Source organism: Bufo gargarizans, chromosome 7 (genome assembly GCF_014858855.1).
Source record: "Bufo gargarizans isolate SCDJY-AF-19 chromosome 7, ASM1485885v1, whole genome shotgun sequence".
NCBI lineage: Eukaryota > Metazoa > Chordata > Amphibia > Anura > Bufonidae > Bufo > Bufo gargarizans.
Genome location: NC_058086.1, coordinates 2325344 through 2397432, shown reverse-complemented (window position 1 = coordinate 2397432; position 72089 = coordinate 2325344). Strand labels below are relative to the sequence as shown.

General features: G+C 47.9%; 1 protein-coding gene across 1 annotated transcript in view; it reads right to left on the bottom strand.

The window, feature by feature from the left end:
• SNU13 (small nuclear ribonucleoprotein 13) overlaps nucleotides 1-1436 on the bottom strand; it is a 2717-nt gene extending 1281 nt beyond the window's left edge. Inside the window, exons 1-2 of the mRNA XM_044301338.1 lie at nucleotides 1276-1436; nucleotides 1006-1126 (exon numbers count right to left, since the gene is read on the bottom strand). Coding sequence (XP_044157273.1) covers nucleotides 1006-1126; nucleotides 1276-1278 — 124 coding nt within the window. The 5' untranslated portion in view covers nucleotides 1279-1436. The remainder of the gene's footprint in view (nucleotides 1-1005; nucleotides 1127-1275) is intronic.
• Between the last annotated feature and the right edge of the window lie 70653 nt (nucleotides 1437-72089).

Sequence of the window (72089 nt, the reverse complement as noted above, 5' to 3'; positions counted from 1 at the left end):
CTGCGTTTTAAGTGCAGCAAAAACTGCATGTTTTTTTTTTACTGTACTCAAAATGCAGAACCACTGCAATCTGTAGGAGTACCCTAAGGGCTCACGCACACAGCTGTTGGCTGTTCTGGCGATCCGCAAAACAAGAAAACTGCCCGTGTGCATTCCATATTTTGCGGAATGGAACAGCTGGCCCCTAATAGAATAGTCCTGTCCTTGCTCATAATGTGAACAATAATAGGACATGCTCTTTTTGCAGAACGGTGTTGCAGACATATAGAAATGGAAGGCACACAGACATTTCCTTTTTTGTGACCCCAATTAAGTAAATGGCTCCACATTGAGGTTATTTTTGCCAAAACGCAGTCGGCAGTGAAGGTTCACTTAAAACTAACTATGATGTTTAAAATCTGCCATTTCACCCAACTTGTGATTCAGGACCAGGTCAGTAACAGTATTTAAAGGGGTATTCCCATCTCGGACATCCTAGCCATATGCCACCACTGGGACCCACACCTATACTTAGAATGGAGCCCCCACCGCACATGCAGTTACCCTCCATTTATTCCTATGGAAGTGCCAACAATAACCAAGCACTAGTTCAGCTATTTCCATCAGCCCCACAGAAGTGAATGTAGTGGTGGCTTTGCTTGTGTGGTTCACTTCCCATTCATTTCAATGGGACCGACAAAAATAGAGCATGCCACTGTAATTTTCAGTGCTCCCATAGAATGAATGTGGGCAGCCACAGTACACCCTCCAGGACTTTGCAGGCTCCACTCCAAGCATAGGTCCTGGACCGCACCAGACATTGGGGGCATACCCCTCTGTTCAGGGCTCATACACCATTAGGCTCTGTGCACAGTCTTATTACTCCATGCCAAACCCAGACACATCGCAAGTTTAGCACTGGACCCATCCATAGCAGAAAGGATCCTGCAGATGTCGCTGGTCGGGACAGTGTCAGCACGATACCTGTGGCCCCTGGGCCGGCTCTGTACATTAGGAGCCCCATACCTTCATTTGCCCCTTTGCGGAGCTGCTTGTAATTGGAGGCCTGCTGCACCAGGTCCAGGATCGTTCTGGTCAGCTGGGCATCAGCCAGCGGGTAGGCCTTGGGATTCACCTCGGACTCGGTCTACAATGACATACATAAGAACAGGGTTAGGGCACAGTAGACAGCCACGAGGCAGGGTACAGCGGGGCCGCGAGCTGCACATCACACGTGCCCGGCACCGGCTGGCACAACGCCGCTCTCACCCCCAGGCCGGCGGGCACGTCTCTTACCATGGTTCGTCTCAGCTACGGTCTCTCCTGGTCCCCTCGGCCCGGAAGCTTCACGGAGGAACACTAAGAACGGAGGGAAAGCAATGCGCTGGCAACGTGCGTCTGAATTCCGAACAACCAGAGCGGAAAGGGCGGAGCTTCCTGCAATACCGCACACGTGGTCTCCCTGGTCAAATCCTCTCCCGTCTTCTTGAGGGGCGTGGTTTCATTGGGGGCAGTCGTACATTTGGATCCAGCCTGAAAATGGCGTCGCCTCCCCTCTTGACAACACATGTGGTTACCTGTCCTGCTACAGCGCCCTCTGATGGAGGTTTAGGGGGCTGCAGACGGAGGGAGTTGGAACAAGCGTCACTTGGTTACATGGCTAGCTTTACCGCCTGATTTCTGCGGGTGTGACCAGACACGTGCGGAGAGAAGAAATACCGCAATGTAATAACGTGGATAGATTTGTATGAAGAAACGACATGCAATTAGACACTTGCTAAACACTTTAAAAGTCATTTGTATCTGACACTTGTATGACCGAAAATCAGGAGAGTGCACAGCCAGGAAATAATTCCACTTTAAAAGGGTTTTCTAAGATTTTTAAACTGATGACCTATCCTCAGGCTAGGCCCCACCGATCAGCTGTTTGAGAAGGCATCGGCCATCCCGCAGCCTTTTCCATGTACATTGTATAGCGGCCGTGCTTACAATCACAGCTCATTCACTACAATGGGGCTGAGCTGCTCCTGGGCCATGTGACCGATACGTGTCGTCACTGGTCTAGGAAAAGCTGAGAAGGCTGTGGTGCTACTGCAAGCTGATCAGTAGGGTTCCCAAGTGTCGGACCCCACCGATCAGATACTGCTGACTTATCCTGGGCACACGTCATCAGTATTAAAGGGGTTTTACCATCACATACAATGGGGGCATATCGCCAGGTAAGCTGCACAAAGGCAACGGTGCTCACACAGTTGATCCGTGGGGGTTCTGGGTGTCGGGCCTCCACTGATCAGATATTGATGACCTATCCAGAGGATTTTAACCTCTTAAGGACATAGGGCGTACCTGTACACCCTGATGTCCGAGTCCTTAAGGGCGGTGATCGTAACATAGTGCCTGCTGAAATCAGTTATTTTATTTTTTTCTGTTAGGGTAGTGAACGTGAACCCCGGTCCCCCCCCACACACACACACACTAAATAAAGTTTTACACACACACACTCCCCTATGGCCCGCCAGACGTTCTTGGCCGAGGAGGCATACGCCATGCTTCCCTCTGACTCCGAGAGCCCTAGTGAGGACGAGGATGACCCCACTTTCCTCTTGTCATACGCGTCCTCCTCATGATCTAGTGATGATGATGAGCCCCCAAGGCGGTGGAGACATCGCCAGGGGAGCAAGGGGACCATCATGCCAGGGACCCTGTGGCCCACACTAGTATGAGCCGCCCTGGGGCTCGTACTAGTTATCCGGCCCACCAGATAAGTCCACCTGAGCCCCCTACCGGTGAACTTGTCTGGTGTACCCCAGAGGATTTTAAGCCTGTGATTCCTGACTTTGTTGGCCAACCAGGAATCCAGATTCCCACAGTGGGCTTCACTTTGTGAATCTGATGGTGGAGCAAACAAACTTGTTCACCCAACAGTTCATTGCTCAACACCTGGGCTGCTTTTTGACTAGGTCCGGTGGCTGGACTCCGGTCAGTGCTTTTGAGATGAGGACGTTTTGGGGCATCGTGCTGCACATGGGCCTAGTCAAAAAACCCAGTGTCAGGAAGTACTGGAGTGGGGATGTCCTCTACCAGACCCCACTCTACTGTATGGCAATGACACGTTCCCATTTTGAGGCCATTCGGAAATGCCTGCATTATGCAGATGTTATGCTCCCCCGAGGTGATCCTGCCTATGACCGCCTGTACAAAATCAGGCCGGTCATCGATCATTTCAGAGACAAATTTTTGGAGGCCTATGTACCTGGAAGGGAGGTCGCTGTTGATGAGTCTCTCATAGATTTCAAGGGGAGACTAATTTTCCGCCAGGATGTTCCCTCTAAGCGGGCGAGGTATGGCGTGAAGCTGTACAAACTTTGTGAGAGGACCTCAGGGTTCACATACAAGTTTTGTGTGTACGAGGGGCGAGATTCCCGTATTGAACCCCCAGAATGTCCCCCCACTCTGGGTGTTAGCGGGAAACTTGTGTGGGACCTTATGCACCCACTGCTAGATAAGGGTTACCATCTATACGTGGATAACTTTTATACTAGTATCCCCTTGTTCCAGTCCCTCGCCGCCAGATCCACGTCCGCTTGTGGGACCGCGTGGAAAAATCTACGCGGCCTCCCCCCTCCCGCCCCCTCCAAGTACCTATCCCTAGGGGTGAGACCTGTGCCCTTACCAGTGGAAACCTGTTGCTGGTCAGATATAAGGACAAGAGGGATGTCCTTGTACTGTCCACAATTCACGGTAACTGCATCACCCCTGTCCCTTTGCAAAATACCACGGCAACGGTCCTCAAGCCCGATTGTATCGTGGACTACATTCGGTATATGGGAGGAGTTGATCTCTCTGATCAAGTCCTCAAGTCATATAACGCCATGTGCAAAACCCGGGCATGCTACAAAAAAGTTGCGGTCTACTTAGTATAGGTTGCCTTCTACAACTCTTTTGTGCTGTCCCGGAGCGCAGGCAACACAGGGACATTCCTCCAGTTCTATGAGGCAGTCATCAAGCCCCTGATCTTTTCTGACCAGGAAAGAGCAGGCCGGAGTACCTAGGGAACTGGAGGCGCCCGGATCGTCCCTGGCCAACACTTTTCAGGTGTGGTCCCCCATACTGGAAAGAAGGGACAGGATAACAAAATAATAGCAAAGACAGGTGCACTCTGCGGTCTTACTAAACCCTCAAACTGATTTTAAAATTGAGAGATTAGCCAACATGTCCTACGGTGTAGGACATGTCTGAGCCTGAGCACCGCGCCAAGGTTTCTCAAGTAGCTCGGGACCTAACACTCACCTACCTGTGCCATGTGGGCAATACCAGGAGTCAGTGGGCAAATTACAGGAGCATGAGGCTGACTCACAAACAACTCACCAGTTACCTTCAGCATGTAACCATGCTAGCAACGGGAGGAGGGTGGAGTCTGCGAGTCCCACTCAAGACTGGCTGATATGGCCCAGGCCTCACAGGTGTACCTAAATGTAGCCTGTAGATGGAAAGCAGGCACATTTAAATTGGAGTTTATACACCTCCAGGCATCTCTATATATACAAACTGAAAAGAATGGATGGTATTAACCGCCTCCGGACCGCCTAACACAGGATTGCGGGCCGGAAGCGGTCGATTCATTCCTCCTGGACGCATCCATGCGTCATCTCGCGAAACGCAAGATGACACGCATAGCCGGGCCATTACGGGCCAGCAAAAGTCGCAGCAGAAGTTTGTCACCAGCCTTCTATCCAATGATCATCGCTGGCAGGCTGGTGATTTTCAAAAAAAACGAATCACAAGCCTCTTAACACATTATATTTATAAATATAATGTGTTAAATGGCTTCTGTGCTTCTCTGCTGGTCCTTTTCGTCGGTTGGTCCCAGCAGAGGAGCACAGATCACTGTAAGTGCACAAATACCACACACTTAGCCCCAGATCACCCCCATCACCCCAATTAACCCCTTGATCACCCCTGTCAATCACTAGTGAAAGGGGAAAAAGTGATCAGTGTATTGACAGTTTCACCAGTATTAACGGTTAGGTTTTAGGTTAGTTTAGGCCCCTTTGTTAGGTAATTAGCGTCGGTTAGCGCCCAGCCCACTGCACCGCAGTCACTGATTCGCTGATTAGCGTATCGCTAATCAGCATTGGTACTTTTATAGTATCTGTAAGTGATCAGAACTGATCACAATCAGATCTATAAGGTCCCTTTCACACGAGCAAGTTTTCCGCGCGGGTGCAATGCGTGACGTGAATGCATAGCACCCGCACTGAATCCTGACCCATTCATTTCAATGGGTCTGTGTACATGAGCGTTGTTTTTCACGCATCAGTTCTGCGTTGCGTGAAAATCTCAGCATGTTCTATATTATGCGTTTTTCACGCAGCCCTGGCCCCATAGAATTGAATGGGGCTGCGTGAAAAATGCATTGCATCCGCAAGCAAGTGCGGGTGCGATGCATTTTTTTACTGATGGTTGCTTGTAAACATTCAGTTTTTTATCACGCGCATGAAAAACGCATCAAAACGCATTGCACCCGCGCGGAAAAAATTGAACAACTAAACGCAATCGCAGACAAAACTGACTGAACTTGCTTGCAAAATAGTGCGAGTTTCACTGAATCCGCAACGCCCGTGTGAAACCAGCCTAATAGTATTAGTGTCACCTTATCTCACCCTCCACCTTATCTCACCCTCCACCCAAAACGCAGTGTTTGCATGATCAGGCCTGATCGGTCGCCCACACGTGCGTTCACCCACCCCGCTGCAGTGACAAAAAAAATAATAATTTTTTTTCTCACTGCACAATTACTTTACAAGCGCTGCGGCGATAAAAAAAGAAATCAGTTTTGATATTTTTTATCAATCGCAGCGGCTTCCGGTACTTCGCTAGCCTCCCATTGGTAAGACAGGCTTGCTTTTTTTCTTGGATAGTCTCAGGGAATACCCCCTAAATTTAGTTGACCAAATGGCAAGTAAGGGGTATTCTTCTGAAGAGGCCTACAGGCTTCTGACCCAGTCGGATGAGGAATGGGAACCCTCATCTGACGAATACAGCGGGTCAGAATACGAACCTGTAGAAAGCAGTGGCAGTCTGACCCAAAGTTCGGACAATGAGGGTGAGGTCCCTGATACCACCAGGCGTACCTGGTCCCGTGTTGCTAAACCACAGGTTGCGCAGGATCCGCTTCAAGGGCAGCAGAGTGGGGCTGGCGCTGTCGGATTACGTGGTGAGGCATACACCAGCAGCGCAGCCCATCCTGGACCTAGTACCAGCACTGCCGTAGAACATGGTGAAGTGGCGAGCACCAGAAGGGCAGTTGAAGCTGGTATGGTGGCACGTGCAGTAGTTCCCCCATTGCAGCCACCGCACAGACAGGCCCATAGAGCCCCTAGAGTCCCTGAGGTGCTGGCAAACCCTGATTGGCAGCCCCCAACTTCAGCCGCACCAGTAGTTCCCCCTTTCACCGCCCAGTCTGGAGTTCGGGTTGAGACAGCTCAGATCGGATCGGCACTGTTTTTTTTTTTAGCTGTTCTTGACTGCGGAGCTCTTGGACTTAGTCGTGGCAGAAACAAATCGGTATGCCACTCAATTTATAGCCGTCAACCTGGGAAGCTTTTATGCCTAGTCTTTCCGGTGGAAACCCGTCCAAGTTTCCGAATTTAAAACTTTTCTGGGCCTTCTCCTCAACATGGGTGTCACGGCTGTAAGTGAGCAACAAGAGCCTACACAGTGAAAAGCAACTGACCGGACCCAAACTAGGGAGGATAAAGGGTGACCCCTGTCAGACCCTAAAAGCTCTCCCAAAGCTGCTAAGCCTATGCGAACACCCCAATGTTGGATGATCGCATATCCTCGTACCTCGACTATATAACACCTGAACACCCTACAATAGTGAGGGGACACAACCACCGGCTCCCTACACTAGACACAGAGGGAGTCAGGGTCACCTGGGATCCAGCAAACAGAATGAATGTACACTTAACTGAAGGAGCTGCAGCTGCAGTGAAAACAGATCCAAAGTCAGCAGACAATATCCGAAGTACTTGCTTCAGCAGAACACAGATCCAGTGAAAAGATATCACACAGGTGAAGATACTCAAGTGAGAGATACAGCTCAAATGAAAAGTATAATCTACACCTCTACAAAGGAGGAGGGGTGATTTAAAGGCAACGAAATCAAACACAGGAGGGACAGCTGGGAGGAAGGAAACCGAAAGTAAAGACCTCATCACAGGGGCAGAGAAACAGGGCAGAGGGAACTCCTCCAAGCTCTAGTAGTGACATCATCACAGGGGTGGAGAAACAGAGCTTTGAGAACGTCTCAAAGCTCTGGTAGTGACAGTACCCCCCCCCCCCCCCCCTCTACTGGTGGACTCCGGACACCCAGGACCCACCTTCTCAGGATGAGCCCTATGAAATGCCCTGATGAGGCGAGTGGCTTTAATGTCCGACACCGGAACCCACATCCTCTCCTCAGGACCATAACCCTTCCAATGAACGAGGTACTGAAGAGAACCGCGGACAATGCGAGAGTCCACAATTCTGGAAACCTCAAACTCCAGATTGCCATCAACCAAAATCGGAGGAGGAGGCAAAGAGGAGGGCACCATGGGCTGGACATATGGTTTTAAAAGAGCCCTGTGAAATACATTATGTATCTTCCAAACCCGTGGAAGATCAAGACGGAAGGCAACAGGATTGACAACTGACAAGATTTTATAAGGCCCAATAAACTTGGGACCCAATTTCCAGGAGGGAACCTGCAGTTTAATATTTCTTGTAGACAACCACACCAGATCACCAACATTCAGGTCCGGACCAGGCATACGTCTCTTATCAGCCACACGCTTATATTTCTCACTCATCTTTCTAAGATTACTCTGAATCTTTTGCCAAATGGTAGACAAAGAAGAGGAAAATCTCTCCTCCTCAGGCAAACCAGAGGGAGTCCCTCCCGAGAATGTCCCAAACTGCGGATGGAACCCATATGCACCAAAGAATGATGACTTATCAGAAGATTCCTGACGACGGTTGTTCAGAGCAAACTCAGCAAGAGGGAGAAATGAACAACCATCTTTCTGGTTCTCTGCCACAAAACAGCGCAAATATGTCTCCAGATTCTGGTTGACGCGTTCAGTCTGACCATTCGACTGCGGGTGAAAAGCAGAAGAGAAGGACAGCCGAACCCCCAGGCGAGAACATAAAGCCTTCCAGAATCTGGACACAAACTGCGTGCCTCTATCGGAAACAATATCCGAGGGAATGCCATGCAATTTAACAATATGGTCGACAAAAGCTTGCGCCAACGTTTTAGCACTGGGTAAACCAGGGAAGGGTACGAAATGAGCCATCTTGCTAAAACGGTACACCAGGATCACCGACTTCAATGAGGAACGAGGAAGATCCGTGATAAAGTCCATGGAGAGGTGTGTCCAAGGACGGGAAGGTATGGGTAACGGGAGAATGGGACCTGAAGGCCGTGAACGAGGGACCTTAGCGCGAGCGCACGTCTCACAAGCAACCACAAAACCCTCCACCGACTTACAAAGAGACGGCCACCAAAATCTCTGAGCAATGAGATCTACCGTGGCTCTACTCCCGGGGTGACCAGCAAGAACAGTATCATGATGCTCCTTGAAGAGTTTGTGACGTAACTCAGGAGGCACAAAAAACTTCCCAGGAGGACAACAGGCAGGTACCTCAGTCTGGGCAGCCTGGACCTCGGCCTCCAAATCAGAATACAGAGCAGAAACAACCACCCCCTCCGCCAAAATGGGACCCGGGTCCTCGGAGTTTCCTCCTCCCGGAAAACAGCGAGAGAGAGCATCAGCCTTCATATTTTTGATCCCAGGGCGGAATGTAACGACAAAATTGAATCTGGAGAAGAACAGAGACCTGTCTCGGATTCATACGCCTGGCCGACTCCAAGTACGCCAGATTCTTATGGTCGGTAAAAACGGTGATAGGGTGCCTGGCCCCCTCCAACCAATGGCGCCATTCCTCGAAAACCAACTTGATGGCCAACAACTCCCTATCTCCCACATCATAGTTTCTCTCTGCCGGGGAGAGTTTTTTAGAGAAAAAGGCACAGGGTCGCCACTTGGCAGGAGAAGGGCCCTGGGACAAAACCGCACCCACACCCACCTCGGAAGCATCCACCTCAACAATAAAACGTAAGGAAACATCGGGATGCACCAAGACGGGAGCAGACGCAAAACTCTCTTTAATCTTAGAAAAAGCTGCAAGCGCCTCCTCCGACCAAGAGGAAAAATCCGCCCCCTTTTTTGTCATGTCAGTGAGGGGTTTGACAACAGAGGAATAATTTAAAATTAACTTTCTGTAATAGTTCGCAAAACCCAGAAAGCGCATCAATGCCTTCTGATTCTCAGGAAGCTCCCACTCCAGCACAGCACGGACCTTCTCCGGATCCATGCGAAAACCAGAAGCAGAGAGGAGAAAACCCAGAAATTGAATCTCCGATACCATAAAAACACATTTCTCCAGCTTGGCGTACAATTTATTCTCTCGCAGAATCCGCAGAACCTGAAAAAGATGATCCTGATGGGTCTGAACATCAGGGGAAAAAATCAAAATATCATCAAGATACACCAATACAAATTTCCCCATTAAATGGTAGAAAATACTGTTAACAAAATGCCGAAAGACGGCCGGAGCATTCATCAGGCCAAAAGGCATAACGAGATTCTCAAAATGCCCGTTAGGGGTATTAAAGGCCGTTTTCCATTCATCCCCCTCTCTGACCCTGACCAGTTTAAAGCGCGCCTCTCAAATCCAATTTGGAAAAAACCTTGGCCCCAACAATTTGGTTGAAGAGGTCCGGGATCAGAGGAAGGGGATAGGGATCGCGAATCGTCTCAGAGAGCCATCTTTCTTTTTAACAAAAAAAAAAAACTGCGGCAACAGGTGATTTTGAGGGACGAATATGCCCCTTATCGAGACTCTCAGAGATATAAGTTCGCATTGCGATTCTTTCTGGTTGTGGAAGGTTGTAGAGGGGTGCTTTTGGCAGCTTGGCACCGGGAATGAGGTTAATGGGACAGTCAAACTCCCGGTGAGGAGGTAGCTCCTGAACACCGCTCTCGGAAAACACGTCCGAGAAATCAGAGAGAAATGATGGCACCGTTTTAGTAGACACCTCTGCAAAAATCGCTGTGAGACAATTCTCTCTACAAAACTCACTCCACTCATTTATTTGCCTTCCTTGCCAATCAATAGTGGGCTTATGTCTAGTGAGCCAGGGTAACCCCAAAACTAGAGGAGAAGGCAATCCGTTAAGGACAAAACAAGATATATCCTCCACATGAGTGTCACCTACCGCTAACCGGATATTGTGAACAATGCCCTTCAGGGATCTCTGAGAGTGGAGCAGAGTCAATAGCAAAAACAGGTATATCCTTTTCTAATGTGCAAACCTGAAAACCATGCATGGCTACAAATTGAGTATCAATAAGATTGACGGCCGCTCCACTATCGACAAAAATTTCACAAGAAATGACTTTGCTCCCTAGCGCTACCCTGGCAGAAAGGAGAAAACAGGAACTGCAGTTTAGAGGAAAAGCATCAATTCCTACATCAACTTTGCCCAAAGTAGCAGATGAAGCAGAGTTACATGATTTATCGTTTGAGGTTTTTCTCTTATTATAACTCTTAGTACAGTTCAAGAATTTCCTAGACGGACAAACATTTGCCAAAGGACCTATGCCCCCACAACAAAAACACAGCATTCTCTGAGGACTAAATCCTCTTTTATCAGGGGCAAGTCGACCTAGCTGCATGGGCTCCTCCACAGAGGGAACCGAGAGAGGATGAGGCCCCTGCACACTGAATGAGTCCGCACCACTGCCCCTAGACTGAAAATGACTGGACAGAGAGGTCTCGTTTCTTTCTCTTAGACGCCTGTCAAGGCGTACCGCCAATGACATGGCAGACTCTAAGGAGGTTGGTCTCTCATGGAAAGCAAACGCATCTTTCAATCTCTCTGAGAGACCATGAGAGAACTGACTCCGGAGTGCAGCATCATTCCAACCTGAATCAGATGCCCATCTCCGAAATTCAGAACAATAAAGCTCCGCAGACAGTTTGTTCTGGCATAAAAAACGTAAGTTAGATTCGGCCAGAGCAACACGATCCGGGTCATCATATATCTGCCCCAGGGCCACAAAAAATCTTTCCACGGATCGAAGGGAGGGATCCCCCGATGGCAACGAAAAAGCCCAAGTCTGAGCATTACCCCTGAGCAGGGAGATGACAATCCTCACCCTCTGTTCCTCATTACCAGAGGAATGGGGACACATGCAAAAATGGAGTTTGCATGCCTCTCTGAAACGAACAAAATTCTCACTGCCCCCGGAGAACATTTCCGGAAGTGAGACCTTTGGCTCGCAACAGACTCCATGGGCCGGAGCAGAGCCCAATGCTTGAAGCTGAGTCATAGATTGACAGAGATCCGCTACCTCCAAAGAAAGACCCTGCATGCAGTCAACCAGGTCAGAAAGCGGATCCATGTCAAAAAAGGACGGTTTGGCGGATTATAATGTCACGGCTGTAAGTGAGCAACAAGAGCCTACACAGTGAAAAGCAACTGACCGGACCAAACTAGGGAGGATAAAGGGTGACCCCTGTCAGACCCTAAAAGCTCTCCCTAAGCTGCTATGCACATGTCCAGATCCATATGGTGGATCGAGACATGCCCGCGTACCTCAGGCTGATGACCACTGAAACCCCTACAATAGTGGAAGGGGCACAGCCACCGGTGCCCTGCTCAGTATATGGACGGAACCCGGGTCGCCTCGGATCCAGTCAGCAAAGAAACAGAAACACACAATGTCTGAACACTTATCTGAATGAGCTGCGGCTGCAGTGAAAACAGATCCAAAGTCAGCAGACAATATCCGAAGTACTTGCTTCAGCAGAACACAGATCCAGTGAAAAGATATCGCACAGGTGAAGATACTCAAGCGAGAGATACAGCTCAAATTAAAAGTATAATCCGCACCTCTACAAAGGAGGAGGGGTGATTTAAAGGCAGCAAAATCAAACACAGGAGAGACAGCTGGGAGGAAGGAAACCGAAAGTAAAGACCTCATCACAGAGGCGGAGAAACAGGGCAGAGGGAACTCCTCCAAGCTCTAGTAGTGACATCATCACAGGGGTGGAGAAACAGAGCTTTGAGAACGTCTCAAAGCTCTGGTAGTGACATCAGCCCATGCAAAGATCTCTATGATAGATAATTGCATGCCCTCGTGCCTCGACTGTATGACACCTGAACACCCTATAATAGTGAGGGGACACGACCACCGGCTCCCTACACTTAATACAGAGGGAGTCAGGGTCACCTAGGATCAAGGCAACAGGAAAACACAAATAAATGAACAGACTTATCTGTAGAAGCATCAGTTGCAGCATGAGCACAATGCAGGAAGTTGTATAAACTGCAAGGTGAGGCAGTATGGGGAGGAGATATATAGGGAGGCAATCACTTCTAATAGATGACAGCTGGGAGAGGGAGGAGAGATGTCAAAATGAAAGCAAAACAAAAGAAGATCATACAGGAGGTACTGAAGAACGTCTATCAGAACTTCTGAAAGATCTGGTGGTGACAGTGGGGTACAGAGACTAGCCTAGTATCCGCATGGAAATCATGTAGGTGGAAAAAGGTCGATGTACGAACTTTGGGCAGGTGTCACGACCGCTATCCCAACAGCAGTCGTGTCGCACCAGACGAAGGGGAAGGGGGACCCTTATCTACGGATGGGAAATAGAACGGTCACCCCTGACTAACCCTAAGCTGGCACCTGTCTGCCCTGATACCCTAGACGGGGTGTGAACCCGTGCGGCAAGCAGGATGCCTAAACCCTCAGTCACCCTAACAAGACTAGACTGGGGAAAGGCAGATGGGAGCACTAGTCACCATCACTCACGTCTAGGAGAACAACAGGGGAAGACAGCAACAAACAAACAATCAAACATAGATAGACTTATCCAGTCACGAGCAGAGAAGGTGATCCCAATAACGACAGTCCACACCAGACGAGAGCTCCACAGCAATACCATCAAACGATCTCCTTCAAAGGTCAGAATAGCACTGGAAATTGTCATGGAACCATGAACCAGACGTACAACAAGAGATAAGTGGAAATAAGAAGGCTTTATTGAAAATCAAGCTGTCAGGCAAAAGTCCAAACGGATGGCTAAACCGAAGCAGGGTCTTGCGAAGCCAGAGGTCAGGAACCAGAAGGGTAGTCAGACGAAGCCTGGATCAGGAACCAGCAGGGTAGTCAGACGAAGCCAGGATCAGGAACCAGAAGCAGCAGCAGTCTTAGAAGCATGTGAACACAGGAGGACCAAGCAAGGAACTGAAGCCACAGACCTCCTATATATATGAGCTAGGCATCCAGCTCCTCCCAGTGGGAAGGAGAAGCCGCAGGGTGGGAGGCTGCAAGAAACCCAGAAACCAAGATGGCCGCCAGCACATGTCAAACGAAGGAGAACAGCAAGAAGGTAAGACCATGACAGTACCTCCCCCTCAAGGGCCCCTCCTCCGCGGAGTAAAGAACGGTTTCTGAGGGAAGCGTGCGTGGAAGGCTCGGAGCAAGGCAGGAGCATGGACATCTGCGGAGGGAACCCAGGAACGCTCCTCTGGACCATAACCACGCCAATGGACCAAAAACTGCACCCGACCGCGGACCAGGCGTGAGTCCAGGATATTGCTCACCTCATACTCCTCACGATTGCCCACTTGGACCGGACGAGGCCGAGGAACCGAGGAAGTGAAACGATTACACACCAGTGGCTTCAACAGGGAGACATGAAACACCCTTGGAGATCCGCATGCCAGGAGGAAGCGCAAGGGCATAGGCTACCGGGTTTACCCTGCGAAGCACTCGGAAGGGACCAACAAAGCGAGGCGCCAGCTTGGGAGTGGGCACTCGAAGGTTGAGGTTGCGGGTGGACAACCATACGCGGTCTCCGACCTGGTAGGAAGGAGCGGGCGCTCGTCTGCGATCAGCCTGGAGTCTCTGGCGCCGCGCAGAGACCTCAAGGGACCTCTGGATCTGTACCCAAGAAGCACGTAGGACGGAAAGGTGATCCTCCACAGCCGGAATATCCTGGGGAGAGAATACCTCCGGTAACACGGCAGGTTGGAACCCATAATTGGCCATGAAGGGAGACGTCCCAGAGGAAGAGTTCACCGCCGTGTTCCTGGCAAACTCAGCCCAAGGCAGGAGGTCAACCCAATTGTCTTGGTGATCGGAGACATAGCAACAAAGGAATTGCTCCAAGGCCTGATTGGATCGTTCTGCGGCCCCATTGGACTGAGGATGGTAGGCCGAGGAGAAAGAGAGATGAATCCCCAACTGGGAGCAAAAGGCGCGCCAGAACCTGGACACAAACTGACTCCCCCGATCCGACACAATCTCCTTGGGCAAACCGTGCAACCGGAAGACCTCCCTGGCAAAAATCGTGGCCAACTCTTGTGCAGAGGGTAACTTCTTGAGAGGAACACAGTGGCACATTTTGGAAAACCGATCCACAATCATGAGAATGACCATATGGCCTCGGGATGCAGGGAGGTCCACAATGAAATCCATCCCCAGGTGTGACCATGGACTCTCCCCGGTGGCTATGGGTTGCAAAAGGCCCAACGGAAGGTGCCGAGGGGACTTACTCTGGGCACAAACGGAGCATGCCGCTACATATGCGGCGATGTCGGAACGTAGAGAAGGCCACCAGAACAGACGTGAAACAGCCCAGGACAGCTGATTCTTTCCAGGATGCCCCGCGGCCTTGGAGTTATGGTAGGTTCGCAACAACCGAGTGCGCAACTCCTCAGGCACAAAACATCTGCCGTTGGGTCTCCCAGAGGGAGCACCAGATTGAGCCGCCAAAATCTGCTCACCCAGGGGAGAGGTCAGGCTGGTGCGAATGGCGGCCAGAATCTGATTCGGAGGTATGACCGAAGTCGGAATCGACTCCTCCCCGGACAGCTCGGAGTACTGCCGTGATAAGGCATCCGCTCTGATGTTCTTTGAACCGGGTAGGTAGGAGACCACGTAATTAAAACGTGACAAGAACAGAGCCCATCTGGCCTGACGTGGTGTCAATCTCTTGGCCTCAGAGAGGTAGGTCAGATTCTTGTGGTCCGTCAGTATGAGAACCGGAACCACCGAGCCCTCGAGCAAGTGCCTCCATTCTTTAAGGGCCTGCACGATGGCCAATAACTCCCTGTCACCAATCTGATAGTTGCACTCCGCGGAAGACAGTTTCCGGGAGTAAAACCCACAAGGAAGCAGAGGACCCTCTGGTGTTCTACGCTGAGACAGAAGGGCGCCTACTCCCGTCTCAGACGCGTCCACCTCGAGGACAAAAGGCAACCCAGGGTTGGGATGCGACAGAATCGGAGCCGACACAAAGGCGGACTTTAGAGCCTCAAAAGCTCGGATGGCCTCGAGCGGCCAGACCTGGGGATTACTGCCCTTCCTGGTCAGATCCGTGAGAGGCTTGGCTAGCATGGAAAAGTCCCTGATGAACTTCCGATAATAATTGGCGAAGCCCAAAAAGCGCTGCAGGGCACGAAGACCACTGGGCTGGGGCCACTGTAAGACAGCCGAAACCTTCTCAGGATCCATGGAGAACCCCTCAGCGGAAATGATGTAACCTAAGAAGGTTACCTGGGATCGGTGAAATTCGCATTTCTCAAGCTTACCGAACAGCTTGTTCTCTCGTAACCGTTGCAACACTCGTCTGACATCCAGAATGTGGGCCTCCATGGATTCAGAATATACCAAGATGTCATCCAAATAGACCACCACACACTGCTGCAACAGGTCACGGAAAACATCGTTGATGAATTCCTGGAATACTGCGGGCGCATTGCACAACCCAAAGGGCATAACCAAAGGGCATAACCAAGGATTCATAATGACCGGTCCTGGTGTTAAACGCGGTCTTCCACTCATCGCCCGCCTTGATCCTTACCAGGTTATATGCCGCCCTCAGGTCGAGTTTGGTAAAGACCGTGGCCCCTTTGAAGGGGAAGGGGGGCAGAACCGGTCATACCCCGAAACACCGCAGGCGCAGCAACAGGTGTCGGGGTAGACTCTGGCGCAACAACCGGAGCGGCAGTAGGAGCGGGCCCAGGAGCGACAACCGACCCATCGGCAACGGAAGCTAAATGAGCCGTGCGTTCAAGCAGGGTTTGCAACGCCACAGCGAACTGACCCAACAGGTGATCCTGCTGATCAAGTCTGGCAACCAGCGTAGGTAGCGAGGATGGCCCTGTACCGTCAGAATTCATGGCTTGGTCCTAATGTCATGGAACCATGAACCAGACGTACAACAAGAGATAAGTGGAAATAAGAAGGCTTTATTGAAAATCAAGCTGTCAGGCAAAAGTCCAAACGGATGGCTAAACCGAAGCAGGGTCTTGCGAAGCCAGAGGTCAGGAACCAGAAGGGTAGTCAGACGAAGCCTGGATCAGGAACCAGCAGGGTAGTCAGACGAAGCCAGGATCAGGAACCAGAAGCAGCAGCAGTCTTAGAAGCATGTGAACACAGGAGGACCAAGCAAGGAACTGAAGCCACAGACCTCCTATATATATGAGCTAGGCATCCAGCTCCTCCCAGTGGGAAGGAAAAGCCGCAGGGTGGGAGGCTACAAGAAACCCAGAAACCAAGATGGCCGCCAGCACATGTCAAACGAAGGAGAACAGCAAGAAGGTAAGACCATGACAGAAATAAGGAGTATATCTGGCAATGACTGCAAGTGAAACTGAAACTAATATAGTAGCTGGGAGTGGCAGACAGGACTCACCTGAGAAGGATGCCTACAAACTCCCAGTCAGGACAAAAAGGTTCACAAGGCAAAACCCTGATGACATACCCTGAACCACAGAGCAAACTCACAAGCTATCGCGAGTAGCAAGTCGCTGCGACCTTCTCCTCCCAGACCTGTCTGGATCAGTCACAGTCGTGACAGCAGGATTAATACATCATCCCAGACTAAGGAACCATCCCCCGCCTGAATGTCTTCTAAGGTGAGAGTTGACAATAGGGGCCAAACTCCAGAAGGCTGTGTAATCCGAGGATGTATGTGTAGTTGTAGTAAGTCCAGGGGCAGGTTCTGGGATGGGAATTAAATAGTGCGATTATCATATAAATCGGTCCAAACCGCTAGTGCTCCTTTCAAAAGTGCGGGGTACGTTTTATCTCTTCTAAAGGGTCTGATCCCCCAAAGAATGGATTTATCAGAGGTGGTTAGCAGCGCGATTTTTCCATTTCCGTGCAGAGACTCACAGAGTTAGGAGACTAACTAGCTGTATGGCTTTAATCTCTGAATCTCTTCTCTCTAGTCAGAGTAGCATAGGCTATTCTTGGGGATTTGCCGCCCCAGGGAAAGAAGGATAACGCCCTATGAGTCTCTGTGAAAAAGGAATTTGGTTACCAAATCGGGAGGACCTGGAGAAGATAAAGGTAGTTTAGGCACAATATACATCTTAAGAAAGTTTTTTCCTCCTATCCAGGAGATAAAGGTAGGTTTCACGGACTTAAGATGGGATCGTATTGATTGTAGAAGAGGGGTATAATTAAGGGAGAAGAGGTCAGTCAGGTTGGCTGAGATGTGAATCCCCAAAAACTGTATACTTTTGGAGGCCCATGGAAAGGGGGTGGTCCGTTTGAGTGAGTTAGGTATGCAGTAGATGCGGAGCCCATAAAACTTCTTTAACCGCTTGACACTCTATGATGTCATAAAACTTAAGGGGGAAGTATGGAGCAGGCTCATGTGCCTGTATAATACAGCTGACACTCCCCGCCAGTGACTGGAAATGGGCATGACTCCAGTTCTGGCCACTTGACTCCTCTAATGCTGCTGTCAGTAGCAACCATGGCATCTGTGGGGTTAGAGAAAATGGCCTTTTCTTTTTTTTGGTCATATAAGGTGGCAAAATATTTTTTTTATTTTTTTTTTCGAATACAAGCTATGGTCAATTAAATGGTGCTATTAAGAAATACAACTTGTCCCACAACAAATAAGCCCTTATATGTCAGCAGAAACATGCAAAAGGTTATGGCTCTTGGAATGTGGGAAGGAAAAAAGAAAAATGCAAAAATGAAAATTGTCCCAGTCCTTAAGGGGTTAACAGCCCTGAAAGCCATTGACATGAGGGATTGATGAGTATGAAGCCTTATCATCTAAACTAGTCAGAATTTTATCTAAGAACCTGTGTGTTATTTTGTATATAAAATGGCAATGCCTCCACAAATGTTCATAGAATGCACATGGTCAAACTGTTAATTATTTACAGACACAATAGGCCTACCTTTTAAAGAGAGTTCCCCTTATGCATTTTGTCGACATAGTAATATATGGCTTAGGCTTCTTTCACACGAGTGTTTTTTGCGGATCCGTCATGGGTCTGCAAAAACGCTACCGTTATAATAATACAACTGCATGCATTTGTCATAAATGGATCCGGTTGTATTATGTCTTATATAGCCAGGACGAATCCGTCATGAACACCATTGAAAGTCAATAGAAGAAGGATCCGTTTTCTGTTGTGTCAGAGAAAACTGATCCATCCTCATTGACTTACATTCTGTGTCAGGACGGATCCGTCTTGCTCCGCACCACATCGCGGACAGAAAAACGCTGCTTGCCACATTATTCTGTCTGCGATGTTCCTTTTCGTTCAGTTTTGTCCCCATTGACAATGAATGGGGACAAAACGGAAGCGTTTTCATCTGCTATTGAGATCCTATGACAGATCTCAATAGCGGAATTGAAAACGCTAGTGTGAAAGTAGCCTAAGAGTCAGGGCTCATGGGCCCTGGTGCAAGAATTCAGCTTGGGCCCCCCTTCCCTCAGTGCTTTGTGGCCATGGGCAGGAAAACACATAGCCTTTGTGCTGCCTAAGGCAAAAATTGAAAAAGCCCCCCCCCCCGGCCATATTCTTGACCTCACACCTTCTGCCCCCCCCCCCCCCGTCATATTCTTGACGTCACACCTTGCACGGCATCGGAACCTGCCTTCTACGGGTGCCCGGGAGATCCAGCCTCAGGGTGGGTCTCCTAGGCAACCTGTTAGTGTACTGCACACTGTAGTACAAGAACAGGCAATGCATTACAACACAGATGTATTGTAATGCATTGCAGAGGGGATCAAACCCCCAAAAGTGAATGTCATAAGTAAAGAAAAAAAAGTACAAAAAAGTGTTTTTAATAAAATGAATAAAGTTTTTAAGTAAAAAAAAGAAAAAAAAACACCCCTTTCCACTTATTTTATAATAAAAAATGGAAAAAAGGTATCGCCTCGTCCGTAATGACCGGCTTTATAAATATATTACATGATCCACCCTGTCCGATAAACACCATAAAAAATATATAAAAAACAGTGTAAAAAAAAGCAATTTTTCTCACCTGTCCCACAAAATGGTATCAATAAAACCGTCACCTCATCCTGAAAAAAATGAGCCCCTAAATAAGAAAATCGCCCCCAAAAATAAATATATAGCTCTCAGAATATGTAGACACTAAAACATCATTTTTTTTGTTTCAAAACTGCAATTATTGTGCTAAAGGGAAATACATAAAAAAATAAATATACATATTAGGTATCGGCACGTCCGTAACAACCAGCTCCATAAAAATATCACATGAGCTAACCCCTCAGTTGAACACCGTAAAAAAAAATGCAAAGAAAAAGCCATTTCGTCACCTTACATCGCAAAAATGCAACAGCAAGGGATCAAAAAGGCATATGCCCCCCAAAATAGTACCAATCAAATCGTCACGTCATCCCGCAAAAACCTATACCCTACCTAAGACAATCAGTCAAAAAATAAAAAAGCTATGGCTCTCAGACTATGGAGACACTAAAACATCATTTTTTTTGTTTCAAAAATGCTATTATTGTGTAAAACTTAAATAAATAAGAAAAAGTATACATATTAGGTATTACCTAAAAAAATGTCACATGACCTAACCCCTCAGGTGAACACTAAAAATAAATAAAAACTGCGCCAAAACAACCAATTTTTTGGTCACCTTGCCCCATAAAGTGTAATAATGAATGATCAAAAAATCATATTTACCCAAAAATAGTACCAATAAAAACATCAACTCTTTCTACAAATAACGAGCCCCTGCACAAGAAGATCGGCAGAAAAATACTTTAAAAATTGCACGTTCAGAAAATGGAGATACAAAAACATAATTTTTCAAAAATGCTTTACTATGTAAAGTTGAAATAAACAAACATAAAAAGTAGACATATGTGATATCATTGTGTCCGTAACAACCTGCTCTATAAAAAATAGCGCATGATCTAACCTGTCAGATGAATGTTGTTAAAAAAAACAGTGCCAAAACATCTATTTTTTGGTTACCTTGCCTCCCAGAAAATGTAATATAGAGAAATTAAAAATTATATGTACCCCAAAATAGTACCAATTAAATTGGCACCTTATCCTGTAGTTTCAAAAATGTGGTCACTTTTTTGAGTTTCTACTGTAAGGGTGCATCAGGGGGGCTTCAAATAGGATATGGCAGAAATCAGTTCAGCTAAATCTGCCTTCCAAAAACCATATGGCGTTCCTTTCCTTCTGCGCCCTGCCGTGTGGCCATAGAGCAGTTTACGACCACATGTGGTGTGTTTATTTAAACCGCAGAATCAGGGTAATAAATATTGCATTTTGTTTGGCTGTTAATCCTTGGTTTGCTACTGGAAAAAATGGATTAAAATGTAAAATCTGCCCAAAAAGTGAAATTCTGAAATTTCATCTCCATTTTCCATTAATTCTTGTGGAACACCTAAAGGGTTAACAAAGTTTGTAAAAGAAGTTTTGAATACCTTGAGGGGTGTAGTTTCTAAAATGGGGTCATTTTTTGGTGGTTTCTATTATGTAAGCCCCACAAAGTGACTTCAGACCTGAACTGGTCCTTAAAAAGTCGGTTTTGGAAATTTTCTGAAAAATTTCAAGATTTGCTTCTAAACTTTTAAGCCTTCTAACGTCCCCAAAAAATAAAATGTAATTTTCAAAATGATCCAAACATGAAGTAGACATATGGGGAATGTAAAGTAATAACTATTATATGCGGTTTCAATATCTATTATAAAAGTAGAGAAGTAGAAATTATAAAATTTGGGAATTTTTCAACATTTTTGGTAGAATTGGGATTTTTTTCACAAATAAAGGAAAATATATTGAGTCATTTTTATGACTATCACGAAGTACAATGTGTCACGAGAAAACAATCTCAGAATGGCTTGGATAAGTAAAAGTGTTACAAAGCTATTACCACATAAAGTGACATATCAGATTTGCAAAAAATGGCCTGGGCAGAAGAGCAAAAACTGGCCCAGGGTAGAAGGGGTTAAAGATATACTTGGAAAACATTACATACAGAGCTACAGAACATACAGGGTAATACAGTGCCACATATGTACCTTTTACATCCAGTGACTTCTCTTCTCTGATGTAGATATTCTCTTTCCTCTCCTTCTCCTGTCAGACCAGACCACCAAGGTGACTTCTTTCAGCTGCGCCTCGTCTCTGCAGAGTTTAACAAACAGACATCTTACTTTCTTACTTTTCCATCCTCCTCCTCCTCACCTTCTCAACACCCCATCCTGCTACCCCCAATACTGTGCCTACTGTGCTCCCCAATACTTTCCTGCAGAAACAGTTTAAAATATTGGTACCACACAGTACAAAAACACCCCTTTATATTGTGTACTAGTACAAAAAAATCCCCCTTTCTTTCAGATCAGACCCCCATATAAAACCCTAAATGAGATCTCCCCATCTCAGACCAAACCCCCTTTAGACCTCTATGTCAGACTCCATGTAAGTCCCCAGTTTTAGACCTCAGATCAGACCCCCATTAGACCTCCATGTAAGACCCTGACCCAATATCAGACCTCAGATAAGACCCCCATTAGACCTCCAGACCCCCATATAAGACCCCCATTAGACCTCCAGGCCCCCATTAGACCTCCATACCACCATATCAGACCTCCAGACCCACCATATCAGACCTCTAGACCTCCAGACCCCCTATATCTGACCACCATTAGACCTCCAGACCCTCATTCAGACCCCATTAGACCTCTATACCCCCAATCAGACTCCCATTAGACCTCCAGACCCCCAGTCAGACCTCTCCAGACCCCCCAGTCAGACCTCTCCAGACCCCCCAGTCATACATCTAGACCCCTCTGTCAGACCTCCAGACTCCCCAGTCAGACCTCCAGAACCCGCAGTCAGACCTCCAGACCGCCCCATTAGACCACTTCAGACCCCGAGTCATACCTCCAGACCACCAGTCAGAACTCTAGACACCCCTGTCAGACCTCCAGAACCCCCCATTAGACCACTTCAGACCCCCAATCAGACCTCCAGACCCCCCATAGACCACTTCAGACCCCCATTAGACCTCTCCAGACCCTCCATTAGACCTCCATATCAGACCTCAGGTCAGACTGTAAAATAATAAAGTAACTTACCTCTCCTGCCGCCACTCTCCTTGTCCTGGCTGTCTTCTCTTGTAAGGGTCTGTGCTGCAGTCGCCTGACCTCCTGCAGCGTCAGGTCAGAGTGCGCTCTGTACATCCTAACGCTGCAGGTAGCCAGGACACAGCAGTGCGGGCCCTGAGAAGAGCTGCACAGCGCTTCTCTCCCCCACCTCCTGCAAACTAGTGAGCGCTTCCATTATGGAAGCGCTCGCTAGTATTCCCTTTATAAGATGCACTGTATCTTATAAAGGGAAAAGTACAGTACCACTGGCAATGGGGGCCCTCTAGGCCCCCCTGGCTTAGGGGCTTGGTTGCAACAGCGACCTCTATAGTTACGCCAGTGGCTAGCTCAGTTGAATGTAATGATGCCTTTCACTTAGTGATTTTCTGTACTGTAAAAAAGTAGTTAATTCATAGGCAAATGAACAGTTACATGCATTAAGCTACTTTGTGCATCCTTGCTTCTCCAGTCTCCCCTACCAGCCCTTCCCTCCTCTTCTTCATTGACTGGACCAGGTGAGATGATTACACAGAAACCTAGCCTTGTCAATCAAGAAGGAAGGGTTGGCAGAGGAAGAAGGAGGAGCAAGGGTGCACATGAAGAAACTACAGCACTTTCTTGCCACATGACTGAGGAGAAGAACGGCGGATGTGGATCCACTGTATCACTTGGACAGATTTGGCTTAGGGCTAGTCCTAAGTGTATTGTCTAACTGGACCCTCTAGTCTTCACCCTTTAATCCCTATACAGGAATATGGATTCTGTTTCAGGGGAACCACCAGATAGTTTTCAGTAGTCTCTCTCCAAGTGAATGCTGACCCGTGTGGTTCAAATAACACCATTGCAGAGCACCAAAGGATCAGGCGAAAAAACAAAGTTAGGGACAGGCTCAGGTCAGGGCAAGCAGAGTACATGCAATCCAAAGTCAGTCTGAGGGTCAGAGCAGGCAGCTCAGGGTCAGTACAGAGATTAGACAGAGGTAAGGCAGCGAAGGGTCTGATTCTGGAAACAGTCACAAGTTGGTACATGGGCAGACTAACATAGAAAGAGCACATCTTTACAGTACACTAACAAATCCTCTGAAGAAGGTGCCTTAAGTACCCTAAGGTAGTCAGTCATTTGCTGAGTAAGGTTAAGATGTGCATGGTTAAGATGTGCAAGGTTAAGAACTGGAAGTAGTGCATGCATGCTCTATGGGCAGTTAGAGGCATTTCCAGCAAGAAGCAAGCTGCAGCCTGCACAGAAGAAACAGCAGAGCTAGAAGAGGGAGGCTGGTGAGTCCTCGCTGCCAGAACCCAAGAGCAGGTGAGCAGAGTGATGGCCTAACCTGCTTGGGAGAGCTGAGAGGTGGCAAGTATGATCCACCACCATAACAATAAATTAGTAAAATTAGTGCTTAATTAGTGCTTAATGCTCTAATTTGTCACACTGGCTCCTCTGCCTGCCCATACAAATCTTGGCGTCTATCTGGGAAATGGCAGGCTTCTCATTTTAGAAAGTCGGTCTGCTGGCTTTCTTGTATGAAACTACTTAGTTCCACTGACCTTTACCCTTTAGGCCCCTGGAGAGCAGCACAGTTGTCCTATTTCTTGTCTACCCTCTCTTTAAAGTAGGATTGTAACTAGGAATGGTTGGGCCCCAAAGCAAACATTTAAATGGGCCCCCCGCCATTGGGCATGACTATTAGACCAAAGAGCAAAAGGGTAACAATGTTTTGAACTTTTAATTTTCAGGCTCCATATCTTACCATCCACTACAGCTTTGAACCTGAGGCTACCATCATTTTATAGACAAGCATCTTGGCTATCTCATACATAAATTGGACTTGCAACTGTTTAGCATATGATTAATTATGCAGATTCTTGTCATGTAACTGCATTGTTACTGTTTTGCTCCTGGTAGTGGAACAATCTTTTTCTTCTTGTATATTACAAATTACAACCTGTTTTCACATTGTCTAAGAGCTCAGTGTGTTATATGGTTGATTCCCAAGCGAAAGGTCACTGGATTGAATCCAGCATCAGCCATGGAGAAGATTTCCCAAGAAAAGAGAAACAGCATCATCCAGCTTATCGATAGCGGTATCTTGGCCAATAAAATGACCAAACTGCATCATGTGAGTGCCATAACAGTTGGAAGAATGAGAAATGAAGTCCGTCCATCCATTGCAAAGCCAAGAGATGGACGTCCAGGCAAAATATTGAAGTCAACAAGTCAGCTCATCACAAGGTCTATCAGTTCTGGCACACGCAGTGGAGGTAGCTCGTATGCTTCGTAATAGTGAGATAACAGACGTCCATACAAGCACCGTGTGATGCGCAGTATACAAGTCTGGAATGGTGGCCCGAAAAAAAAAAACCCTGAAGAAGCCTCGACTTCAATATCATCATTAGAAGAGTTGACTTGAGCTTTCAAATAAGTATGAACAGTGGACAGTAGAAGATTGGAGACAGGTGATTTGCAGCGATGAGACGAAAGTCAATAGTACAGTGTTCATTTTAGGACATGGTCAGATATCATAGTCAAGTATCAAAATAATGCCAATGTGACTCTGACACCTGAGTTTGACTTATGCTCTTCATATGTCAGGGTCAAAGTTAGAATGAGTTATAGATATAGTATGTATTTGTATGCTAAATCACACAACCAAAGTACGTCTATTGCTCAGCTTATAGCTCTGTGCTTAAAATGCTGTACGCTAACACATTACAGTGTTATATTAGTGCATAGCTGATAGCTCAGTGGTAAAGCAATTGCCACATAACCAGTGTTTCTGTGTTCAAAACCCCTTTAAAGGGATTCTGTCATGACATTTTAGGCCTATAACCTAAACAGCCGCCTTCCCACTAGAAATCGCCACCCTCCCTGTCTATAGTGCCGCCTTCCTCACCTCAGCCCCGCCTCCGTAATCGTCCGGTCCCTCAGGTTATGCCTAGTGCGCACGCGTGGGATCTAGCAGAGGGACCGGACGATTGCGGAGGCGGGGCTGAGGTGAGGAAGGCGGCGATTTCAACTGGGAAGGCGGGACCAGACGGAGATGGCTGCAGCCGGGCACCCTGTATGAAGCAACATCCCCTTGGGCACCTTAGGCAGGTGAATGACAGGTTATAAAAACCTGTTTTATGTGCTAATAGAGCCATAGGCACATTTAATAGGTACAGTTTCGGATTCATGCTATTTGGACGGACCTGGCCATATGTTTAGGTTATAGGCCTAAAATGTCATGACAGAATCCCTTTAAGCCGCTAAAAAATATTTACATTTTATTAAGCCCTAGACAAGAGGCAAATTTAAATGATGTGTGACGCTGATATCTGACTTCCTTCACTTGTCAGCGTCACAAACGATTTTAGGTTTACTGTGGTTTTATATGCTACATCACATAGATGAACAAAAATCCCAAGCTCATACAAGGCAAGCTGGTAGCTCAGTGGTAATGCTGTTGCACCATGTCCAGGCTTTCTGAGTTCAAAACCCCTTTCATGTTTAGGTTTTATTATGCCCTAGATAAGAGGCAAATTTAAATGATGTCTGACGCTGATATCTGACTTCCTTCACTTGTCAGTGTCACAAACAATTTTAGGTTTACTGTGTTTTTTGGTATACTACAGCTCATAGATCAAAAAAATCACCACCTTTGGTGTCTTAAGCTATAGCTCAGCTCTTGCTTGTGGTGTTCATGCGTTCAAAACCCTTTTCAGGCTTTTAATAAAATTAATATTTTATTGAGCTCTAGATCAGTGACAAATTCAAGTGGTGTGTGATGTAAGTAGTCCTTTTTTATTTTAAGAGTACATGGGCAGCACTAGAGTAAAGGGGGCACTAATTTACTGTATTTTTATCTGTAACGGACCGTTTCAGCAGACAAGGGGTTAAAATCAGTTTAGACGATATGCCCCTTTCCGAGAGACAGGCACAGCTACTGCAGAACACCAACCTCCCGAACTGGATACAAAATAGCACTCCAAACTGGAACCTCACAAATAGCTGTCAGCAGACGAACAGGAAAAGCGTACAGTCAGCTTACACTCCTGGCAATCAGTCTTTAACAGCATACAGGGAATCCCCCCAATAACGAGACAAGGCTCCGTCTTGAGGGTCAGCAGTGCTCTGATGTGCTGGCACACCCAGCCTGGTTTTTATTACAGTTTTGCAAATACAGAACAGATACAACACATCCCCACAATGCATCATGGTTTCCTCCTCTCTGTCCCAGAGACAACCGAAGGCAATCCAATTATCTCTCAGGACAAAGGGAGATCACCAATACACATGTGGAGACAACAGGACAGACATCACCATTTAAACACACAATGGGACAATGAGACAATAGAAACACACCCACACAAAATTCTCCCCTCTGCCGATGATGATTATTGAACACAATGGCGAATATAATTATCAAAGGCAGAGAAATACAGTTTTATAAAACATATCACAGGAACCCCAAAACATGCAATAACCCCATAACCAATATATCCTCGGAACCGGGGGATCTGGGTGAACCACATGTCCAAAATTCACCCACATCCGTTCAGTAGTTTGGAAGATACAGTTACACTGAAAATATACAAGTTATACAGAAAATAGTGAATGATGTCTCTGAATGATGTCTCTGTGCACCAAATACAGGCAAGATAGCACCGTGTTGAAAAGTCAGAACAGTGTCTGTGAGCTAAAATGGCCACTATCTATGTTCTCACCATGTACTTTATCCAAGCAAGTAAGGCAAAGGATGCAATCCAGGGACAGAGGGCTCCGTCCCAAGTGCCTTAAGACCCAATAACTTAAGGGACCATAATCCCAGGCCAGGAGGCTGGTAAACAGCCCCCTCGAAAACACCGTGGCGAGGTTGGTTTCGCCACACATCTCCCCCCCAGGGAAGACTAACCAGATAACTGACCTCACGCCGGTCGGTACCTGAGTTAGTCTGGCAGCCCACCCACAACCCAATACTGGACCTGCTGAATTTCATAGCCTGTCTCTGTCCAGTGAATCCACCAAGATTATATTTGTAGCTGGTACTCCCGGTCTCTGAGTTGCTCCCTGGCTTGGAGTGGAGGTTGCTTTGTGGGCAGGGATCAGCAGGACTCTGCCCTGGTACCAGCGCTACCATGGAAGAAGCCTGGTTGGAGTCTGGTTGTTGGAGGGGGAAACCGACTGTCTCCCCTTTGGCTAAACAGCCCTGTTGCTGGGGAACAGGACCGACTGTCCCTACCCCCTGTGCTGTGAGTGCAGAGACCACGGTCCCATCTGCACAGTTGTGGGGCTTACTGTCTCCCCCTGGTGCGTTAAGCTGCCGCTGGGGAATGGAGACTAAGCTCCCAGTTCCAAACAAATCCCACTGCTGCCACCAATGTAACGGACCGTTTCAGCAGACAAGGGGTTAAAATCAGTTTAGACGATATGCCCCTTTCCGAGAGACAGGCACAGCTACTGCAGAACACCAACCTCCCGAACTGGATACAAAATAGCACTCCAAACTGGAACCTCGCAAATAGCTGTCAGCAGACGAACAGGAAAAGTGTACAGTCAGCTTACACTCCTGGCAATCAGTCTCTAACAGCATACAGGGAATCCCCCCAATAACGAGACAAGGCTCCGTCTTGAGGGTCAGCAGTGCTCTGATGTGCTGGCACACCCAGCCTGGTTTTTATTACAGTTTTGCAAATACAGAACAGATACAACACATCCCCACAATGCATCATGGTTTCCTCCTCTCTGTCCCAGAGACAACTGAAGGCAATCCAATTATCTCACAGGACAAAGGGAGATCACCAATACACATGTGGAGACAACAGGACAGACATCACCATTTAAACACACAATGGGACAATGGGACAATAGAAACACACCCACACAAAATCCTCCCCTCTGCCGATGATGATTATTGAACACAATGGCGAATATAATTATCAAAGGCAGAGAAATACAGTTTTATAAAACATATCACAGGAACCCTAAACATGCAATAACCCCATAACCAATATATCCTCGGAACCGGGGGATCTGGGTGAACCACATGTCTAAAATTCACCCACATCCGTTCAGTAGTTTGGAAGATACAGTTACACTGAAAATATACAAGTTATACAGAAAATAGTCACTAATAAATGTGTCCCCTGTTTGGTAGTTTCAAACTACTGAATGATGTCTCTGTGCACCAAATACAGGCAAGATAGCACCGTGTTGAAAAGTCAGAACAGTGTCTGTGAGCTAAAATGGCCACTATCTATTGTTCTCACCATGTGCTTCATCCAAGCAAGTAAGGCAAAGGATGCAATCCAGGGACAGAGGGCTCCGTCCCAAGTGCCTTAAGACCCAATAACTTAAGGGACCATAATCCCAGGCCAGGAGGCTGGTAAACAGCCCCCTCGAAAACACAGTGGCGAGGTTGGTTTCGCCATATTATCTATTTCCAGGTGACTGAGGTTTTATTTGTTTTTTGTTGTCTTGAAAGAGTGTCAGGGAACCAGGGGGGGGCGTTTCGCATCGGGTTCGCAGGTGCGGGCGGCGGGCGCAGATAGCCCCTTCTCTTCCTCCTGACAGGACACCTGATGTCAATGTGGCCAGTGCGCCTGTGCGAGTTGGACGCCAGGTGCGTGTGCGCGGTGCACAAGCCGCACGCGCGTGCGCAGGGATACGAGCGTAGTGCGCATGTGCCATTCCAGACCACAGGTGGTACTCAGGCTGGGGGAGGGCTTCAGCCTCCGTTACGGCCCTCAGCCTTATGATTGGCTTCTGACTAAGGAAGCCTCCTGGTTGCCCAGCAACCAGGGGGACGGTCCTGGGTTCACTGTGTACTTAAAGGGAACCTGTCACAGGTATTTTGTGTATAGAGCTGAGGACATGGGTTGCTAGATGGCCGCTAGCATATCCGCAATACCCAGTCCCCATAGCTCTGTGTGCTTTTATTGTGTAAAAAAAACAATTTGATACATATGCAAATTACCCTGAGATGAGTCCTGTCCCTGAACTCATCTCACGTACAGGACTCATCTCAGGTTAATTTGCATATGGATCAAATCAGGTTTTTTACACAATAAAAGCACACAGAGCTATGGGGACTGGGTATTGCGGATATGCTAGCGGCCATCTAGCAGCCCATGTCCTCAGCTCTATATACAAAATACAGGTGACAGGTTCCCTTTAAAGGGCTTCTGTCAGCCCACTAAACCCCTTTTTTTTCCCCCGTTAATATTAATCCCTACACTGCAAGCTCCCTGTACATATGCTAAATATTCATTTTCGTTCAGTAGATATTATAAAACTTGATTTTTAACAATATGTAAATTACCTTGCTACCAGCAAGTAGGGCGGCTACTTGCTGGTAGCAACCGCATCCTCCTCTCATCATGACGCCCCCTCCGCCGTTTGATTGACAGGGCCAGGGAACGGGTTCGTTCTCTGCTGGCCCTGTTCGAATTCAAAATATCGCGCCTGCGCCGTACCTTTCTTTAATCGGTGCACCTCGCCTGCGCGGGGTGTGGATGTGACGTCATCGGCGCAGGCGCACTGAGAGGCGGCCGCTCTGTCGGCCGCTCCATCCTCAATGCGCCTGCGCCGATGACGTCACATCTACACCCGGCGCAGGCGCATTGAGGATGGAGCGGCCGGGAGAGAGGCCGCCTCTCAGTGCGCCTGCACCGATTAAAGAAAGGTACGGCGCAGGCGCGATATTTTGAATTCGAACAGGGCCAGCAGAGAACTAACCCATTCCCTGGCCCTGTCAATCAAATGGCGGAGGGGGCGTCATGATGAGAGGAGGATGCGGCTGCTACCAGCAAGTAGCCGCCCTACTTGCTGGTAGCAAGGTAATTTACATATTATAAAACTTGATTTTTAACAATATCTACTGAACGAAAATGAATATTTAGCATATGTACAGGGAGCTTGCAGTGTAGGGATTAATATTAACGGGAAAAAAAAGGGGTTTAGTGGGCTGACAGAAGCCCTTTAAAGCCAGTCAGAGCCTTGACTCATTGCTGAGTTATTCAACTTTATGGTGAACACCCAGCTCTTCTCTGTGAATCCACTGTTTATTCTGACTCGATTACAATTTCTGCTGCCCGCCACGACCTGGAACTGGAACCGACTACCCGATTGGATTGACCTTTTTGTACTACGCAAATTTTTGGGATTATTTCATCCCTGCCAAAGGATTCCATACCTGATCCATTATTCCAGTCTTGACATAATAACTCAGCCAAACCATGGAATCCGCGGGACCTGCAGACGGTGCCCCTTCTTTCTCCGAACAACTGACGATGATGGCGCAAGCCCTTCAGGACATGCAGGCCAGCCATGCACACCTATTAAGGAGAATGCGTGCCCAGGAGCTGCGCCAGGCCCAGTTCACTGCACTACCACCCTCACCTCCTCCCGCTCCACGCACCTCACTAGAAGTGGTGAACAGTCAACCAGCCGTAGCCCTACCAGAACGCTTTTCTGGAGACAGGAAGAAATGCCGTTCGTTTATTATTTCCTGCGAGCTACTGTTCTCCTTGAAACCCCGCACTTACTCCTCGGACTACGTCAAAGTACGGACAGCTCTCTGCTCACGGGACCCCCACAGACCTGGGCCCATCAGCTCCTGCAAACTGATAGCCCAGTGCTGTCCTCTTGGGGCTCCTTTGTTTCCGCCATGCAGGCACTCTTTGACGACCCCCTGTGTGCTTCCACCTCTAGGGACACTCTCCGTTCCCTGCGAAAAGGAAGGCGTCCAGTGGAGGACTACATTACGGAGTTCCGGGAGATCGCATCAGATACCGGACTCAATGAAGTGGCCCATATCGACCAGTTCCGGATCGGACTGTCGGATCAATTAAAAGACGAGCTCGCCTGTATCGGGGTCCCGGAGGTCCTGGAAGGGCTGATGAGCACGGTTACCCAACTGGACCGCCGTTTCCAGCGAAGGACAGAGAGACAGCACGCTTTGCCTCCTCCTGCACGGCGATCCAATCCTCTTCCAGTTTCAGTCCTTGGGCAATCCTCCACAGTGGGAGACCTCACCCCGGACGAACCAATGCAGGTCGGAGTAGTCAGGGGTCCACTCACAGCAGTTGAGAGATCCAGAAGGCGGACTCTCAATCTCTGCCTCTACTGTGCCAAATCCGGGCATATGTTGAGAGACTGTTCTGTCAAACCACCTACAGGTAGGACTGTCAGTTCCGCTGTGTTCTTGAACATACCTGTATACCACGGTTATTCACATCTAACTCTATGTGTTTCTCTGCAGCTGAACGGAACTGGCCATGAACTCACGGCCTTAATCGATTTGGGCGCAAACAGCTGTTTTTTTTATTCCAAACTTGCCACGCAGCTAGGAATACCTTTGCTCCCCAAGGAACACCCATCCCGACTCCACATGGTGGACAGCAGTACATTAAAAACCAGACCTGTCTCTTTGGAATCACACCCTCTTACCCTTTCCATTGGTCGCCATCACCGTGAAGAGATCGTGTGGGACATCGTACCCTCTCCTTTGTTTCCTGTTATCTTGGGCATCCCATGGCTTAGAAAGCACAACCCCAAATAGACTGGGCCCTGGGACGTGTCACATTTCAGTCCTCCTATTCCATCTCCCACTGCATCTCCTCTGCTCCTGGCTCTCTGCTGGTCCTGGCCTCATCTCTTTGGGTATTACCCGCTAAATACGAAGAATATGCGGATGTCTTTGAGAAAGCAGGGGCGGACACCTTACCTCCCCACAGACCTTATGACTGCCCCATTGATCTACTCCCTGGGGCCCCCCTGCCGTACAGACGGTTATACAACTTGTCTGAGCCCGAGACCCAGGCGCTGAGGGATTACATTGAGGAAAGCCTGGCGAAGGGCTTCATCCGCCCGTCCACCTCCCCAGTCGGCGCAGGTATCTTTTTTGTGGGGAAGAACAACATCACCAGGAAAAATAAATACCCGCTCCCTCTCATCCCTGTTCTCCTGGACCGAGTGAAGGATGCCAGTGTGTTCTCCAAGATCGACCTCTGGGGGGCCTATAATCTTGTGCGGATCGGTGAGGGCGATGACTGGAAGACGACTTTTCGTTCCAGATTCGGCCATTATGAGTATCTGGTGATGCCCTTCGGGCTTTGCAACGCCCCAGCTACCTTCCAAAGCTTTATCAACTATGTCTTCCACGACCTTCTCGACACATATGTGGTAGTGTATCTGGATGACATCCTTATTTTTTCCCCACACACTCCAGCAGCATGAGAGACATGTGAAAGTAGTCCTCCAGCGTCTTCGGACACACCGACTTTATGGGAAGATGGAAAAGAGCATCTTTGAGGTTCCTTCTATTGAATTCTTGGGATACATACTGTCCCCCGGAAAAGTGGAGATGGACCCCAAGAAGGTTCAGGCCGTCCTAGAATGGCCTATCCCACGAAACCGATGAATGGTCCAACAGTACATTGGTTTCGCGAATTTCTACCGTCGTTTTATCCGGAATTCCTCAGCCATATGCGCTCCTATTACGGTCCTAACCGGGAACAACATTCTATTTGTATGGACCCCTGCCGCTCATAAGGCCTTCCAAACCCTCCAAAGGCTCTTCACACAAGCTCCGGTACTGGCGCAGCCTGACACTGCTCTCCCCTTCTACCTGGAGACAGATGCATCAGAGAAAGCCATCGGGGCAGTTCTCTCCCAAAGACAAGGGGAGAAACAACTCCTACACCCAGTGGCATTCTACTCCCGCAAGTTAACCAAGGCGGAACGAAACTACGATGTGGGCGAGAGGGAACTACTAGCCATAAAAAATGCGCTGGAGGAGTGGCGGCATCTGCTGGAGGGAGCCAAGCACCCGGTAACTGTCTATACTGATCACCGTAACCTGGAATACCTTCGTACTGCTAAGAGGTTACGGCCTCGGCAAGCCAGGTGGCCCTCTTCTTTCCGCTTCACCCTCCAGATAACATATCGTCCTGGATCAAAGAACGGGAAGGCAGATACCCTCTCCCGTCTTCACGACTCCGATGCCGTGTTTTCACCTCCAGAAACCATCCTTCCAAGCACCGTACCGTCAGAAGCAGCACACCTGCCACAAAGGCAGGGTCTTCGTTACCATCAGGGAAAGATCTACGTGCCTACTTCCCATCGGGTGCCGATTCTGCAACATAATCACGACCACCCAACTGCAGGTCACCGGGGAATACGCAATACCTTAGAGTACGTGCAGAGGCAGTTCTGGTGGCCTTCCCTAGCAGCGGATGTACGGTCCTTTGTGGGCTCATGCACTATCTGTGCCATGCACAAGAGACCTCACACCCGGCCAGTCGGCCCACTACAACCTCTACCCGTGGCAATGGTGCCCTGGAGGGACCACGCCATGGATTTCGTGGTGGACTTACCTCCTTCACAGGGCCACTCTACGATCTTGGTTGTAGTAGATAGATGCAGTGGCGTTGCTAGGGCTGGTGTCACCCGGTGCGGTAGAAAATGGTGTCACCCCCCCTGGGTGACACCTGACAGTGTAGGCTATATGTATATAACAAACATATTTCATATGAAAACTTACAATTACTTGGCTTGGCCCTTGGGGATCTCGGACGCCACTTCCACACTTTGGCCGGGGGCTCGGCGGAGCTGATGATGTGTTTTATCCTAATGAGAAAGATTTCATAATAAGTATTTGGAGAAGGGGCAGAGGGATAGCAGAGCAGGGAGAGGCTGGTGCTGCTACTAGGGGGCTCATACCATGGGGGAGTAATAAAGCCCACCATAATGCCTTCCCCCAGTAGAAATAATTCTCCTTATAATGTGTCAGTGCAAAAAATACCCCCCTGTAATGTCCCCAGTTGAGCTAATGTCCCCATAGTGCCTCCATAATGTGCCAGTATAAAATACCCCTATATAGTGACCCCAGTAAATGCCCCCATAGTGCTCCTCTCCCCCCTAGTGCCCCCATAATGTACCAGTATAAAATGCCCGATATATAGTGCGCCAGTAGATGCCCTCAGTGTCCCCCATAATTTGTAAGCATAAAATACCCCTTCTCAGTGCCCCGTAGTAGTCCTCTCCCCCCTTCCCCATAGTACCCAACACAATGTGTCCCAGTATAAAATGCCCCTATACAGAGCCCCCATATAAAATAACCGTTCTTTGTGGCCTCAGTAGATGCCCCTATAGTGCCCCCAATAATGTGCCAGTAAGAAGTGCCCCCATAGATGTCCCCCAATAATGTGCCAGTAAGAAGTGCCCCATAGATGTCCCCCAATAATGTGCCAGTGAAATGTGCCCTCATAGATGCCCCTTAATCATGTGCCAGTAGCCTAAGCCCCCCATCAACATGTGCCAGTAGCCATAGGCGCCCCCTATCATGTGCCAGTAGCCATAGGGCCCCTCTATCATGTGCCAGTAGCCATAGGGCCCCCTATCATGTGCCAGTAGCCATAGGGCCCCCCTATCATGTGCCAGTAGCCATAGGGACCCTCTATCATGTGCCAGTAGCCATAGGGCCCCCTATCATGTGCCAGTAGCCATAGGGCCCCCCTATCATGTGCCAGTAGCCATAGGCCCACCTATCATGTGCCAGTAGCCATAGGCGGCCCCCCCTATCATGTGCCACTAGCCATAGGGCCTCTCCTATCATGTGCCACTAGCCATCAGTATTGTACAGAAAAAAAAAAAAAAAGGAAAAAAACACCAGTATAATAAACATTGAGTGCGCCCCCCCAGTATAATAAACATTGAGTGCGCCCCCCCAGTATAATAAACATTGAGTGCGCCCCCCCAGTATAATAAACATTGAGTGCGCCCCCCAGTATAATAAACATTGAGTGCGCCCCCCAGTATAATAAACATTGAGTGCGCCCCCCCAGTATAATAAACATTGAGTGCGCCCCCCAGTATAATAAACATTGAGAGCGCCCCCCCAGTATAATAAACATTGAGTGCGCCCCCCAGTATAATAAACATTGAGTGCGCCCCCCCAGTATAATAAACATTGAGTGCGCCCCCCCCAGTATAATAAACATTGAGTGCGCCCCCCCAGTATAATAAACATTGAGTGCGCCCCCCCAGTATAATAAACATTGAGTGCGCCCCCCCAGTATAATAAACATTGAGAGCGCCCCCCCAGTATAATAAACATTGAGTGCGCCCCCCAGTATAATAAACATTGACAGCGCCCCCCCAGTATAATAAAAATTGAGAGCGCCCCCCCAGTATAATAAACATTGAGAGCACCCCCCCCCAGTATATCAAACATTGAGAGCGCCCCCCCAGTATATCAAACATTGAGAGCGCCCCCCCAGTATAATATACATTGAGAGCGCCCCCCCCAGTATATCAAACATTGAGAGCGCCCCCCCAGTATAATATACATTGAGAGCGCCCCCCCCCAGTATAATAAACATTGAGTGCGGCCACCCCCCCAGTATAATATACATTGAGAGCGCCCCCCCAGTGTATCAAACATTGAGAGCGCCCCCCCCCAGTATATCAAACATTGAGAGCGCCCCCCCCAGTATAATATACATTGAGAGCGCCCCCCCCAGTATAATAAACATTGAGTGCGGCCACCCCCCCCAGTATAATATACATTGAGAGCGCCCCCCCCAGTATAATAAACATTGAGTGCGGCCAACCCCCCCCAGTATAATATACATTGAGTGCGGCCCCCTCCCAGTATAATAAACATTGGTGGCGCAGTGGGAAGTGCCAATGAGGGTTAAAAAAATAAATAAAAATTAACTCACCTCCTCCAATTGATCGCGCAGCTGCCGGTCTCCTGTTCTACCTTCAGGACCTGTGAAAGGACCTGTGGTGACATCACTGTGGTCATCACATGGTACATCATATGATCCATCACCATGGTAACCCTCATTGGCACTTCCCACTGCGCCACCAATGTTTATTATACTGGGGGGGGGGGGGTTGCACAAAATGTTAATTATACTGGGGGGGGGGGTGCACAAAATGTTTATTATACTGGGGGGGGGGGCGCGCACTCAATGTTAATACAAATACAGGAGGCGGGTGCCGGAATGAAATAGCCGGCACCCGACCTCTATGATAGGGGGCTGCGATCAGTGGTAGTTAACCCCTCAGGTGCCGCTCCCTGTCATAGAGGTCGGGTGCCGGCTATTTGATTCCGGCACCCGCCTCCTGTATTTGTATTACAGGTCAGTTTTCTTCATTGGTGGCGCAGTGGCCACAGACCCTCCCCTCCTCCTCCCATCCCTCTTCTCATTGGCGGAGGCAGCGGCAGCAGCAGCACACAGGGGGAGGGAGAGAGCCCCCCCTCCCTGCCTCTATGGAAGCGCCGGCCCTGCCTAAAGTTAGTTAGTTAAGGAGAACTCCGGCGGCTGGCGGGTGACACCCCATCAGACTGGTGTCACCCGGTGCGGCCCGCACCCCCCGCACCCCCCTCGCAACGCCACTGGATAGATGCACTAAGATGGCCCACTTTATTCCAACTACCGGCCTTCCAACAGTCCAACATACCTCAAAATTGTTTCTACAGCACGTGTTCCGCCTACATGGACTCCCCTCCTCCATTGTGTCTGATCGGGGTTCGCAGTTCACCTCCCGTTTCTGGAGCCAATTTTGCCGCTGCCTCCACATCACCCGCAACCTGTCCTCTGCTTATCATCCCCAGTCCAACGGCCAGACGGAGAGGACGAACCAAACCTTGGAGCAGTATCTCCGCTGCTATTCGTCATACCTACAAGGCAACTGGGTGGACCTTCTCCCTCTGGCAGAATATGCATACAATCAACAGCAGCATACCTCTACAGGACTCTCACCCTTTTATGCAAATTAGCTGGGCTTGCGGTCTGCTGCATTTGCTGCTGTTGTTGGAGGACAGACGCCTTCAATCCTGCCACCTCCAAAGACAGGCCTTGAAGCTGTTTTGCCAAAGCAGCAATAGGATCCATATTGGATTCTAAGTAGAGAGAAAAAAAAAATATTTATATTTTTTTTTTTCTCCCAAAAAATAAGGGCCAGTTATAATATCACGATCGGCGTGACTATCACATACGTGACACAGAGGGAGGGAAAGAGGAAGGCCCTGCCCAAGTGAGAGGGAAGGTGGTGACCCCTGACTCACCTTGCGGCTGGCACCTGGCTGCCCTGACGTCCCTAGACGGGTTCCTCACCCGTACGCCGATCACGTGCCTAAAACCCTGGCTTTCCCTAAGATGAGCCCTAGATAGTGAACAGGGCGGTGGGAACACTAGTCCGCACCACTAGCTCTAAAGGAAAACACCAAGGGGAGAACAGACAATACAGACTAAACATATAATCCCAGGTGGGCGACAACAGGAGACAACAAAAAGCCCAACAGGGATCCGGAGGGTAGCACTCTGGAACAACAACCAGGATTCACAGCTCCAGTGGGTCAGTATAGAAGTCCAGGCAGGAAGCTCTATAACTGGCAACTAGAGAAGTGTGAGAGGAGAATATAAGGAGGTTGGGAGTGGCAGACAAGAAACAGCTGAGGAGGAGAAGCTACGGATCCCTGAGTGAGACAAAAAGGATTGCAAGGCAAACACAGAAAACAATCACTAAGAAACAACGTGATCTTTAGACATAGAGCGCGCAGCCACCCGCTGCGACTTCCTGACCCCGGGTATAACGGAGTCAGACGTGGCTCTTGACACCCTCGTGACAATATAATGTAATGACCGAGGTCACGCAAAGGGAGGGAAAAGGGAAGGCCCTGCCCAAGGGAGAGGGAAAGGTGGTGACCCCTGACTCACCTTGCGGCTGGCACCTGACTGCCCTGACGTCCCTAGACGGGTTCCTCACCCGTACGCCGATCACGTGCCTAAACCCTGGCTTTCCCTAAGATGAGCCCTAGGTAGTGAACGGGGTGGTGGGATCACTAGTCCGCACCACTGACACTAAGAGGAAAATACCAAGGAGAGGACAGACAATACAGACAAACATATAATCCCAGGTGGGCGACAACAGCAGACCACAAAGGCCCAACAGGGATCCGGAGGGTAACGTTCTGGAACAACAACCAGAGAACGCAGCAACACAGCTCCAGTGGGTCAGTATAGAAGTCCAGGCAGGAAGCTCTATATCTGGCAACCAGAGAAGTGGGAGAGGGGAATATAAGGAGGTTGGGAGTACTGGACAAGGAACAGCTGAGGAGAAAGAGCTACGGATCCCTGAGTGAGCCAAAAAGGGTTGCAAAGCAAACCCAGAAAGCTACCATAAAGAAACAGCCCTATCTTTCTACATAGAGCGTGCAGCCAACCGCTGCGATTTCCTGACCCCGGGTATAACGGAGTCAGGCGTAGTTCTTGACACCCTCGTGACAGTACCCCCCTCTCTACGAGGGGCCTCCGGACACTCAGGACCAGGTCTCTCGGGATGAGAGGCATGAAAAAACTAGCCTGTCAGCGTTTACCTCAGACGCAGGAACCCACATTCTTTCCTAGGGACCGTAACCTCTCTAATGCACCAGATATTGAAGAGAACGGCGGACCCGACGAGAATTAACAATTTTGGATATCTGAAACTCTAGATTACCATCCACAACAACAGGAGGGGGTGGCAGCGGTGACGGTTCTAGAGGGTGAACATATTTCTTGAGTAACGACTTATGAAAGACGTTATGGATTTTAAAAGTCTGAGGTAGCTCCAGGCGAAAAGCCACGGGGTTAATGATGGCTACAAATTTGTAAGTGCCAATGAACATAGGACCCAGTTTCCAAGAGGGAACCTTTAATTTAATATTCCTAGTAGACAACCACACATCATAGTCATTCACTCCTAGGTCCGGACCTGACGACCGTCTCTTATCAGCCATGCATTTGTATTTACCTCCCATATTTTTCAAGTTAGCTTGCACCTTCTGCCATACCGATGAAAGAGATGACGAAAACCGTTCCTCTTCGGGAACCCCAGAAGACCCCCCCTCTTTGAAAGTACAGAATTGGGGATGAAAACCATATGCACCAAGAAATGGTGACTTGCCAGTGGATTCCTGATGACGATGAGACAATAGCTCCAAGGTTGCTTTACTACCCGGGTTCCCAGCAAGTGCCGAATTATGATGTTCCTTTAATAATTCGAAACGCAGGTTTAACGGTACAAACAATTTCTCTGAGGGGCAAGAGACCGGGGCGTCCCCCTGGGCCTCTAACACCTTCCCCTCCAGAGCAGAGTGTACCGCAGAGACAACCACTCCTCTTTGTAGAATGGGTACCGGATCACTCACATTACCCCCTCCAGGGAAACAACGAGATAATATACATAGTAACATAGTACATAAGGCCGAAAAAAGACATTTGTCCATCCAGTTCGGCCTGTTATCCCGCAAGTTGATCCAGAGGAAGGCAAAAAACAAAACAAAAAAACCCTGTGAGGTAGAAGCCAATTTTCTCCACTTTAGGGGAATCAGCCTTGGTATTTTTTGCCCCAGGACGATAGGTAATAACAAAGTTAAACCTGGTAAAAAATAGCGACCACCTAGCTTGTCTAGGGGTGAGACGCTTAGCTGATTCGAGGTACAGAAGGTTTTTTTTGTGGTCCGTAATCACAGTGACAGGGTGGATTGCCCCCTCTAAAAAGTGACGCCATTCTTCAAACGCTAGTTTAATAGCTAATAGTTCCCTATTGCCAATATCATAGTTCTTTTCTGCTGCAGATAGTTTTTTAGAAAAGAAAGCACAAGGACGCCATTTGCCAGGAGACTGACCCTGAGACAGCACAGCCCCCACTCCCACACGCATCGACTTCAACAATAAAAGGCTGGGAGACATCAGGTTGGACTAGTACAGGTGCCGAGGTAAACCTCTCTTTTAGAGAGAAAAAAGCAATTTTAGCGGCGTCAGACCATTTAGAAAAATCAGTCCCCTTCCTAGTCATGTCAGTAAGAGGTTTTACAATAACTGAATAATTTTTAATGAATTTCCTATAGAAATTTGCGAAGCCCAAGAACCGTTGCAGTGCTTTGAGGTTCTCAGGAAGATCCCAATCTAAAATTGCCTGGACCTTCCTAGGATCCATACGGAAACCTGAAGCAGATTATAAATAACCTAGGAATTGTATCTCCTGAACGGCGAAGACAATTTTAGCATATAATTTATTCGTCCGTAGGACCTGCAGTACTTGTCTGACATGCACCTCATGTGTTTTCAGATCAGACGAATAAATAAAAATATAATCTAGGTATATTACCACAAACCTGCCGATAAGATGACTAAAAATGTAATTAACGAAATGTTGGAAGAGAGCAGGAGCATTGGTCAGACCAAAAGGCATGACTAGATTTTCATAATGCCCCTCAGGGGTGTTAAAAGCTGTCTTCCACTCATACCCCTCCTTGATACGAATCAGATTGTAGGCTCCCCTAAGATCAAGTTTGGAGAACCACCTAGAACCCGCAATCTGATTAAACAGGTCAGGAATGAGAGGAAGAGGGTATGGGTCTCGGATGGTTATCCGGTTTAATTCGCGAAAAAATCTAGGCAAGGACGCAGGCCCCCATCTTTCTTTTTAACGAAGAAAGACCCTGCAGCCACGGGTGAAGAAGAGGGTCTGATGTGTCCCTTAGCCAAGCTCTCGGAGATATAATCTTTCATGGCTTGTCTCTCCGGACCCGAAAGATTATATAACCTGGTCTTGGGTAATTTTGCAGCCGGGAGTAAAGTTAACCGGGCAATCATAAGGACGGTGAGGTGGTAACTTCTGACAACCCTTTTCAGAAAAAAACGTCCTCAAAGTCCGAAACAAATGTAGGTAGGGTAGCTATGGAGGCGACTAAGCAATTGCTATTTTAGCAATTTTCTCTGCAATGCTCACTCCACTCCAATATCTCCCTGGCCTGCCAATCCACCACTGGATTGTGCGCTACCAACCAGGGAAGGCCCAGCACCACCGGAGTGGGAAGCCCCTTCAGAACATAACATGAAAGCATGAAGGTGTAAGTTATGGACAATGTGGGTGAGGTTTCTCTGAGACAGAGGAGCAGAATCAATAGCGAAAATGGGAATAGGTCTCTGTAGCGTACAGAGAGACAAACCCATAGTGTGGGCAAAATGGGCATCTATCAAATTTACTCCTGCTCCACTGTCTAGAAAAAAAGAAATAGTCTCTGTCTTAACGCCAAAAACAACAACCGCTGGCAACACAAATTGTGATGTTCGTATGGAGGAAACATATACCCCCCGGCTGACATCCTCCACACAGCCTGGGGTTAGTAGTTTTCCGACGGTCTTTTGTTTTTGAGGAAAGAAGGACAGACATTAATGAAATGACCCCTCTCCCCACAGAAAAAACAAACCCCACGCCTACGGCGAACCTCAGGAGGATGGACCTGACGAGTAGTTCCTCCTAGCTGCATAGGCTCGTCTAAGTCTGTACAGACTAACTGCTGCTTGGGAGGGGTTACCAATTGCTCTGGGTCTTTCAATCTCTCCCTAAGACGTCTATCTATTCGGATAGAAAAAGACATAACCGCATCAAGGGAAAGGGGGGTCTCATACAGTGCAAGCGCATCCTTAACCCTTTCGGATAACCCAGAGCAGAACTGACTCCTGAGAGCCGGGTCATTCCACTGGGTATCCGTAGCCCACCTACGGAACTCAGAGCAATACTCCTCTACTGGCCGCTCTCCCTGTAGGAGTCTCCATAATTTTGATTCAGCCAGTACGACTCGGTCAGGGTCGTCATATATGAGACCCAAGGCCCCAAAAAATTCATCCATTGACCGGAGAGCCTGGGAATCAGTGGGTAAAGAAAACGCCCAGGATTGCGGGTCCCCCTGCAGCAGGGAAATAACAACCCCCACCCGCTGTTCTTCATTACCAGAGGAGTAAGGGCGCAGCTTAAAATATAATTTACAGGCCTCACGGAATGTCACAAACTTGTCCCTTCCCCCAGAAAATCTGTCAGGGAGAGCAACCTTGGGTTCCGCAACAACCTGGTTACCTGTAGCAACCGCTGGGCTTGCGGTCAGTTGTAATTGCTGCTGTTGCTGGAGGACCGACGCCTTCAATCCTGCCACCTCCAAAGACAGGCCATGAAATTGCTTTGACAAAGCAGCAATTGGATACATACTGGATTCTAAGTAGGTAAAAAAAAGTTATTTTTTTACCTGCACAAAATAAGGGCCAGATATATATCACGATCGGCGTGACTATCACATACGTGACACAGAGGGAGGGAAAGAGGAAGGCCCTGCCCAAGTGAGAGGGAAGGTGGTGACCCCTGACTCACCTTGCGGCTGGCACCTGGCTGCCCTGACGTCCCTAGACGGGTTCCTCACCCGTACGCCGATCACGTGCCTAAAACCCTGGCTTTCCCTAAGATGAGCCCTAGATAGTGAACAGGGCGGTGGGAACACTAGTCCGCACCACTAGCTCTAAAGGAAAACACCAAGGGGAGAACAGACAATACAGACTAAACATATAATCCCAGGTGGGCGACAACAGGAGACAACAAAAAGCCCAACAGGGATCCGGAGGGTAGCACTCTGGAACAACAACCAGGATTCACAGCTCCAGTGGGTCAGTATAGAAGTCCAGGCAGGAAGCTCTATAACTGGCAACTAGAGAAGTGTGAGAGGAGAATATAAGGAGGTTGGGAGTGGCAGACAAGAAACAGCTGAGGAGGAGAAGCTACGGATCCCTGAGTGAGACAAAAAGGATTGCAAGGCAAACACAGAAAACAATCACTAAGAAACAACGTGATCTTTAGACATAGAGCGCGCAGCCACCCGCTGCGACTTCCTGACCCCGGGTATAACGGAGTCAGACGTGGCTCTTGACACCCTCGTGACAATATAATGTAATGACCGAGGTCACGCAAAGGGAGGGAAAAGGGAAGGCCCTGCCCAAGGGAGAGGGAAAGGTGGTGACCACTGACTCACCTTGCGGCTGGCACCTGACTGCCCTGACGTCCCTAGACGGGTTCCTCACCCGTACGCCGATCACGTGCCTAAACCCTGGCTTTCCCTAAGATGAGCCCTAGGTAGTGAACGGGGCGGTGGGATCACTAGTCCGCACCACTGACACTAAGAGGAAAATACCAAGGAGAGGACAGACAATACAGACAAACATATAATCCCAGGTGGGCGACAACAGCAGACCACAAAGGCCCAACAGGGATCCGGAGGGTAACGTTCTGGAACAACAACCAGGGAACGCAGCAACACAGCTCCAGTGGGTCAGTATAGAAGTCCAGGCAGGAATCTCTATATCTGGCAACCAGAGAAGTGGGAGAGGGGAATCTAAGGAGGTTGGGAGTGCTGGACAAGGAACAGCTGAGGAGAAGGAGCTACGGATCCCTGAGTGAGCCAAAAAGGGTTGCAAAGCAAACCCAGAAAGCTACCATAAAGAAACAGCCCTATCTTTCTACATAGAGCGCGCAGCCAACCGCTGCGACTTCCTGACCCCAGGTATAACGAGTCAGGCGTGGTTCTTGACACCCTTGTGACACATACTTACTGACAGACACACATACACTCACTGACAGATAGACACACACTCACTCACTGACAGACACTCTGTCACGGCCATGGCCATGACCATGACTGCTCAGCCGCGTGCGGTTGCCTGCGGTTTGGTTTAGTGTTCAATCACAGGTGAGGGCCGCTGGTGTGTGGCCTCACTTGTGGTTGCCGCGGGCAACCTGTTGGATGTGTTGGTTTTAGCAGAGCAGCCTGAGAGTTGCTGGGCAGCTTGCTGCATGGCATGCGGTTGCACCTAACTACCTTTCAGTTAGGTGTGTGTGTATTGTGTTCACTGTGTTGTTTGTCTGTGTGCACTCTGTGTAGTGTGTTTTGTGCACTGACACTTTTCCTGCACTGTGGTTGCCCGTGGTAACGTTTGGCTGTCTGTACATGTGGTGGCAGTGTCCCGGCCTCCGGGCTATCTCCCAGGGCATGGTTGCCACCCATGTCGTTGCCAGCGGCAACAACCACAGTGTGTTCGTACTGTTGGACACTTTTCCTTTAAGTGGTGTTTCCCTTCTCTGGTGCTGGAAGGGTTAACTCCCTTCCCAGTGTGTGTGTGAGGCACTGGGTGTGTCTGACCCTTGGGTGTGGCCTCTTAGGCCTTTAAAGCCTCTCACTTTACCATGGCTCAGTAGGTTGCTTCAGTCATGCTTTGCTGTAGCAGCCTCCTGTGATTTCCTCCTTCTTGTAAGGGCCACCATTCCGGTCATAGGTTTAAGTTTGTGTGATGTTCAGTTTATGTTTTCCTTTACTATTCTGTGCAGCTTGTGTGATGTTCAGGTTATGTTTTCCTTTACTATTCTGTGCAGCTATGGATCTGGGTTCCTGTGTGTGGATGTGCGTGTGCTTAGTTCTATTTATTTTGTTTGTGGACTCCAGCTTGCCTGCACAAGGACCCAGTCAGCAAGGCTGTGGCAGGTGGCTGGAACTAGTGCAGCACCTGCCATATCCATAGGCCTGTTGATGTTCCCTTCTTCATGCTGCTTGGCCAGTGAGACTCCTGCTCCTCCGTGTCTAGGAGGAGTGGGTTGTCTTACTCTGTTCTGTAGTTCAGGGCCGACTTGAGGGCTTGTAGGGACTATAAGGTTCCAGCGTATGAGCCCTCCTACCATCAAGGTCGGCTCATACTGACAGGAGACAGGGTCAGCGTTAGGGACGCAATAGGAGGTGACCTGCTCCCTAATTCTGTGGTCCTAGCCAAGTAGCGACCGGACATTCACCTGCATCGCACGGCTGAGGATTTCTCCCATCCTCACCTGTGACACACTCACTGACAAACATACACCTTCCCACTGAAACACACACATACAGAAACTCACTGATAGACACTCACTCACTAGCAGACAAACACACACATATACTCACTGACAAACATACACATACTCACTGGCAAACACACAGACACTTACTGACCGACAGACATCCACACTCGCTAACATACACACACAGACACTCAATGACAGACACACATACATTTACTGACAAAAAGACAGACATACATACACTCACTCACTGATATAAGTACACAGGCAGACACTCACTCAGTCAAACACTTAAACACTTACCTCCCTGGGGTCCAGTGTGGTGCAGCTCCTCAGTCCTCCAGTGCGCCGTTTAGTATGCCGGGGCCGGAATGACGTCATATTCCGGCATCACAGAGGGAGCACGAGGGAGGAGTGGGGCGCTGCTAGAACAGCCTCCCTTGCCGCCCGCCTCATCTCATCCGGTAATTTACTGGCAGAGCAGGCACCTGCCATCAGGGTAAGCAGATGCCTGCTATGCCATATTTAAGAAGGACCTCCACCTCCTGGCCCCCCTGTAACGGTGCTGGGGGTGGCTCAAGAGCCGCTCACCCAGGGCTGCAGCCCCAGTCAGGGGGAGCCCACCATGGCGTTCCCAGCAGGCCAGCGCCCTAGGCGAACGCCTAGTTTGCCTATATGGTTGCACCGGCCCTGTCCCTATCGTCTCTCCCTGGTCTTGCTCAGCCCAAGGACGACCCCTAATGGTGAGGACTCCCTGTCCTCGAACCTAGGCTGATCTAACCCTCACACAACCCTGACACAGTGCTCCTGAGAGGGCGGGGAGCAAGAGGGGATGGTGCTAAAAAAGTGGGCAGATACAGAAAAAAAAAAATGACAATACCACATATAGCTACCCTAGTATTATAGGGCCTATTGATGAACTGTGTATACAGCCCTCATGCTGATGGTTAATACAGCCAACTAGGTACACAGTGCATTGTTATTTGTACATATAAACGTCATTAATACCCCAACGCGTTACCCCACTCTGTGGGATCATCAGGGGGTCATTATATTATAAATGCCGGATATCTATCTGATACTGTGATATCCTATGTTCTTAATACATTCATTGTGGATGTCGGATATCCATATAGTGTTGTGATATCCTATGTTCATTAGATATGCAAAAAGAGGTAATGGGAGGACCACTCATTGATATCAGGGGGAGAGAATGCAGTCAGACGGACTAGGTGAGGCACATATTAAGACCGTTAGCCAGTATTTTGGCCAGTATTGACGTAGAGTCGCTCTACAGCTCCATCCCACACCACTATGGACTTGTAGCTGTCAAGTATTTTTTAAGGACAAGAGGTACACAATATGGGCTGGTGGGAGGATACCTATGCATTCCCTGACCGACCGGTTTGGTGGGTTGACAACGTCATATTTTGGACACGCTATATTGACGACATCTTTCTGGTATGGAAGGGTGGACTGGGGGAACTGAAAAGGTTCATTGCTGAACTTAATAACAACAACGAGATTGGCCTCCGGTTCACCTATGAATCGGATCCGGACACAATCACCTTCCTGGACATACGGGTAATAAAGGAGGATGATAGACTTGTGACAGACAGGTATAGGAAAGCCACAGCCACTAATTCAGTGCTTCACTGGAAGAGTCATCACCCCACCCCCCTTAAATGTGGTACACCGAGAGGTCAATACCTCTGAGTAAGAAGAAATTGTTCAGAGGGTAATGCCTTTTTTAGTGAGGCAAGGAAACTTCAGGACAGGTTCAGGGGGAGGGGTACCCGCAGATGGTTTTAAAGGAGGCATTTAAAAATGCGCAACAAAAAAAACGGGTAGACCTCCTGGTCCCTAGACCAAGGACCACAGACAAACATCAACCACTGCGTATTATCTCCACCTTCGACGTAGCTAATCATAAAGTGATGGCTGTCCTGAAGAGATATTGGCCTATTTTACGGATGGATTCTGACCTGTCTGATATCCTTACGGATAACGCCTCAGTCACATATCGTAGAGGGAGAAGTATTAAAGATTGTCTTGTCCATAGCCACTTTACACCCCCGACTAAGAAGGGGACATGGTTGGATCGAAAACCCATAGGTGTCTTCCGATGTGGTTCTTGCAAGGCATGTGAATACTTTTCAACTGCCAAGACTATTACGTGCTCTGTAACCAAACAGATTTTTCAGGTCAGGGATTTTGTCAACTGTAGAAGTAAAGGGGCAATCTACATTTGTCACTGTACTTTCCCCATGGACTATATAGGCAAAACGGTTAAAGAAGGATCTGCAAACACGTTAATGACATAGTTAAAAAGAATGTCACACCCGTGGCATCACATGTTAATGAGTGTCATGGGGGAAACCCTAAATGCTTAAGATTCTCAGTTCTTGAGTTGGAACCACCATTTCCCCAGGGGGTGATTGGGATAGGAAGATCCTTCAGAAGGAACGTGAATGGATCCATCGGTTCCGGTCCCAGTCCCCCCTTGGGATAAGCGAGAGACTGACATTCTCCTGTTTTCTCTAACTGTTATGAATGACGAGTACAATCTGTGCCCCCTCTCCCACTTTGTCTCCTTGCTGCCTTTTCTGTCTGAAATTGCCGGGCCTTGAATAATAATTGTAGATCCCTTAACTCCCCAGGATGCGGGAAGCATCCGAAATTGAGTATTATCAAAATCAATGATCATTATCTTTTCATTTGATAACTATTACACCCTTTAAGTAATTTATAGGGTGCTACGGGCGATATTATACCTGGGTGTCATATATTAAAAAAAACACCTCATCTCATAAACATATCTCAGAATTTTTTCCCTGTAATTGTAAAATGAAAACTCCAGCTCTGTGCGTCAAAACAATATTCTATTTATTTGAAATGCGGCGTCGAAATGTGACATTTCGGCCCGGATGGCCTTTATCAAACTGTGTGACAATACAATCAAAAAAGGTGACAATTATAATCGTGCATAATATCCTACATATGGTGTAAATTATAGACGTAATATCCATAGGACAATGTATAACACACAAGCCCTACAAGAAAACCAAAAGCATTAATGTCAAGAGAATTATTTGAATAAACATCAAAGAAAAAAAGAGAAACAAATGTTAACAGCATATTCAAGTCAACATATCCAGTAATCAAGGTATATGGGTCATATACGTCAAGGAAAAAACCTATGAAGGTGACGATGATATATAAAAATTGTATACGCTGCATAATCCCACATACTTTCTATATAGGGTCATGGATGAGAGAGAAGGAGCAACCTATAGAGGAGCAGACTACTGTGAAAGTCCTGAAGTACAAGATATGGAATAAGTGTGGCCATGGTTGGTATATTTAGCAAAGTCTATTAAGTTAAGCGTTCTTGGCAAATCTATATGTTGTGTGGGGAATTTACCTACTGCCGCTGTTAGGACGTGCGTCAATCTGCGCTGTTCGTCTTCAGGGGATCAGGCAGTCTGCTGCTGGAGGGGGCGTGACTCAGGCTTTTGAAACCTTCCCAAGGTGATGTCATGCTGATTGTATCCAGTCTGGATACATTTCGTGACCCACATGTTACTTGGGCCTATCAGGGATCGTCTACTATGTTGCCATAGTTTCTACCTTCTTTTTTCGTCCAATAGTCTTCTCTATCTCTTTTTTGTATTTGCGCATGCGCTTACTGTGGTGCCGCCAGCTGTTCGTGCCTTCTTTTGCGCATCTGCAAGGACTTCGATTCAGCGCTCGAATTGTGCGCTGAACCCAAGGATTACATACTTCCTATGCGCCTGTGTCCTTCTGTTACTATGGTATCTGCGCATCCACGATCCTAAGAATCAGCGCTCTCATTACGCACTGAACCTAAGTGGGACGGACTGGCTATGCGCCTGCGTTCCTCTGTGGCATCTTCTCCCTGGATACTGTATCCCAAAATCGTCTCCTTTATAAGGTATCTAAAGTCCACATTATCTTGCTGGCATCACTAAACTCTTTAACCAGTCATTACCTCTATACATGGGTTGCATATTTTGTATATTAGATATTATTTGCGATTCTGCCATTACTCAGATATCTGTAATTAGAGTTTTAACATGTTAGCTAATTAATCTATTGGTGGTATTTATGTGATTACCTATTTTTACACTTATTAATTAAAATTTTATTATTAGCTGTTACTGATTGTTATTTATTATTACTACATAATCCACTTTTTAAATATATATATAATCTTCTTGTGGCTGTTCCTCATCTTGATTGACCTTATTGCTTCCTATAGTCCTTTCCTACTTATTCAGGACTATTTATTATTTATACAGTAACCTTTTTCTTTTTCTTTTCCCTTTATTTGGGTTTCTTTTTTCTTTTTCCTAGTTTTAGCTATTTTTGGTTATTTTAAATTTATTTATTTTTTATTTATTGTTTTATATTAATTATTTTTATTTTTATATATATTATTATTATTATTATTATTATAATATATATATTTTTATTTCTTTTAAATCTCTATATTTATTAATTATTTTTTATTATTTTTAGGAGCTCATTCTGGATTCGTTCTTTCTACAAAATGCTTCATCCGTCCGATGATTCTCAACTGGGTAAGTGTACTTCTATTTTGTGGACTTACCTTTGAAGGCTGGAGATGGGGAGTGTGGATATATAGTATGCTATTAGTCTCGCCCTATTTGCATGTTACTCTTGTTTGTTCGTTAATGTGTATATTTCTTACTTGTTCAATAGACTGCTGTTAATTATACTATATAAATTACTCTATGGGTTCCCTGTTAGAGAAAGGATACAAATGTGAACCCCTCATTAAGCCCACGAGGGGCCAGGCTTTTAAGACGATGTATCCATCTTGGTTCTTCTTGCTGAATTTTTCTGTCCAAATCTCCCATCCGCTGGCCCATCATCATTTTTTGTATTCCCCACACTGTCAGTGTGTCTGTGTTCCCTTTATGAACTGTTTTGACATGTCTTGATAGGGATGTGTCAGATTCCATATTTATAGTGCTCAGATGTTTCGATATACGCCGTCTTAATTCTTGGATAGTTTTTCCTATATATAATTTGGGGCACCCACATTGTATGGCATAAATTACCCCAGTGGATTTACAGTTAATGTATTCCCTAATTATATATTTTTTATTATCTACCGGGTTGGTAAAATCCTTTTTGGGCACCATTCTTGCACAGAAGGTGCATCCACCACAGGGATAAGAGCCTTTAATGCTCAGCCATGTTTGTTTACGTGATGTTTTCTCTAATGTGTAATGGCTGTGCATTGAGAGCGCCCCCCCCCAGTATAATAAACATTGAGTGCGGCCACCCCCCCAGTATAATATACATTGAGAGCGCCCCCCCAGTGTATCAAACATTGAGAGCGCCCCCCCCCAGTATATCAAACATTGAGAGCGCCCCCCCCAGTATAATATACATTGAGAGCGCCCCCCCCAGTATAATAAACATTGAGTGCGGCCACCCCCCCCAGTATAATATACATTGAGAGCGCCCCCCCCAGTATAATAAACATTGAGTGCGGCCAACCCCCCCCAGTATAATATACATTGAGTGCGGCCCCCTCCCAGTATAATAAACATTGGTGGCGCAGTGGGAAGTGCCAATGAGGGTTAAAAAAATAAATAAAAATTAACTCACCTCCTCCAATTGATCGCGCAGCTGCCGGTCTCCTGTTCTACCTTCAGGACCTGTGAAAGGACCTGTGGTGACATCACTGTGGTCATCACATGGTACATCATATGATCCATCACCATGGTAACCCTCATTGGCACTTCCCACTGCGCCACCAATGTTTATTATACTGGGGGGGGGGGGGGTTGCACAAAATGTTAATTATACTGGGGGGGGGGGTGCACAAAATGTTTATTATACTGGGGGGGGGGGGCGCGCACTCAATGTTAATACAAATACAGGAGGCGGGTGCCGGAATGAAATAGCCGGCACCCGACCTCTATGATAGGGGGCTGCGATCAGTGGTAGTTAACCCCTCAGGTGCCGCTCCCTGTCATAGAGGTCGGGTGCCGGCTATTTGATTCCGGCACCCGCCTCCTGTATTTGTATTACAGGTCAGTTTTCTTCATTGGTGGCGCAGTGGCCACAGACCCTCCCCTCCTCCTCCCATCCCTCTTCTCATTGGCGGAGGCAGCGGCAGCAGCAGCACACAGGGGGAGGGAGAGAGCCCCCCCTCCCTGCCTCTATGGAAGCGCCGGCCCTGCCTAAAGTTAGTTAGTTAAGGAGAACTCCGGCGGCTGGCGGGTGACACCCCATCAGACTGGTGTCACCCGGTGCGGCCCGCACCCCCCGCACCCCCCTCGCAACGCCACTGGATAGATGCACTAAGATGGCCCACTTTATTCCAACTACCGGCCTTCCAACAGTCCAACATACCTCAAAATTGTTTCTACAGCACGTGTTCCGCCTACATGGACTCCCCTCCTCCATTGTGTCTGATCGGGGTTCGCAGTTCACCTCCCGTTTCTGGAGCCAATTTTGCCGCTGCCTCCACATCACCCGCAACCTGTCCTCTGCTTATCATCCCCAGTCCAACGGCCAGACGGAGAGGACGAACCAAACCTTGGAGCAGTATCTCCGCTGCTATTCGTCATACCTACAAGGCAACTGGGTGGACCTTCTCCCTCTGGCAGAATATGCATACAATCAACAGCAGCATACCTCTACAGGACTCTCACCCTTTTATGCAAATTAGCTGGGCTTGCGGTCTGCTGCATTTGCTGCTGTTGTTGGAGGACAGACGCCTTCAATCCTGCCACCTCCAAAGACAGGCCTTGAAGCTGTTTTGCCAAAGCAGCAATAGGATCCATATTGGATTCTAAGTAGAGAGAAAAAAAAAATATTTATATTTTTTTTTTTCTCCCAAAAAATAAGGGCCAGTTATAATATCACGATCGGCGTGACTATCACATACGTGACACAGAGGGAGGGAAAGAGGAAGGCCCTGCCCAAGTGAGAGGGAAGGTGGTGACCCCTGACTCACCTTGCGGCTGGCACCTGGCTGCCCTGACGTCCCTAGACGGGTTCCTCACCCGTACGCCGATCACGTGCCTAAAACCCTGGCTTTCCCTAAGATGAGCCCTAGATAGTGAACAGGGCGGTGGGAACACTAGTCCGCACCACTAGCTCTAAAGGAAAACACCAAGGGGAGAACAGACAATACAGACTAAACATATAATCCCAGGTGGGCGACAACAGGAGACAACAAAAAGCCCAACAGGGATCCGGAGGGTAGCACTCTGGAACAACAACCAGGATTCACAGCTCCAGTGGGTCAGTATAGAAGTCCAGGCAGGAAGCTCTATAACTGGCAACTAGAGAAGTGTGAGAGGAGAATATAAGGAGGTTGGGAGTGGCAGACAAGAAACAGCTGAGGAGGAGAAGCTACGGATCCCTGAGTGAGACAAAAAGGATTGCAAGGCAAACACAGAAAACAATCACTAAGAAACAACGTGATCTTTAGACATAGAGCGCGCAGCCACCCGCTGCGACTTCCTGACCCCGGGTATAACGGAGTCAGACGTGGCTCTTGACACCCTCGTGACAATATAATGTAATGACCGAGGTCACGCAAAGGGAGGGAAAAGGGAAGGCCCTGCCCAAGGGAGAGGGAAAGGTGGTGACCCCTGACTCACCTTGCGGCTGGCACCTGACTGCCCTGACGTCCCTAGACGGGTTCCTCACCCGTACGCCGATCACGTGCCTAAACCCTGGCTTTCCCTAAGATGAGCCCTAGGTAGTGAACGGGGTGGTGGGATCACTAGTCCGCACCACTGACACTAAGAGGAAAATACCAAGGAGAGGACAGACAATACAGACAAACATATAATCCCAGGTGGGCGACAACAGCAGACCACAAAGGCCCAACAGGGATCCGGAGGGTAACGTTCTGGAACAACAACCAGAGAACGCAGCAACACAGCTCCAGTGGGTCAGTATAGAAGTCCAGGCAGGAAGCTCTATATCTGGCAACCAGAGAAGTGGGAGAGGGGAATATAAGGAGGTTGGGAGTGCTGGACAAGGAACAGCTGAGGAGAAAGAGCTACGGATCCCTGAGTGAGCCAAAAAGGGTTGCAAAGCAAACCCAGAAAGCTACCATAAAGAAACAGCCCTATCTTTCTACATAGAGCGTGCAGCCAACCGCTGCGATTTCCTGACCCCGGGTATAACGGAGTCAGGCGTAGTTCTTGACACCCTCGTGACAGTACCCCCCTCTCTACGAGGGGCCTCCGGACACTCAGGACCAGGTCTCTCGGGATGAGAGGCATGAAAAAACTAGCCTGTCAGCGTTTACCTCAGACGCAGGAACCCACATTCTTTCCTAGGGACCGTAACCTCTCTAATGCACCAGATATTGAAGAGAACGGCGGACCCGACGAGAATTAACAATTTTGGATATCTGAAACTCTAGATTACCATCCACAACAACAGGAGGGGGTGGCAGCGGTGACGGTTCTAGAGGGTGAACATATTTCTTGAGTAACGACTTATGAAAGACGTTATGGATTTTAAAAGTCTGAGGTAGCTCCAGGCGAAAAGCCACGGGGTTAATGATGGCTACAAATTTGTAAGTGCCAATGAACATAGGACCCAGTTTCCAAGAGGGAACCTTTAATTTAATATTCCTAGTAGACAACCACACATCATAGTCATTCACTCCTAGGTCCGGACCTGACGACCGTCTCTTATCAGCCATGCATTTGTATTTACCTCCCATATTTTTCAAGTTAGCTTGCACCTTCTGCCATACCGATGAAAGAGATGACGAAAACCGTTCCTCTTCGGGAACCCCAGAAGACCCCCCCTCTTTGAAAGTACAGAATTGGGGATGAAAACCATATGCACCAAGAAATGGTGACTTGCCAGTGGATTCCTGATGACGATGAGACAATAGCTCCAAGGTTGCTTTACTACCCGGGTTCCCAGCAAGTGCCGAATTATGATGTTCCTTTAATAATTCGAAACGCAGGTTTAACGGTACAAACAATTTCTCTGAGGGGCAAGAGACCGGGGCGTCCCCCTGGGCCTCTAACACCTTCCCCTCCAGAGCAGAGTGTACCGCAGAGACAACCACTCCTCTTTGTAGAATGGGTACCGGATCACTCACATTACCCCCTCCAGGGAAACAACGAGATAATATACATAGTAACATAGTACATAAGGCCGAAAAAAGACATTTGTCCATCCAGTTCGGCCTGTTATCCCGCAAGTTGATCCAGAGGAAGGCAAAAAACAAAACAAAAAAACCCTGTGAGGTAGAAGCCAATTTTCTCCACTTTAGGGGAATCAGCCTTGGTATTTTTTGCCCCAGGACGATAGGTAATAACAAAGTTAAACCTGGTAAAAAATAGCGACCACCTAGCTTGTCTAGGGGTGAGACGCTTAGCTGATTCGAGGTACAGAAGGTTTTTTTTGTGGTCCGTAATCACAGTGACAGGGTGGATTGCCCCCTCTAAAAAGTGACGCCATTCTTCAAACGCTAGTTTAATAGCTAATAGTTCCCTATTGCCAATATCATAGTTCTTTTCTGCTGCAGATAGTTTTTTAGAAAAGAAAGCACAAGGACGCCATTTGCCAGGAGACTGACCCTGAGACAGCACAGCCCCCACTCCCACACGCATCGACTTCAACAATAAAAGGCTGGGAGACATCAGGTTGGACTAGTACAGGTGCCGAGGTAAACCTCTCTTTTAGAGAGAAAAAAGCAATTTTAGCGGCGTCAGACCATTTAGAAAAATCAGTCCCCTTCCTAGTCATGTCAGTAAGAGGTTTTACAATAACTGAATAATTTTTAATGAATTTCCTATAGAAATTTGCGAAGCCCAAGAACCGTTGCAGTGCTTTGAGGTTCTCAGGAAGATCCCAATCTAAAATTGCCTGGACCTTCCTAGGATCCATACGGAAACCTGAAGCAGATTATAAATAACCTAGGAATTGTATCTCCTGAACGGCGAAGACAATTTTAGCATATAATTTATTCGTCCGTAGGACCTGCAGTACTTGTCTGACATGCACCTCATGTGTTTTCAGATCAGACGAATAAATAAAAATATAATCTAGGTATATTACCACAAACCTGCCGATAAGATGACTAAAAATGTAATTAACGAAATGTTGGAAGAGAGCAGGAGCATTGGTCAGACCAAAAGGCATGACTAGATTTTCATAATGCCCCTCAGGGGTGTTAAAAGCTGTCTTCCACTCATACCCCTCCTTGATACGAATCAGATTGTAGGCTCCCCTAAGATCAAGTTTGGAGAACCACCTAGAACCCGCAATCTGATTAAACAGGTCAGGAATGAGAGGAAGAGGGTATGGGTCTCGGATGGTTATCCGGTTTAATTCGCGAAAAAATCTAGGCAAGGACGCAGGCCCCCATCTTTCTTTTTAACGAAGAAAGACCCTGCAGCCACGGGTGAAGAAGAGGGTCTGATGTGTCCCTTAGCCAAGCTCTCGGAGATATAATCTTTCATGGCTTGTCTCTCCGGACCCGAAAGATTATATAACCTGGTCTTGGGTAATTTTGCAGCCGGGAGTAAAGTTAACCGGGCAATCATAAGGACGGTGAGGTGGTAACTTCTGACAACCCTTTTCAGAAAAAAACGTCCTCAAAGTCCGAAACAAATGTAGGTAGGGTAGCTATGGAGGCGACTAAGCAATTGCTATTTTAGCAATTTTCTCTGCAATGCTCACTCCACTCCAATATCTCCCTGGCCTGCCAATCCACCACTGGATTGTGCGCTACCAACCAGGGAAGGCCCAGCACCACCGGAGTGGGAAGCCCCTTCAGAACATAACATGAAAGCATGAAGGTGTAAGTTATGGACAATGTGGGTGAGGTTTCTCTGAGACAGAGGAGCAGAATCAATAGCGAAAATGGGAATAGGTCTCTGTAGCGTACAGAGAGACAAACCCATAGTGTGGGCAAAATGGGCATCTATCAAATTTACTCCTGCTCCACTGTCTAGAAAAAAAGAAATAGTCTCTGTCTTAACGCCAAAAACAACAACCGCTGGCAACACAAATTGTGATGTTCGTATGGAGGAAACATATACCCCCCGGCTGACATCCTCCACACAGCCTGGGGTTAGTAGTTTTCCGACGGTCTTTTGTTTTTGAGGAAAGAAGGACAGACATTAATGAAATGACCCCTCTCCCCACAGAAAAAACAAACCCCACGCCTACGGCGAACCTCAGGAGGATGGACCTGACGAGTAGTTCCTCCTAGCTGCATAGGCTCGTCTAAGTCTGTACAGACTAACTGCTGCTTGGGAGGGGTTACCAATTGCTCTGGGTCTTTCAATCTCTCCCTAAGACGTCTATCTATTCGGATAGAAAAAGACATAACCGCATCAAGGGAAAGGGGGGTCTCATACAGTGCAAGCGCATCCTTAACCCTTTCGGATAACCCAGAGCAGAACTGACTCCTGAGAGCCGGGTCATTCCACTGGGTATCCGTAGCCCACCTACGGAACTCAGAGCAATACTCCTCTACTGGCCGCTCTCCCTGTAGGAGTCTCCATAATTTTGATTCAGCCAGTACGACTCGGTCAGGGTCGTCATATATGAGACCCAAGGCCCCAAAAAATTCATCCATTGACCGGAGAGCCTGGGAATCAGTGGGTAAAGAAAACGCCCAGGATTGCGGGTCCCCCTGCAGCAGGGAAATAACAACCCCCACCCGCTGTTCTTCATTACCAGAGGAGTAAGGGCGCAGCTTAAAATATAATTTACAGGCCTCACGGAATGTCACAAACTTGTCCCTTCCCCCAGAAAATCTGTCAGGGAGAGCAACCTTGGGTTCCGCAACAACCTGGTTACCTGTAGCAACCGCTGGGCTTGCGGTCAGTTGTAATTGCTGCTGTTGCTGGAGGACCGACGCCTTCAATCCTGCCACCTCCAAAGACAGGCCATGAAATTGCTTTGACAAAGCAGCAATTGGATACATACTGGATTCTAAGTAGGTAAAAAAAAGTTATTTTTTTACCTGCACAAAATAAGGGCCAGATATATATCACGATCGGCGTGACTATCACATACGTGACACAGAGGGAGGGAAAGAGGAAGGCCCTGCCCAAGTGAGAGGGAAGGTGGTGACCCCTGACTCACCTTGCGGCTGGCACCTGGCTGCCCTGACGTCCCTAGACGGGTTCCTCACCCGTACGCCGATCACGTGCCTAAAACCCTGGCTTTCCCTAAGATGAGCCCTAGATAGTGAACAGGGCGGTGGGAACACTAGTCCGCACCACTAGCTCTAAAGGAAAACACCAAGGGGAGAACAGACAATACAGACTAAACATATAATCCCAGGTGGGCGACAACAGGAGACAACAAAAAGCCCAACAGGGATCCGGAGGGTAGCACTCTGGAACAACAACCAGGATTCACAGCTCCAGTGGGTCAGTATAGAAGTCCAGGCAGGAAGCTCTATAACTGGCAACTAGAGAAGTGTGAGAGGAGAATATAAGGAGGTTGGGAGTGGCAGACAAGAAACAGCTGAGGAGGAGAAGCTACGGATCCCTGAGTGAGACAAAAAGGATTGCAAGGCAAACACAGAAAACAATCACTAAGAAACAACGTGATCTTTAGACATAGAGCGCGCAGCCACCCGCTGCGACTTCCTGACCCCGGGTATAACGGAGTCAGACGTGGCTCTTGACACCCTCGTGACAATATAATGTAATGACCGAGGTCACGCAAAGGGAGGGAAAAGGGAAGGCCCTGCCCAAGGGAGAGGGAAAGGTGGTGACCACTGACTCACCTTGCGGCTGGCACCTGACTGCCCTGACGTCCCTAGACGGGTTCCTCACCCGTACGCCGATCACGTGCCTAAACCCTGGCTTTCCCTAAGATGAGCCCTAGGTAGTGAACGGGGCGGTGGGATCACTAGTCCGCACCACTGACACTAAGAGGAAAATACCAAGGAGAGGACAGACAATACAGACAAACATATAATCCCAGGTGGGCGACAACAGCAGACCACAAAGGCCCAACAGGGATCCGGAGGGTAACGTTCTGGAACAACAACCAGGGAACGCAGCAACACAGCTCCAGTGGGTCAGTATAGAAGTCCAGGCAGGAATCTCTATATCTGGCAACCAGAGAAGTGGGAGAGGGGAATCTAAGGAGGTTGGGAGTGCTGGACAAGGAACAGCTGAGGAGAAGGAGCTACGGATCCCTGAGTGAGCCAAAAAGGGTTGCAAAGCAAACCCAGAAAGCTACCATAAAGAAACAGCCCTATCTTTCTACATAGAGCGCGCAGCCAACCGCTGCGACTTCCTGACCCCAGGTATAACGAGTCAGGCGTGGTTCTTGACACCCTTGTGACACATACTTACTGACAGACACACATACACTCACTGACAGATAGACACACACTCACTCACTGACAGACACTCTGTCACGGCCATGGCCATGACCATGACTGCTCAGCCGCGTGCGGTTGCCTGCGGTTTGGTTTAGTGTTCAATCACAGGTGAGGGCCGCTGGTGTGTGGCCTCACTTGTGGTTGCCGCGGGCAACCTGTTGGATGTGTTGGTTTTAGCAGAGCAGCCTGAGAGTTGCTGGGCAGCTTGCTGCATGGCATGCGGTTGCACCTAACTACCTTTCAGTTAGGTGTGTGTGTATTGTGTTCACTGTGTTGTTTGTCTGTGTGCACTCTGTGTAGTGTGTTTTGTGCACTGACACTTTTCCTGCACTGTGGTTGCCCGTGGTAACGTTTGGCTGTCTGTACATGTGGTGGCAGTGTCCCGGCCTCCGGGCTATCTCCCAGGGCATGGTTGCCACCCATGTCGTTGCCAGCGGCAACAACCACAGTGTGTTCGTACTGTTGGACACTTTTCCTTTAAGTGGTGTTTCCCTTCTCTGGTGCTGGAAGGGTTAACTCCCTTCCCAGTGTGTGTGTGAGGCACTGGGTGTGTCTGACCCTTGGGTGTGGCCTCTTAGGCCTTTAAAGCCTCTCACTTTACCATGGCTCAGTAGGTTGCTTCAGTCATGCTTTGCTGTAGCAGCCTCCTGTGATTTCCTCCTTCTTGTAAGGGCCACCATTCCGGTCATAGGTTTAAGTTTGTGTGATGTTCAGTTTATGTTTTCCTTTACTATTCTGTGCAGCTTGTGTGATGTTCAGGTTATGTTTTCCTTTACTATTCTGTGCAGCTATGGATCTGGGTTCCTGTGTGTGGATGTGCGTGTGCTTAGTTCTATTTATTTTGTTTGTGGACTCCAGCTTGCCTGCACAAGGACCCAGTCAGCAAGGCTGTGGCAGGTGGCTGGAACTAGTGCAGCACCTGCCATATCCATAGGCCTGTTGATGTTCCCTTCTTCATGCTGCTTGGCCAGTGAGACTCCTGCTCCTCCGTGTCTAGGAGGAGTGGGTTGTCTTACTCTGTTCTGTAGTTCAGGGCCGACTTGAGGGCTTGTAGGGACTATAAGGTTCCAGCGTATGAGCCCTCCTACCATCAAGGTCGGCTCATACTGACAGGAGACAGGGTCAGCGTTAGGGACGCAATAGGAGGTGACCTGCTCCCTAATTCTGTGGTCCTAGCCAAGTAGCGACCGGACATTCACCTGCATCGCACGGCTGAGGATTTCTCCCATCCTCACCTGTGACACACTCACTGACAAACATACACCTTCCCACTGAAACACACACATACAGAAACTCACTGATAGACACTCACTCACTAGCAGACAAACACACACATATACTCACTGACAAACATACACATACTCACTGGCAAACACACAGACACTTACTGACCGACAGACATCCACACTCGCTAACATACACACACAGACACTCAATGACAGACACACATACATTTACTGACAAAAAGACAGACATACATACACTCACTCACTGATATAAGTACACAGGCAGACACTCACTCAGTCAAACACTTAAACACTTACCTCCCTGGGGTCCAGTGTGGTGCAGCTCCTCAGTCCTCCAGTGCGCCGTTTAGTATGCCGGGGCCGGAATGACGTCATATTCCGGCATCACAGAGGGAGCACGAGGGAGGAGTGGGGCGCTGCTAGAACAGCCTCCCTTGCCGCCCGCCTCATCTCATCCGGTAATTTACTGGCAGAGCAGGCACCTGCCATCAGGGTAAGCAGATGCCTGCTATGCCATATTTAAGAAGGACCTCCACCTCCTGGCCCCCCTGTAACGGTGCTGGGGGTGGCTCAAGAGCCGCTCACCCAGGGCTGCAGCCCCAGTCAGGGGGAGCCCACCATGGCGTTCCCAGCAGGCCAGCGCCCTAGGCGAACGCCTAGTTTGCCTATATGGTTGCACCGGCCCTGTCCCTATCGTCTCTCCCTGGTCTTGCTCAGCCCAAGGACGACCCCTAATGGTGAGGACTCCCTGTCCTCGAACCTAGGCTGATCTAACCCTCACACAACCCTGACACAGTGCTCCTGAGAGGGCGGGGAGCAAGAGGGGATGGTGCTAAAAAAGTGGGCAGATACAGAAAAAAAAAAATGACAATACCACATATAGCTACCCTAGTATTATAGGGCCTATTGATGAACTGTGTATACAGCCCTCATGCTGATGGTTAATACAGCCAACTAGGTACACAGTGCATTGTTATTTGTACATATAAACGTCATTAATACCCCAACGCGTTACCCCACTCTGTGGGATCATCAGGGGGTCATTATATTATAAATGCCGGATATCTATCTGATACTGTGATATCCTATGTTCTTAATACATTCATTGTGGATGTCGGATATCCATATAGTGTTGTGATATCCTATGTTCATTAGATATGCAAAAAGAGGTAATGGGAGGACCACTCATTGATATCAGGGGGAGAGAATGCAGTCAGACGGACTAGGTGAGGCACATATTAAGACCGTTAGCCAGTATTTTGGCCAGTATTGACGTAGAGTCGCTCTACAGCTCCATCCCACACCACTATGGACTTGTAGCTGTCAAGTATTTTTTAAGGACAAGAGGTACACAATATGGGCTGGTGGGAGGATACCTATGCATTCCCTGACCGACCGGTTTGGTGGGTTGACAACGTCATATTTTGGACACGCTATATTGACGACATCTTTCTGGTATGGAAGGGTGGACTGGGGGAACTGAAAAGGTTCATTGCTGAACTTAATAACAACAACGAGATTGGCCTCCGGTTCACCTATGAATCGGATCCGGACACAATCACCTTCCTGGACATACGGGTAATAAAGGAGGATGATAGACTTGTGACAGACAGGTATAGGAAAGCCACAGCCACTAATTCAGTGCTTCACTGGAAGAGTCATCACCCCACCCCCCTTAAATGTGGTACACCGAGAGGTCAATACCTCTGAGTAAGAAGAAATTGTTCAGAGGGTAATGCCTTTTTTAGTGAGGCAAGGAAACTTCAGGACAGGTTCAGGGGGAGGGGTACCCGCAGATGGTTTTAAAGGAGGCATTTAAAAATGCGCAACAAAAAAAACGGGTAGACCTCCTGGTCCCTAGACCAAGGACCACAGACAAACATCAACCACTGCGTATTATCTCCACCTTCGACGTAGCTAATCATAAAGTGATGGCTGTCCTGAAGAGATATTGGCCTATTTTACGGATGGATTCTGACCTGTCTGATATCCTTACGGATAACGCCTCAGTCACATATCGTAGAGGGAGAAGTATTAAAGATTGTCTTGTCCATAGCCACTTTACACCCCCGACTAAGAAGGGGACATGGTTGGATCGAAAACCCATAGGTGTCTTCCGATGTGGTTCTTGCAAGGCATGTGAATACTTTTCAACTGCCAAGACTATTACGTGCTCTGTAACCAAACAGATTTTTCAGGTCAGGGATTTTGTCAACTGTAGAAGTAAAGGGGCAATCTACATTTGTCACTGTACTTTCCCCATGGACTATATAGGCAAAACGGTTAAAGAAGGATCTGCAAACACGTTAATGACATAGTTAAAAAGAATGTCACACCCGTGGCATCACATGTTAATGAGTGTCATGGGGGAAACCCTAAATGCTTAAGATTCTCAGTTCTTGAGTTGGAACCACCATTTCCCCAGGGGGTGATTGGGATAGGAAGATCCTTCAGAAGGAACGTGAATGGATCCATCGGTTCCGGTCCCAGTCCCCCCTTGGGATAAGCGAGAGACTGACATTCTCCTGTTTTCTCTAACTGTTATGAATGACGAGTACAATCTGTGCCCCCTCTCCCACTTTGTCTCCTTGCTGCCTTTTCTGTCTGAAATTGCCGGGCCTTGAATAATAATTGTAGATCCCTTAACTCCCCAGGATGCGGGAAGCATCCGAAATTGAGTATTATCAAAATCAATGATCATTATCTTTTCATTTGATAACTATTACACCCTTTAAGTAATTTATAGGGTGCTACGGGCGATATTATACCTGGGTGTCATATATTAAAAAAAACACCTCATCTCATAAACATATCTCAGAATTTTTTCCCTGTAATTGTAAAATGAAAACTCCAGCTCTGTGCGTCAAAACAATATTCTATTTATTTGAAATGCGGCGTCGAAATGTGACATTTCGGCCCGGATGGCCTTTATCAAACTGTGTGACAATACAATCAAAAAAGGTGACAATTATAATCGTGCATAATATCCTACATATGGTGTAAATTATAGACGTAATATCCATAGGACAATGTATAACACACAAGCCCTACAAGAAAACCAAAAGCATTAATGTCAAGAGAATTATTTGAATAAACATCAAAGAAAAAAAGAGAAACAAATGTTAACAGCATATTCAAGTCAACATATCCAGTAATCAAGGTATATGGGTCATATACGTCAAGGAAAAAACCTATGAAGGTGACGATGATATATAAAAATTGTATACGCTGCATAATCCCACATACTTTCTATATAGGGTCATGGATGAGAGAGAAGGAGCAACCTATAGAGGAGCAGACTACTGTGAAAGTCCTGAAGTACAAGATATGGAATAAGTGTGGCCATGGTTGGTATATTTAGCAAAGTCTATTAAGTTAAGCGTTCTTGGCAAATCTATATGTTGTGTGGGGAATTTACCTACTGCCGCTGTTAGGACGTGCGTCAATCTGCGCTGTTCGTCTTCAGGGGATCAGGCAGTCTGCTGCTGGAGGGGGCGTGACTCAGGCTTTTGAAACCTTCCCAAGGTGATGTCATGCTGATTGTATCCAGTCTGGATACATTTCGTGACCCACATGTTACTTGGGCCTATCAGGGATCGTCTACTATGTTGCCATAGTTTCTACCTTCTTTTTTCGTCCAATAGTCTTCTCTATCTCTTTTTTGTATTTGCGCATGCGCTTACTGTGGTGCCGCCAGCTGTTCGTGCCTTCTTTTGCGCATCTGCAAGGACTTCGATTCAGCGCTCGAATTGTGCGCTGAACCCAAGGATTACATACTTCCTATGCGCCTGTGTCCTTCTGTTACTATGGTATCTGCGCATCCACGATCCTAAGAATCAGCGCTCTCATTACGCACTGAACCTAAGTGGGACGGACTGGCTATGCGCCTGCGTTCCTCTGTGGCATCTTCTCCCTGGATACTGTATCCCAAAATCGTCTCCTTTATAAGGTATCTAAAGTCCACATTATCTTGCTGGCATCACTAAACTCTTTAACCAGTCATTACCTCTATACATGGGTTGCATATTTTGTATATTAGATATTATTTGCGATTCTGCCATTACTCAGATATCTGTAATTAGAGTTTTAACATGTTAGCTAATTAATCTATTGGTGGTATTTATGTGATTACCTATTTTTACACTTATTAATTAAAATTTTATTATTAGCTGTTACTGATTGTTATTTATTATTACTACATAATCCACTTTTTAAATATATATATAATCTTCTTGTGGCTGTTCCTCATCTTGATTGACCTTATTGCTTCCTATAGTCCTTTCCTACTTATTCAGGACTATTTATTATTTATACAGTAACCTTTTTCTTTTTCTTTTCCCTTTATTTGGGTTTCTTTTTTCTTTTTCCTAGTTTTAGCTATTTTTGGTTATTTTAAATTTATTTATTTTTTATTTATTGTTTTATATTAATTATTTTTATTTTTATATATATTATTATTATTATTATTATTATAATATATATATTTTTATTTCTTTTAAATCTCTATATTTATTAATTATTTTTTATTATTTTTAGGAGCTCATTCTGGATTCGTTCTTTCTACAAAATGCTTCATCCGTCCGATGATTCTCAACTGGGTAAGTGTACTTCTATTTTGTGGACTTACCTTTGAAGGCTGGAGATGGGGAGTGTGGATATATAGTATGCTATTAGTCTCGCCCTATTTGCATGTTACTCTTGTTTGTTCGTTAATGTGTATATTTCTTACTTGTTCAATAGACTGCTGTTAATTATACTATATAAATTACTCTATGGGTTCCCTGTTAGAGAAAGGATACAAATGTGAACCCCTCATTAAGCCCACGAGGGGCCAGGCTTTTAAGACGATGTATCCATCTTGGTTCTTCTTGCTGAATTTTTCTGTCCAAATCTCCCATCCGCTGGCCCATCATCATTTTTTGTATTCCCCACACTGTCAGTGTGTCTGTGTTCCCTTTATGAACTGTTTTGACATGTCTTGATAGGGATGTGTCAGATTCCATATTTATAGTGCTCAGATGTTTCGATATACGCCGTCTTAATTCTTGGATAGTTTTTCCTATATATAATTTGGGGCACCCACATTGTATGGCATAAATTACCCCAGTGGATTTACAGTTAATGTATTCCCTAATTATATATTTTTTATTATCTACCGGGTTGGTAAAATCCTTTTTGGGCACCATTCTTGCACAGAAGGTGCATCCACCACAGGGATAAGAGCCTTTAATGCTCAGCCATGTTTGTTTACGTGATGTTTTCTCTAATGTGTAATGGCTGTGCATTGAGAGCGCCCCCCCCCAGTATAATAAACATTGAGTGCGGCCACCCCCCCAGTATAATATACATTGAGAGCGCCCCCCCAGTGTATCAAACATTGAGAGCGCCCCCCCCCAGTATATCAAACATTGAGAGCGCCCCCCCCAGTATAATATACATTGAGAGCGCCCCCCCCAGTATAATAAACATTGAGTGCGGCCACCCCCCCCAGTATAATATACATTGAGAGCGCCCCCCCCAGTATAATAAACATTGAGTGCGGCCAACCCCCCCCAGTATAATATACATTGAGTGCGGCCCCCTCCCAGTATAATAAACATTGGTGGCGCAGTGGGAAGTGCCAATGAGGGTTAAAAAAATAAATAAAAATTAACTCACCTCCTCCAATTGATCGCGCAGCTGCCGGTCTCCTGTTCTACCTTCAGGACCTGTGAAAGGACCTGTGGTGACATCACTGTGGTCATCACATGGTACATCATATGATCCATCACCATGGTAACCCTCATTGGCACTTCCCACTGCGCCACCAATGTTTATTATACTGGGGGGGGGGGGGTTGCACAAAATGTTAATTATACTGGGGGGGGGGGTGCACAAAATGTTTATTATACTGGGGGGGGGGGGCGCGCACTCAATGTTAATACAAATACAGGAGGCGGGTGCCGGAATGAAATAGCCGGCACCCGACCTCTATGATAGGGGGCTGCGATCAGTGGTAGTTAACCCCTCAGGTGCCGCTCCCTGTCATAGAGGTCGGGTGCCGGCTATTTGATTCCGGCACCCGCCTCCTGTATTTGTATTACAGGTCAGTTTTCTTCATTGGTGGCGCAGTGGCCACAGACCCTCCCCTCCTCCTCCCATCCCTCTTCTCATTGGCGGAGGCAGCGGCAGCAGCAGCACACAGGGGGAGGGAGAGAGCCCCCCCTCCCTGCCTCTATGGAAGCGCCGGCCCTGCCTAAAGTTAGTTAGTTAAGGAGAACTCCGGCGGCTGGCGGGTGACACCCCATCAGACTGGTGTCACCCGGTGCGGCCCGCACCCCCCGCACCCCCCTCGCAACGCCACTGGATAGATGCACTAAGATGGCCCACTTTATTCCAACTACCGGCCTTCCAACAGTCCAACATACCTCAAAATTGTTTCTACAGCACGTGTTCCGCCTACATGGACTCCCCTCCTCCATTGTGTCTGATCGGGGTTCGCAGTTCACCTCCCGTTTCTGGAGCCAATTTTGCCGCTGCCTCCACATCACCCGCAACCTGTCCTCTGCTTATCATCCCCAGTCCAACGGCCAGACGGAGAGGACGAACCAAACCTTGGAGCAGTATCTCCGCTGCTATTCGTCATACCTACAAGGCAACTGGGTGGACCTTCTCCCTCTGGCAGAATATGCATACAATCAACAGCAGCATACCTCTACAGGACTCTCACCCTTTTATGCAAATTAGCTGGGCTTGCGGTCTGCTGCATTTGCTGCTGTTGTTGGAGGACAGACGCCTTCAATCCTGCCACCTCCAAAGACAGGCCTTGAAGCTGTTTTGCCAAAGCAGCAATAGGATCCATATTGGATTCTAAGTAGAGAGAAAAAAAAAATATTTATATTTTTTTTTTTCTCCCAAAAAATAAGGGCCAGTTATAATATCACGATCGGCGTGACTATCACATACGTGACACAGAGGGAGGGAAAGAGGAAGGCCCTGCCCAAGTGAGAGGGAAGGTGGTGACCCCTGACTCACCTTGCGGCTGGCACCTGGCTGCCCTGACGTCCCTAGACGGGTTCCTCACCCGTACGCCGATCACGTGCCTAAAACCCTGGCTTTCCCTAAGATGAGCCCTAGATAGTGAACAGGGCGGTGGGAACACTAGTCCGCACCACTAGCTCTAAAGGAAAACACCAAGGGGAGAACAGACAATACAGACTAAACATATAATCCCAGGTGGGCGACAACAGGAGACAACAAAAAGCCCAACAGGGATCCGGAGGGTAGCACTCTGGAACAACAACCAGGATTCACAGCTCCAGTGGGTCAGTATAGAAGTCCAGGCAGGAAGCTCTATAACTGGCAACTAGAGAAGTGTGAGAGGAGAATATAAGGAGGTTGGGAGTGGCAGACAAGAAACAGCTGAGGAGGAGAAGCTACGGATCCCTGAGTGAGACAAAAAGGATTGCAAGGCAAACACAGAAAACAATCACTAAGAAACAACGTGATCTTTAGACATAGAGCGCGCAGCCACCCGCTGCGACTTCCTGACCCCGGGTATAACGGAGTCAGACGTGGCTCTTGACACCCTCGTGACAATATAATGTAATGACCGAGGTCACGCAAAGGGAGGGAAAAGGGAAGGCCCTGCCCAAGGGAGAGGGAAAGGTGGTGACCCCTGACTCACCTTGCGGCTGGCACCTGACTGCCCTGACGTCCCTAGACGGGTTCCTCACCCGTACGCCGATCACGTGCCTAAACCCTGGCTTTCCCTAAGATGAGCCCTAGGTAGTGAACGGGGTGGTGGGATCACTAGTCCGCACCACTGACACTAAGAGGAAAATACCAAGGAGAGGACAGACAATACAGACAAACATATAATCCCAGGTGGGCGACAACAGCAGACCACAAAGGCCCAACAGGGATCCGGAGGGTAACGTTCTGGAACAACAACCAGAGAACGCAGCAACACAGCTCCAGTGGGTCAGTATAGAAGTCCAGGCAGGAAGCTCTATATCTGGCAACCAGAGAAGTGGGAGAGGGGAATATAAGGAGGTTGGGAGTGCTGGACAAGGAACAGCTGAGGAGAAAGAGCTACGGATCCCTGAGTGAGCCAAAAAGGGTTGCAAAGCAAACCCAGAAAGCTACCATAAAGAAACAGCCCTATCTTTCTACATAGAGCGTGCAGCCAACCGCTGCGATTTCCTGACCCCGGGTATAACGGAGTCAGGCGTAGTTCTTGACACCCTCGTGACAGTACCCCCCTCTCTACGAGGGGCCTCCGGACACTCAGGACCAGGTCTCTCGGGATGAGAGGCATGAAAAAACTAGCCTGTCAGCGTTTACCTCAGACGCAGGAACCCACATTCTTTCCTAGGGACCGTAACCTCTCTAATGCACCAGATATTGAAGAGAACGGCGGACCCGACGAGAATTAACAATTTTGGATATCTGAAACTCTAGATTACCATCCACAACAACAGGAGGGGGTGGCAGCGGTGACGGTTCTAGAGGGTGAACATATTTCTTGAGTAACGACTTATGAAAGACGTTATGGATTTTAAAAGTCTGAGGTAGCTCCAGGCGAAAAGCCACGGGGTTAATGATGGCTACAAATTTGTAAGTGCCAATGAACATAGGACCCAGTTTCCAAGAGGGAACCTTTAATTTAATATTCCTAGTAGACAACCACACATCATAGTCATTCACTCCTAGGTCCGGACCTGACGACCGTCTCTTATCAGCCATGCATTTGTATTTACCTCCCATATTTTTCAAGTTAGCTTGCACCTTCTGCCATACCGATGAAAGAGATGACGAAAACCGTTCCTCTTCGGGAACCCCAGAAGACCCCCCCTCTTTGAAAGTACAGAATTGGGGATGAAAACCATATGCACCAAGAAATGGTGACTTGCCAGTGGATTCCTGATGACGATGAGACAATAGCTCCAAGGTTGCTTTACTACCCGGGTTCCCAGCAAGTGCCGAATTATGATGTTCCTTTAATAATTCGAAACGCAGGTTTAACGGTACAAACAATTTCTCTGAGGGGCAAGAGACCGGGGCGTCCCCCTGGGCCTCTAACACCTTCCCCTCCAGAGCAGAGTGTACCGCAGAGACAACCACTCCTCTTTGTAGAATGGGTACCGGATCACTCACATTACCCCCTCCAGGGAAACAACGAGATAATATACATAGTAACATAGTACATAAGGCCGAAAAAAGACATTTGTCCATCCAGTTCGGCCTGTTATCCCGCAAGTTGATCCAGAGGAAGGCAAAAAACAAAACAAAAAAACCCTGTGAGGTAGAAGCCAATTTTCTCCACTTTAGGGGAATCAGCCTTGGTATTTTTTGCCCCAGGACGATAGGTAATAACAAAGTTAAACCTGGTAAAAAATAGCGACCACCTAGCTTGTCTAGGGGTGAGACGCTTAGCTGATTCGAGGTACAGAAGGTTTTTTTTGTGGTCCGTAATCACAGTGACAGGGTGGATTGCCCCCTCTAAAAAGTGACGCCATTCTTCAAACGCTAGTTTAATAGCTAATAGTTCCCTATTGCCAATATCATAGTTCTTTTCTGCTGCAGATAGTTTTTTAGAAAAGAAAGCACAAGGACGCCATTTGCCAGGAGACTGACCCTGAGACAGCACAGCCCCCACTCCCACACGCATCGACTTCAACAATAAAAGGCTGGGAGACATCAGGTTGGACTAGTACAGGTGCCGAGGTAAACCTCTCTTTTAGAGAGAAAAAAGCAATTTTAGCGGCGTCAGACCATTTAGAAAAATCAGTCCCCTTCCTAGTCATGTCAGTAAGAGGTTTTACAATAACTGAATAATTTTTAATGAATTTCCTATAGAAATTTGCGAAGCCCAAGAACCGTTGCAGTGCTTTGAGGTTCTCAGGAAGATCCCAATCTAAAATTGCCTGGACCTTCCTAGGATCCATACGGAAACCTGAAGCAGATTATAAATAACCTAGGAATTGTATCTCCTGAACGGCGAAGACAATTTTAGCATATAATTTATTCGTCCGTAGGACCTGCAGTACTTGTCTGACATGCACCTCATGTGTTTTCAGATCAGACGAATAAATAAAAATATAATCTAGGTATATTACCACAAACCTGCCGATAAGATGACTAAAAATGTAATTAACGAAATGTTGGAAGAGAGCAGGAGCATTGGTCAGACCAAAAGGCATGACTAGATTTTCATAATGCCCCTCAGGGGTGTTAAAAGCTGTCTTCCACTCATACCCCTCCTTGATACGAATCAGATTGTAGGCTCCCCTAAGATCAAGTTTGGAGAACCACCTAGAACCCGCAATCTGATTAAACAGGTCAGGAATGAGAGGAAGAGGGTATGGGTCTCGGATGGTTATCCGGTTTAATTCGCGAAAAAATCTAGGCAAGGACGCAGGCCCCCATCTTTCTTTTTAACGAAGAAAGACCCTGCAGCCACGGGTGAAGAAGAGGGTCTGATGTGTCCCTTAGCCAAGCTCTCGGAGATATAATCTTTCATGGCTTGTCTCTCCGGACCCGAAAGATTATATAACCTGGTCTTGGGTAATTTTGCAGCCGGGAGTAAAGTTAACCGGGCAATCATAAGGACGGTGAGGTGGTAACTTCTGACAACCCTTTTCAGAAAAAAACGTCCTCAAAGTCCGAAACAAATGTAGGTAGGGTAGCTATGGAGGCGACTAAGCAATTGCTATTTTAGCAATTTTCTCTGCAATGCTCACTCCACTCCAATATCTCCCTGGCCTGCCAATCCACCACTGGATTGTGCGCTACCAACCAGGGAAGGCCCAGCACCACCGGAGTGGGAAGCCCCTTCAGAACATAACATGAAAGCATGAAGGTGTAAGTTATGGACAATGTGGGTGAGGTTTCTCTGAGACAGAGGAGCAGAATCAATAGCGAAAATGGGAATAGGTCTCTGTAGCGTACAGAGAGACAAACCCATAGTGTGGGCAAAATGGGCATCTATCAAATTTACTCCTGCTCCACTGTCTAGAAAAAAAGAAATAGTCTCTGTCTTAACGCCAAAAACAACAACCGCTGGCAACACAAATTGTGATGTTCGTATGGAGGAAACATATACCCCCCGGCTGACATCCTCCACACAGCCTGGGGTTAGTAGTTTTCCGACGGTCTTTTGTTTTTGAGGAAAGAAGGACAGACATTAATGAAATGACCCCTCTCCCCACAGAAAAAACAAACCCCACGCCTACGGCGAACCTCAGGAGGATGGACCTGACGAGTAGTTCCTCCTAGCTGCATAGGCTCGTCTAAGTCTGTACAGACTAACTGCTGCTTGGGAGGGGTTACCAATTGCTCTGGGTCTTTCAATCTCTCCCTAAGACGTCTATCTATTCGGATAGAAAAAGACATAACCGCATCAAGGGAAAGGGGGGTCTCATACAGTGCAAGCGCATCCTTAACCCTTTCGGATAACCCAGAGCAGAACTGACTCCTGAGAGCCGGGTCATTCCACTGGGTATCCGTAGCCCACCTACGGAACTCAGAGCAATACTCCTCTACTGGCCGCTCTCCCTGTAGGAGTCTCCATAATTTTGATTCAGCCAGTACGACTCGGTCAGGGTCGTCATATATGAGACCCAAGGCCCCAAAAAATTCATCCATTGACCGGAGAGCCTGGGAATCAGTGGGTAAAGAAAACGCCCAGGATTGCGGGTCCCCCTGCAGCAGGGAAATAACAACCCCCACCCGCTGTTCTTCATTACCAGAGGAGTAAGGGCGCAGCTTAAAATATAATTTACAGGCCTCACGGAATGTCACAAACTTGTCCCTTCCCCCAGAAAATCTGTCAGGGAGAGCAACCTTGGGTTCCGCAACAACCTGGTTACCTGTAGCAACCGCTGGGCTTGCGGTCAGTTGTAATTGCTGCTGTTGCTGGAGGACCGACGCCTTCAATCCTGCCACCTCCAAAGACAGGCCATGAAATTGCTTTGACAAAGCAGCAATTGGATACATACTGGATTCTAAGTAGGTAAAAAAAAGTTATTTTTTTACCTGCACAAAATAAGGGCCAGATATATATCACGATCGGCGTGACTATCACATACGTGACACAGAGGGAGGGAAAGAGGAAGGCCCTGCCCAAGTGAGAGGGAAGGTGGTGACCCCTGACTCACCTTGCGGCTGGCACCTGGCTGCCCTGACGTCCCTAGACGGGTTCCTCACCCGTACGCCGATCACGTGCCTAAAACCCTGGCTTTCCCTAAGATGAGCCCTAGATAGTGAAC